Source organism: Phodopus roborovskii, unplaced genomic scaffold (genome assembly GCF_943737965.1).
Source record: "Phodopus roborovskii unplaced genomic scaffold, PHOROB, whole genome shotgun sequence".
NCBI classification, from domain to species: Eukaryota; Metazoa; Chordata; class Mammalia; order Rodentia; family Cricetidae; genus Phodopus; species Phodopus roborovskii.
In genome coordinates, this window is record NW_026125391.1 from 11,729,318 (window position 1) to 11,801,406 (window position 72,089).

The following is a 72,089-nucleotide window of genomic DNA, read 5'->3' on the forward strand; positions in this document are numbered from 1 at the left end:
AACTGAGCTGGGAAGACCAAGTCTACTGCTGGCGACACCATTCTCGGTGGTCTGGTCATGGTCTGTATGAGAGTAGAGAAAGGAAGCTGAGGACTAACATGTGTGCATTTATTTGTCTCTGCTCTTGACTGTGGATGTGACATGACAGTTGCTTCAAGTTCCTGCAATTTTGGTTTCCCTGTAATATGGACTGTAAGCTGAAACTGGGAGCTAAAATAAACCATTTGTATTTAAGTTGTTTTTTTTTTTTTTTTTTTTTTTTTTTTTTGTTTGGGGGTGTTTCATCACAGTGGAAATGAACATAGCTCAGGATAATGGCATATTCTCTTGGAAAATCACCATAGTATATTTTTGAAAGTAGTATTAACCAGTATTCTTTGTGAATCCAGTTGTATTCCAGCAGATCTATTGTAGATAAGGTGTGTGCAGTAGTCCTAAACCAAACCTGGGCCCAGTGTTCAGTGGCCCCTCTGTGCAAATGCAGTGTTTAGTGGCCCCTCTCTGCAAGTGGGCTCTACAGCCCTGTTGCCCTCCTAACACCCAAATGATCCTGTGACATTATGTATCTGTGTAGATGTGTAAGAGAGCCAGGGGAGTCTCAGGGACTTTGTTTCCAGGGGCTTTCTACTTAATGAAGAACACATGAGCAAGAGGCAATAAAGTCTCATTTTCCTTTACTCAGTAAGACTGGTCCTGAATATATGGATTGTATATTATTATATTTTAAGAGGTATCACTGTAAAGCCCTTAGCAAATCTAATATATATGTGCATATTGTGCTAGAAGGGTAAGTTTTCCTGAAGCACATTCTTAATTATAAAATCCTGAAACACAAAACAAGACAAATCTGTATATACTTTTGTGTTTTAGGGGTAAATCAATGAATCTTTAGCCCTCTGGTCTACTTTCTGTTTTATCAAATTGACAGTGAGGGTACACATTCTCATTCCATTTGAGATTCATGGGCACTACAGCTTGTGTGGAACTTGACAGCATGGTGACAAAGCTGTGCCTCCCCCTACTGGTCCCACACAATCCATGACACTGTTTCCTACTGGTGATAGTGTGCACATCTTTTTTTTTTTTTTTTTTTTTTTCTTATTTTACATATCCATCCCAGTTCCCTCTCCGTCCCTCCCTCACTCCCTCCCTCCCATGCAACCCCCCACTCCTTCCCTCCCATTCCCCCCTCACTCCACATGTAGGGTGATGCCTTCCAGGAGGGGTCATCTAAATCTGTCAAGTCATTTGGAGTAGGGACTAGGCCCTCCCTCCTGCCTCTAGGTTACCACTAAACTGAATTCCACAGAGGTTGGTTTTAATTTTTCCAGTCTGTCTTACATATACAGTAACAAATGCCATATCTAGCACAAAATAGAAAATAGATGTTGGATAATAAGGAAAGATTAATTATTTTAAAAATATGGTCTCTCTCTCTCTCTCTCTCTCTCTCTCTCTCTCTCTCTGTGTGTGTGTGTGTGTGTGTGCTTGTGCATGAGAATGTTTACTTTTGCTTGTTTTGTTTTGTTTCTTTGCTTGTTTTGAGACAGAGTCTCTTATCAGCCTGGGGCTGGAGTTTGCAGAGCTGGAGGTAGACGACTGGCTGACCAGTGAGAACCAAAGATCCATGTGTCTCCACCCAGCACTGCAATTACAAGTGGGTATCACATTGTCTGGCTTTATTTACGTGAGTTCTGGGGTTTGAACTCAGGTCTTCATGCTTGCATGGCCAACACTTTACAAACTGAGCCCTCTCTTCAGTCCCTAATGGACTAATTCCGACTTAGAAAATGGGAGATTGAGTTCAATATAAAATAATAATATAAAACATATATTTATAAAAGAATATAAAATGTTCCTGTTTGAAGTTTAAAAATGGAAAGGGGAAGACAAAGAAGGGAAGGGTTGAGTGTAATCAATCTACTAAGTGCCCATGTCAGTAGTTGAAGACATGCCCTCCAGTTACATCTGATGTCCAGATTAAAAGCAAATATACATATTAGGATCATGTCCTAAAGATTACACAGGAAAAACTTTAATTTTTTATTACTTTAAAAGTTATTTATTACACTTTGACATCTTTAGTCATCGGGCAAATGCAAATCAAAACCACTTTCAAATTTCATTTTACAACAATCAGAATGACCAAGATCAATAAATTAAATGACAGTTTATGTTGGAAAGGAGGTAGAGTAAAGGGAACAGTCATCTATTGCTGGTGGGAGTACAAACTTGTTCAACCACTATGAAAATCAATGTGGCAGTTCCTCAGGAAGACAGGAATTGGTCTACCTAAATATCCAGATATAACCTTCTTGAGCATACACCCAAAGAACACTTCATCATACCACAGAAATACTTACTCAAGCACGTTCATTGATGCACTATTTATAATAGCCAGAAACTGGAAACAACCTAGATGTTCATCAATTGATGAATGGTTAAAGAGAACGAGACACATTTATGCAATGAAACATTACTCAGTCTTAAAAAAAATGAAATCATGAAGTCATTAAAAAAATCATCTTAAGTGAGTTAACTCAGACCCAGAAGGACAAATATAGTTTTCATTCACTTACATGTGTATGTTAGCTACTAAGTCACTGATAAGCAATAAACATAACAGTCCACATGATCACAGAGGTCAGGTAGGGAGGAAGAGACTGGGTGTGGTGGTGGGGAGGCAGATCTTCCTAGGAAAGGGAAATAGAGTAGATGATTCAGGATGGACATGGGAGCACTAGAATTGGAGGATCAAACAGGAACGGGGAAGGGAGACGGGATGAGGGAGGGAATAGAAGGAGAGACAGCTAAAACTAAGGGTCATGTGAGGGGTCATATGGAAGCCTAATACAGTAGAACCTTCCTAATACATACATACATAAATGAAGATGACCTAAATGAAATTGTCTAATAACAAGAGAGACAGAGCCTTAAGTGAACATCTCTTATCACCAAATAAAGCTTCCAGTACCAGGAATGGGTTACATCTGATTGAGTTCTTTGTTGACAGAAGTTTCTGTCCTGCCTGGTCCCACAGCCTTTTAGTCCCAAATAAACAACAGAGGCTTATATTAATTATAAACCATTTGGCCTATGGCTCAGGCTTCTTATTAACTAGCTCTCTCTTAATTATTAACTCATTTTTATGTATCTCTACATGGTCTTGGCTTACAAGTGATGCCCAAGACTCTTGCTTTCTCATCAGCTACATGACATCTCATTCTAGACTCACTCACTGCATTCCTCATCCCAGAATTCTCCTAGTCTGGTAGCCCTACCTATACTTCTTTTCTGGATATATCTTGTTTGTTCATTGTCTAAAACACCTCTTTTCATCAACCAGTAAGAGAAACATATATTCACAGCATACAGAAGGACATCTTCCATCAGTTCTTGGCCAAAACGTCCCATAGGAGCCCCCCAAACAACCCAGGATATTGCCAAGGCTATCAGTGGCTTCACATAAAATGATGGTAAAGCCACATTGCTGAAGAGAACATGTATACAACACATTGAACATGGAGAAGTTGAGCTGATGTCTACATTGAGCCTTTGTCCCTATGTATTTATGGTATTGAAAGGTATTCTTCATGTTTCAAAGGAGAAATTGACCTACAATAGTGTCCTGCCTGCATAATATACTGGCACAGTAGTGGCACAACCAATTATGGACAACCAATATTTGATTTGAGTTAAGACCCACTCCATGAGATAGAACACATAATCAATGTTTCTTGGGTGTTCAAGAACCCGAGACTAGATAGACTAGGTACCTAGGAGAAAACAAAATATTATTGTTCTGCTAAAAGAACATAGCAATAAAATGATTCTTTTGTAACATTCTACTATACTCATAGATTGGTGTCTTGCCTATTGGAGCAGATGAAAACTAATACAGAGACCCACAGCCAGACATTATGCAGAGTGAGAGATCTTAGAACATTTATCCCCAAAAGGGTTGACTCTTATCAAATCCCTTTCCTTGAGGCTCAGGGAACCCTGAAGAAGGGGAGACAGAAAGATATAAGAGCCAGAGTGGATGAAGGACTCCATAGAATCAAGGACTTCTAGACACAGGCAGGGCTGGTGGACATATGAACTTACATACAAAAGTATTATGCACAGGCCTTCATGGGATCAAATGGGATCCTAGAGCTGAAAGGAGAAATGGGAAAAAACCCTCATCCTTGACATAGAAGCTTCTCAAATTGATAAATACTTGTAAATAAACATCTAGGATTCTGCAGTGGAGTTTCACTGGGAAAACAAACCACTCTTAAGGGTAGGCCCAATTCTCATTAGAAGATGGCCAACAGAAAATGAACTCAATGGCATCTTGGCAGGTTCTTTGTCACATAATTTTGTTAGGGGATGTTTTTGGGTTTCTATTGCTGTGAAGAGACACCATGACCACTACAACTCTTATAAGCTAAAACATTTAATTATAGTGACTCAGAGTTTCAGAAGTTCTGTCCGTCATCATCATGGTGGGGAACATAGTGAGTGGCAGGCAGGCAGATATGGTAATGAAAAAGTAGATGAAAGTCTTACATTTTGCGAGCAGCAGGAAGTTGACTGAGACACTGAGTGGTATCTTGAGCATAGGAAACCTCAAAGCCTGACATCACAGTGACATACTTCCTCTGATAAAGCCACATCTTCTAATAGTGCCACTCCTTATGAGACTATGTGGGCCAATTACATTCAAACTACCATGGGGAATTTGTTGTTAGCTTCTTTTTTCAAGTTATAGTTGCTGTTTGTGTACATATCATGGCTTCCAGTTTTGTGTTTTTTTTATGGGTATCCTGTGTGTGGGAAAGTGTGTGTCTCTAAATCTATATATGTTCCTTGTGCTTTTTCATTGGCTCTTTTTCTTGCTTGGTTGTCTTATTCTATTCTGATTTGTTAGTTTTTGCTTTATTTTATTATTTCTTAGATGTTTGTTTGTTTTCTAAGGAAAGACAGAAAGGAAGAAGGTCCAGATGGGAGGATGGGTGGGGAGGAACTGTGAGGTGTAGGGGGAAAGAAAAAAAAAACTATAATTAGAATATATTATCTGAAAAATATTTTTAATAAGAGAGAAAAGTTATATCCTATTTTTTGAAATCTGCATATAAGCACACCATTGTTTTTCTTTTTTTCCCCTCTAAATCCTTTTATGTATTCTTCCTTGCTCGCTTTAAAATTGATGGCCTTGACAGCTCAGGAGCCTACATGCAACTGAACTAGGCCCTCTGCATGTGGGTGACAGTTGGGTGGCTTGGTCTGTTTTTGGGGCTCCTGGCAGTGGGTCCAGGACTTATCTCTAGTGCATGAGCTGGCTTTTTGAAGCCCATTTCCTCTGGTGGGATGCCTTGATGTGGGAGAGGGGTTGGGCTATGTCCTGCCTCACCTTGATGTACCAGGTTTTTTGACTCCCTATGGGAGGCGTGCCCTTTTTGAGGAGTGGGTGAAAGTATGGGGAGGGGGATGTGGGAGTGAGTGGAAGGAGGGGAGGGAGGGGGAACTTTGGTTGGTATGTAAAAATTAATAGAAAATTTAAAAGATAAAAATGAAAAAATTCATGGTCTCTATTTTTCATTAATGGTTATCACATACATGTATGTATATATATTACTAAATACTTAAGTACAACCTGCTTAGTGTGTACAATGTGTTTCTATTTATGTGTTCAGGGCTGACTAGTTGGTATTGCCTAACCGACTAATGCTCTCTTGCCTGAGGAAGTCTATTTCTCCTGTTCTCAGTTTTCCTTAGATGTCTGTAGTTCTTTGTGTAGGATGGAGTACTCTATACAAATTCCTTTCACAAAGAATTGTATATACAGTCTCAGAGAGTTGGCTAATAATGTTTTCTTAATATTGACTATGTCAGGGAAAAATAATTTTTGGAAGTTATAAACATCATAATTGGAAAGAGGTTATGCATGTACCTTCCTCCAGTGCCCTAGCCCCAGATGCCAATGTGTAATTCTAAATAAGAAATGTAGGAGCAAATCTAGTATTTGGATCCAAGGAATATATTTTGTGAAGTGATGATGTTAAGTAGAAACATCAACCAGACTACAGAGTTTAAACATTAAATGAGTGTGAGTTGAGAGGAAATAAAAGATTCCAAAACTCTATTTACTAATATAATTATTGTTGGGAATCTCCAGCTTGGGTCCCATCCCAAATCCTGCCCAAAGCTTTAGCTGGGAACTTCACTTTGGATGCTCACCTCTCTCCAGACCCTGTCCACATAAAACCTGCCAAGTAGTGGCTCCTCCTCCAGAGCTATTCAAGACCTTGTATGCAGGGTATTTAAGATTCAGCCCCTGGACCTGCCGCATGATTTCTCTCCTGCTTTCTTCCTCCAAGAATCACTGGGTGTTGCTTTGCTCAGATTAAACCTGGTCTTATTAATTTGGCCTGATATGACTTATTGCATAAGTGAAGAAACGCACTACTAGGGATTTCAAAATAATTTAAAATTATTAGAAAATAACTATTAAAGTAAATTATGTTAAATGTAGTCATAATAGAATTAATACATAATAGAATTTATACATTGGTATAAAGAAATATATATTTCATTATGGAGAAAAGTCAATTTATTATTCAGTGACAATTCCCTCTAAATAAAAACAAGTGAAAAAAATATATATTGGAGCTAAGGTGTCAATGAATCTCTTCTGTAGATCACAGCAAATGACTACTGACATTTCCCCCCTCTTTCCTATGTATTCATCAGGGAAATCAATGGTATTACTTTAATCCCATTGAAAGAATATTAAGTATCTCAACTTTATTTTACATCTTATTTTTAATTTTAGATCAAATTCAAGTTAGTGTTTAAATAAATGCTAATATTAAAATGCAACAGTCTTTTCTCTGATTTGGGGGGAGTGTGTTGTATGTTCATGTCTTTTGCACATAAATTATATGGATGCATAGTGCCAAAAGTCGTGAAACCTATTTATATTCAAGTATATCTGTTTACTACAGGTGTTTAAAACCAATAGGATGGTGACCAAATGACACCTGGAGCAATCTTTCTGTGACTCATCAAATCTTGAGGTCAATTAGGCACGTGCATCAGATAGTGTGTATCAAGCCCATGTACACTTTTTTTCTCTCAAGACACCTATAAAATGCAATCAGAGTCTATGGATTAGGAAAGCTAACTATCTAGAGATCTCCTGCCTCCTTATACTTGCTCCTTTCAGACCATGGAACGGAGTTCCTTTTGGCAGAAGTTTTTTTTTGTTATTTAAAAGAACATGCAGCATTGTATTCACTTTCTGTCATTGTCTGTGAAGAACTAGATTAAAAATTGGTCATCTGACAATTTCAGGAGGGAATATCACCCTTCCCTGGTAATTATGTGTAGAAATTCTTTAATATTACTGAGACAATTTCACTTTCTTTAAAACATTAAAAATTTAAAGTATCTCCCCAACAATTAAGGAGAACATGTAGTTGAATTTTAAAATACATTCCAAGATTATTTGAATTACTTTTCAGATGCCTATCTTAATTTAAAGTGAAAAATAAATAAGTTTGAAATATTCTGCTCAATGTTCATATATGTAACAAGGAAATCATTTATCATCTACAGCAGTAGACTTGATATACTGTTGAGGATAGATATGAAATCAGATTAGTGAACAAAGAGAAGAAGGGCCGAGGAAGTAGAAGTGATAGGAACTTCTCATACGGGCCCCTCTTCCTACATTAGAGCTGTATTAGTTACTTTTTGCAGTGATGAAAGTGTTAGACATCAACAACATAAGGGAGGAAGATTCTTATTTGTCTCAGGGGATCAGAGGGTCTGGTCCATGGCCAGTTGGGTCCATGTTAGGTAGAACAGTTGTAGTGGGGAGTGTAGTGGGGACCAAGAGGCGCCTCCTCTTGGTCAATAGGGACTAAATAGGGAGCAAGATAAGAAGGCTTCAGGGAGGAGATATTCTCAATGAGCCACCTCTAGATGGATCCCACCTTCTAAAGTTTCCAGAGCTTCTTTACTGTTTGAGTAGCAAGTCTTCAAAACATGAGGCAGTGGGGACATTTCATAGACAGAGCTTAGCAACTCTTAGTTCACAGCAAACTTCTAGTGATATAGGTAAACATCAAACTACACATCATCAGACATTTCAGTGTTTATTAAGATACAATTTTACCTTCATGAACTATCACAGACATGTTAATAAATCTAAATAGTAGTGTTATAAAGTCCATGTACTTATACATGTTTTGTTTGCTAGTGACCCAGAACTTTCTGTCACCTGTTTGACTTCTTAGAGTTGAAGCATCTTTCATCATTCCTTACAACTCTGACTGGATAAGTCTTAGGGCTTTCTTCATGTTGTCTACCACTGAAATAGGAAACACATGTTGTACTCTTAGTAAATGAAAGTAGTGAATGTTATAATCTAAATGGTAATACAAAACATTGGATTGTTTAATTTTTATATTAGTTGACTCATTAGCATACTATATTATATGAGACTGTTAGTAAAAATGTTTAAAGTCCTAAGTACATTTGTACCTCATTATTTATAGGCATTTAAAACAGGAAAATTGGTCATTACTGTCATCTGAGAAAAGCACATGGGGTCTTTGACACCAGGAGATGGAGTTATCTCTATTAATGTTTGTGTCATTGTAATGTGCGCTAAGTTCTTATTGATTTTATAATTCAGTGCTGAAGCAGAGAATCTGAGAAGGCTTTCTTTTGTGTGTATGTGTGTGGGGGAGAGGGGGTTATGAGTCTGTATTGTAAGCACCATGCCCAGCACCAGAGATTGTACTTGTGGACAGCATTGATATAAGCCCTCATTGACCCTTTTGTAGTCAAGTCAACTGTCATCACTGCCTGGTGTGATTTATAAATACTTACACAAGGGTAAGTCCTGGGGTTCGTATGTGTACAGTCTGTTAGAGTATCTTCCAGTTATATCAGCCCTGACAGTCAAAGAAGGGTCTGTTAAGAAACAACCCAAGACAAAGTCACTCCAACCCCACTTAACATGCTCTTAACATTGTTCATTCTCCCACTCCAAAACTAAGGTCAGGCAAGTTTACAAGCAAAATTAGTTCACATCATGTGAGACCGTGAGGGATTAGTTCACAATTCTTTTCGGGGCCACGGCTCTCTTTTACTCTACTTTGGGGTGTTGTTCTGAAAGTTCATAGGTAACTTGATTTAACAGCATAGATTGCTTTTTAATGCTAAAATCTGTAGGTAATATTGTGGATTTTGGCTATAGATCTAAGAATACAATATTATTGGTTAGGTGAGAAATGACCCCCCCTTAGAAAGAATATTGCTTAAGTTAGAACCTCAAAGTAAATCAAATGAAAGCAAGAATATTGAGATTCCTGCTCGTTTTGCAAATGAAGTTGCACACATACCAACAAACATAATCCTTGGCACATACTGCCCATCAGGTGACAAGTTCTTGTCTGTGGTCTCATGCTAGAAGAAGATGAAATAAATGAACAACATTGGACTGTGTAACATTCTTTATGGAAACTAAATTTTCAAGAAATTGTAGATTAGAGCCTTTTAAAACTCTGTAGTAACTAATACTTGACCCTGTATGTTTTTGAAAAAAAAAAAGAGTTAAAAATTTCCATAAAGTTACAACATTAAGAAAACACTGTTGATTTCAGGTACCATGAGATTCAGCATGATAAATCCATTCTGAGCCATTTCTTGAATTTCTTCGTTTTTGGAAAATTCCTGTTTTAGTGCTGTGAGAGAGAAAAATGTCAGTTAGCTTAAAGGGTCAAAACGTTGTCAATATAGTATCAAAGCCAGTGTGTTCTCTATCATATCCATCAGTGACATGGGTGCAAATGGTTTGTTGTCCCTTACCATTTAGCCCTCACTGGGAATCTATGAGCTGGAGTATGTCTATGGAGATGTCAAGGGACAATTGTAGTAATGAAGACACTAGTTTTATAATGTACATTGCTCAGTAACTCGTTGGTTAGAAAATTTTTGTCAGCAAGTTTTCCTAATCACTTTGAGTCTTTTAAAAAGTATTACATGCCCAAGATCACATTATAATTTCACATTCAGCAAATATGAACAATGATTGTAATTTTTTTTAAATTTTTTCAAGACAGGGTTTCTCTGTATATTTGCAGCCTGTCCTGGAGCTCACTCTGGCCTTGACCTCACAGAGGTCAGTAGACCAGTCTGGCCTTGAACTCACAGAGATCCATCTGTCTCTGCCTCCCGAGTGCTGGTATTAAAGACATGTGCCACTACCACCTGGCAATCAGGGTAATCTGTTGTCTTCACTGTGTTTCACCACCTAGCCCAGGTTTACCTCTGACTCACAATCCTCCTGCTGCAGTTACCAGAGGGCACCCCTAGATGGCTCTCATTTGGTCTTTAAGAATCTTGGTTGAATGGTAGTAGTCTGGGAATTACATTTTTAAAATGGGATTTGCCTTCGTGCCTTCTGAACAATTCTCACAAGCTTACTTCTACATCATGTTGGATATAGAGTAAGACCCCATAGACAAAAATTACCTTGACAGTATTGACAGTTTTCCAGGTGGTGAATAACCATCAATGGCTTGTTACTAGACAAGAAAGCATGGAGTGAAGAGAGAAATGTTGAATAAAATTAGAATTAGATTTAAATTGTTGGTACTATTGACAATACTTAAATAAAAGTCTCAGACTTGTACTTCATGGCAATGAACCTTGTATTAGGTAGTGTCACCCAGTATGTGGCCCCAGAACTCACCAAGTACAGCATTATAAACATCAACTCCCATAACATGCTGAGTCAGAATTTGTGTGTGGTACATGAACCATAGCTTAGAGTAGTAGGTGACTCTTAGGTCCACTGTAGCATGTGTAGATAAATTAGAGAAAAATGCTATCTCCAGGCTCAAGGGATGCTAGAAACAAAATTATGTCTAATGAAAGCATGATATGTGATTTCAGAAGAGCCAACTTAAAATGTTCTTGGATTATCTTTTAAAGTTTTTACAAAGTAGTCCAATTTGACCAGTTTCATGTCCTTCCATTCCTGTGCTGACCTAAATTTACAATAACTCAACTGAGAGTCCTCTAGTAATACCTTTTGATTTTGACTCTGCATTATTTGGTTATACTAATTTATTCCCTAACTCTAGTCAAAGAGAAAAATGAGAGCAGTGATTACAGAAGGAGTGAAATGAGTATGTTGTAGACAAATCCATGGTCTAGGTTTCATCTTTTCCCCAAAGGTTCTTGTGGTAGAAGCAGGGCCCTAGTGGGATGATGAAGCAGTGGAAAATTTAAGGGTAGGAAGGTGGCTAATGGCTCTGTAGATAATAATAAGGGTAAATAATGGCTCTGTTCTCCTGGGGGGATCTGGTCTCCTGGGATTGGACTAGTTCCTTCAAGATTGCATTGCTGTGAGGCTGGAATCTTTTAATACTCTTTGAATACAGTCATATCCTGTGATGCCATCTGCCATGAGGCCTCTTCAGGCAGATGCTGATGTCCATTCTCCTGAGTTTCCAGAGCTAAGTGAAACCTCTTTGCTTTACAAATTACCTAGCCTAATATATTTGATTATAGCAATACAAAATTGACTAAGGCAGATTAAAGGGTGATTTTATTTTCAAATATGGCTTTAATAATAAGATAATCATGGACATCAAAAGAAAGTGATTTTAGAACATATTTATTCAACAAAAATTTTATGTCTTCATTGATTAATTAATGTGGTGATGCTGATGATCAATCTTCATGCTAGGCAAACACTCTACTAGTTGGCTACATCCCCAGGCCAGCATAAATCTTTTCAAAACCAATTACAAAATGTAATTATATAAATAATCTATGCTGTATCCAACAATTATTTATTCTAACTAAATGCTAAACACAAACTTTGAATGATTAATTTTATTTACTTCTCAAACCTGGATTAGAAGTACTTTTTGGATAAGATCCTCTCAACTTACCCTTAGGATTTATGGGCTAATTAGAAAGCTGCCATCCACCAGTATCAGACATTGCTATTGAGCTATTGCAAATTGAGCTCTGATGAATGAAATGTCATACCCACTTCTTACAAGCAGTGAGCTAAGCCTAAGGTATTCAATGAGGCTTATGCAGGCAGGAAGCTAGAGTCAGACCTCCTGAGCAGATGTTTAATGATGCAGTAGCAGGCAGGTCTCTATTCAGCCTTGTATGCATCAACTGAATAAGTTTTCGATTAGACAGCTCTTCTGACCTGCATTAGTTTGGGTAGGTATCATGAGGCAGAGCAGGCAGGGGCATAGGGGCATGGGCAACTCTGCTTTCCTGACCGGCTGCTACTTCTTCCCAGCTTTTACAAGACGTGCTTGAAGGTGATTGAGAGAAGTCTGGAGAAATCACCTCTAGCATCAGAAGAATCACTCTTAACAGTTCACAAATGAGCTGTTATTCCAGAGAGAGAGAGGAGAGAGAGAGAGAGAGAGAGAGAGAGAGGGAGGGAGGAAGGGAGGAAGGGAGGGAGAGAGAGAGAGAGAGAGAGAGAGAGAAGAAGAAAAGAAAAAAGAAAGCAGAGAGACTCTGGCAGAAGCTGAAGTAGCTACAGTCTAAAACAAGGCTTCAAGTTTTTGTTTTGTTGTGTTTCTTCAGTAGAAGAGAGTAAATATCTGAGGGCTTGTGGCCACATTTTCATTCCCAGTATTTAACTCCACCATTATCATGTAGAAGTAATTAAAAGCAGTATTTGTGTTTCAACAGAATTTTATTTGTGAACACTAAAATGTGGGATTAGTGTCATTTTCACATTACAAAACACTATCATTATTTTCCCCAAATTTTAAAGTAAACATAATTTCTTAGTTAGTATACTGTATATGAATCTGTGATCCTTGAGCTAAAACCTTGTGAAATGCCACGTTCAACTGTGAGAGGCATGAAGGAGCGGGGAGAGGAAGAGGGAGAGGGAGAGGGAGAGGGAGAGGGAGAGGGAGAGGGAAGTTCTTAAATGGCTGAATGTTTGAGACTCTGAAATCAGAGGCTGCCTCAGGCCTCACTGCTTATCATCACTGGGTAGATTTCCTTTTCAATTTGTGCATTCTTTCCTTTTAAAATCAATTTTAAATTCCCTTGACTTAAAACTTGAAAAGGTAGAAGTTCTTCCTCCCAGATCTACCTTCCACAGGTGAGTAGTGGTATCATTCCATCTTCCAGAGATTTGGGGGCCAGTTTCCCAAATGTGGATGTGTCTTGTTTACAACCCTGTGTGCTTATGCATGGGTGTGTCCCTAAAAGCACAAGACGGGTACAGCCAATGCAATTTAGAGAGACCTCTCTAAAGTTAAAAAATGAAAATAAGACTGCAAACATGTACCTGTGTATTTTCAATATAACTTAGTCTTAGATGTTATTCTGTAGTTTTAAAAAAATATAGTATTCCACTAAATATACTTGGACTTCTATAACTAATTCCCTTAAAATGGATATTTAAATCATTTCCAACCTCCTACTTACATTTGAATAAGCACTTATTTGATGAACAAGCAGCTGCTTTTTGTGTATGATTTTGTATTTGTGTGTGCAAGTTTGTGAATAAATTTCCAGAAGCAGATTCTTGTGTACCAAAGAGTATGTGCATTCATATTGTTGGTTTATTCTCCATTGAAGATGTACCAGTTCATGTTCTCTTTGGCAGAAGACTCCTTATACCTCTATTAAAACTGGTCAGAAGTTTTAAATTATTTTACCCAATGTGCAAAAAAGAAAAGAGATTACTGCCATTTTACCTTCATACAAATTAGTTCTCATATTTTCCAGTGGTGTATTGTTTGTTCTGAACTATTGTATCCTTCACTCATTTGTTTGAGATTTCTTTTTTCATTTTAAAGAACACTTCACGTTAGAGACATTCACTCTCGTGATGTGATATGTATATAATGATCCCTCCCTTCTCTTCCCCCTATTTGGTACTTGTCTTTAACCATTGCATATATGGCTTTGGCTATGCAGGAAAGCCATATAATCAGAAATATCGGTTTCTTGTGTTTACTTACCTGAAATCTTTTATGAGCTCTAATAGCCCTTGGGGTTTTCTATGTACACAATCATTTCCTGTGCATATGGGAATGACTTAATTTATACCTTTCCCATTTGATGCCTTTTACATTTTTATCTTGCTTAGTTAGGTTGCTCAGGACATCCAGACATACCGTGTGGAAAAGAAATGCTGAGGGTGGGCCCTCCTGTCCTGTGTTTTTAGAGGAAATCTTTCCACTCTTCTCCACTGGGCTTGTGACCTAAGGACATATGGTTCTTGTGCTGAGAAATGGCCCTGCTAGGGCTAGTTTGCTGTGAGTGGATGTTACATTCTGTCAGATGCTCAATATCTTTTGAGAGATCCATGTGATTCTTCACTGTGCTGATATGGGGCAACATGCTTATTAACATATATTAACTGATCCTACATTCTAGAGTTAAAACCTGTTCAACCATAGCCACCGAAGTTTTTAATATGCTGTTGAATTCTGTTTGCTAGACTGTTGTAAAGAATTTTTCCATTTGTTTTCATCAAGGGTGTCTTAGTCGTTGTTGCTGTTGCCGTGAAGAGACACCATAACCATGGCTTAAAATAAAGCATTTAAGTGGTACTGGCTTACAGATTCGTCGGCTTATTTAGTCCATCATCATCATGGTAGGAAGCACGGTGACATGCGGGCAGACATGGTGCTGGAGAGGTAGCTGATAGTTCTACATTTGAATCCATAGTTAGGAGAAAGAGAGACACTGGGCCTGTCTTAAGCATTTAAAACCTCAAAGCCCACTGTCCATAATAAACTTCCTTCAACAAGGTCATATTTCTTAATCCTTTCAAATAGTGCTACACCATAAGAGTCTATGTGGGCATTTTAATTCAGATCACCAAAAGGATATGACCTATGGTTTCCTTTCTTTTCTTTTTCCTTTTCTTGGAGTATCTGCAAGTCTTTGTTATTAGGGTATTTAAAGCCTTATTAACAAAATTTAACTAAATTATTTTCTTTCCACTTTTTAGATGAATTTGAGGAGGATTAGTGTTAATTCTTCAGTAGTTTATTAGGCAGCAGGGAGTATTAGCATAGAGCTGTAAAACCAGCATATGGGGAGCTTAGGGGGAGCACAGTTTGAGGCCAACTGGGATACATAAGAAGCTATTATGTATATTAAATTTATTAACTTAGTTGTTCAAAATAGTCTCTGATGACCATTTTCTGTGATACCATTTTATTTGGTTGGCTGTTTTTTCTTCACTTATTTTTACTTTTATTTATGTGTGTATTTGTGTGTGAGGGAGGCCATAAGAGGCTGCTGAATCCCTTAGAGCTGGAGTTATAGGAACATGGGTACTAGAAATTGATCTCTGCTCTTCTGCAGGAGCAGTAGTCGTCTTACCTACTGAGTCACTTCTCCATCCCCTGTGATACCATTTGTCATTTCTCGCTTTCATTCTGATTGTATTGCAACCCTTCCTTTTTCTTTGCTTGTATATTTGCTGCTACATTGGTTTTAAGTCTTCTAAGTAATAAAAGTACAGGTTTTCATGGTATGGTCCCGTCCTTTGTTTTCTTGATGACTTTTTTGCTTAAGTTTGCTTTGGTTTTTATTTTCTCCTTCCTAATACTAATTTTGACCTTAGTTTCTTTCTTTGGGAGGGGAAATGAAGGGTGTCTTTAAGGTACAATATTAGATTATTTGGAACTTTCTTTTTCAAATAAAAAAGATAAAGCTGTTTATTTAGAAATGTCCCTCTTTAAATTGTTTATAGTATATTGCCTAAAGTTTTAGTATATTGACTTTTCTTGTTGGTTTACCTCAAAATATTAAAAAACTTCCCTCTTAATATCCTCTTTGACCCATTTGATGCACAAATCTCTGTGTGTGTGGTATATGTACACATACCACATACATGCACATGAGTATTGTGTGTGTTGTGTGTGGTGAGTGTATGTGGCACATGTACCTGAGTGTGTGTTTGCAAACACTCATGCAGTGCATGAAGAGGCCAGAGCAGAATGTCACTATCATTCTCCATTAACGCCTGTCCTCATAATCTTGAGGCAGGGTCTCTCCCTGAGCTGGAAGTGTACCATTACATCTAGGCTGTCTGTCCAGTGTGCTCCTAGAATCCACCTGCCTCCACAAAATCTAATGGGTTTCAGACTAGCTTTGAACTTGCTACATAGCTGGGGATGACCTTGAACTTCTGATCCTCTTGCTTCTAGCTTCAGAGTCCTGGCATTATAGGTGTGCACTGTCACACTCATTTTGTGTGACTTGGGGCTTTTGCGTGGTCTGTTAGAACTCTACCAGTTGGGCTACATCACCAGCCCTAAATATTGACTTCCATAACAGATGAATTCTTAGTTGCTAGTCTTCCTAGAATTTCTAGATAGACTCTTACCCTCTCTGGGCAGATTCTTTATGTGTTCTGAGGCTATAATTTGTTCACACACTTATAAATGTTAATAAGCATATAATATAGTAAACAAATACACTCGTATTTGGAAATGAGAGTTTTCTCTGATAATTTATTCAGTTTTGAGAGCATTTAACTCATTTTTAATTTAATTTCCTATATTTTTAATTTAATGGAAAAATGACTGTTTACCAGATATTTGATAAATTCTCCAGGAGATTTAGTAGATCTTTAAGGATCAGAATGATGTAACATTTGGTCATTGAGCCTGGGCCAGTGCCTGACACATAGCAGATCATGTTCAACTAGCATTGGGCTGATTAACTATAAATATGAGTGTGAAATAAAGCTCCCCAAGGTGTGTCTGGCTGACCAGACTGGCTGGAGGACTGTGCCTGGGAATGGCTTTCCTAGTAAGCTTGCATAGTGAACAGTGAGTAGCACCATCTTATTCATACAGCTTACATTTAAAAGTTTGCCTGTGTAATAAAGAAATTCATATGGAGGTATTTAGAGCTTTTACAACTAAAAAATACCAATTATGGTTTGCATGTGAAATGTTCCCTCCCTGTAGGCTTGTTTGTTTGAACAATTGCTCTCCAGCTGCTGCTGTGGTTTTGTGAAGTTGTGGAACCTCTGGAAGGTGGAGACAATGGGGACTGGTGGACAGTCCTCATAGGTTATATGCATGGCCTTCATCTGGTCCCACTCTTGTTTCTGACTGACAGTGGGATGCAACCTGCTGCCTCTGCTGCCATGCCTTCCTCATGATGATGAATTCTGTCCCTAAATCCTGGTCCAGGATAAATCCTTTTCCTTGAAATTGTTTCTGGTGAGGGGTCTGGTTACAGCAGTGAGAAGAGTAGCTAAAATACTACTGTAATAGCCACTGTGACGTCATACAGCATACAACAACAAAGAACTGTTGTGTTCTTTCAGAAGCTAACACAACTATTTGTGGTTCTTCCATGAGGCATAAGAAATGGCCAGTGAACAGCAACTGAGAGGGATTTTACCTTTTGTGAGCCTTAAAGAGACCTTCTTCATAAGTTTGTACCCAAGTGATGTCGTCTCCCCATCCTGAAGAAGAGAGAAATCAATGCATTATTCCAGGGCTACAGGTTTCTGTCTGATGAGCAGATGTCAATCTACAGACATATGACAGCTCCAAAGCTGCTGCCTGACATACAGTGTAAAAGATAGTACATTGTATCTGGATATAGAGAGGTGGTGCCCTATCAGACTGTACTCCAGGGAATTTGGGAGTGTGCATCGAAACTTGACCCATTGATCAGTGCTGGATGATGGACAACGGTGAATGAGAAGACATCTCTGGTCATGCACCTTTTGTAATATATGAGAAATAACAGTTATCAGCATACTTCTAAAAAATTGCCAAGAGTCCCTCTGACTATACTACAAAGTGCCTTTTGTATTTTGAATACCAAAGAATGCTGACTGCTTCTAAGACAGTACACACTGAGAAAAAGGAGTTCCAAATTCTACTTTGACTTTTTACTTGAAAAACATACAAGGATGAGAATTTCATGCTTGAACACACACACGCACACGTGCGCACACACACACACACACACTCTAGAAACATGTATGAAGTGGAAGGGAGGGAAAGAAAAACCTGTGACTACAGAGAGACTCCATTTGTCTTAAAAAGGAGACAGAAGCAGTCTTGAATTTGGGCTAGAGATCAAAGAATAAAGCCCTCAAGAAATAGAAGGTACAGAGCATCCAGGAATATTTCAGAGTGTTTAGGACTTGCTCCAGGGATGGATGAAAAAGACTGAATTTTCATGAAAGAAATATTTGGGGGCTAGTTAGGTTCAAGTTTTCCTGTGTTCAAATGTTAGCCTGCAGTGTCTACATTTGATACCACAGGTATGTAACAGTAGCAATCAAAGGCAGAATCATGAAGTAAGATAAACATGATTCTTCTTGTTTTCTTTATTTGTTCTTTGATAATAAAGTTATTGAGATGTTATTCATAAGTAGTTCAACTCACTCATAGAAAGTATACATTTTTTTTTGTAGTATATTTCCAGAGTTGCAAGGTCAACACTACAATCAATTTTAGAACAATCTCACCACTTCTAACAGTTATTTTTAAAAAATAATTCCATGTATTTATCCATTTATTTGTGTGTGTGTTGGGGGGATAATGTGCCTTGACCCAAATATGGAGCTCAGAGAACAACTCGAGGGTGTGGACTCTTTCCTTTCAGTATGAGGATTCTGGAGATTGAGGTCAGGTCACCAGGCTGTCAGCAAGCACTTGTACCCATTGAGCCACTCTGCCAGCACTAAATGCCATTTTTTTTCTCTGTCTTCCACCCTTTGTTCTCTAGATCTTCCTGAGCTCTAAGAAACCCCTGACCTAGCTTCTACCCCCATAGTTTTCCTATTCTGGACATTTCATGTAAGTGGAAATATATAGTATGTGGTCATAGTGGCTGAGTTTTTCTCTTAGCATGTTTTCAAACTTCATCCATGTTCTGTCATGTATTAGTATTTAATGTCCTTTCTATGGCTTAATATTATCCCATCATATAGAGCCAAGCTTAGGCAGTGAAGAAAGTTAGTAGAAGGAGTGGGATAAAGCTGTGACAGACCTGACCATGTTGTTTGGGGGACGGTTTTGGAAGGACTTTGGGACTCTGGGCCAGAAAGATCACTGAGTGTTGGGAGCTCAGCAAGCTGTTCTGTAGGAACTTGGGAGATAAGAGTGTTGAGATCAGTGCAGACAATGGAGGCCAGGCTTATGAAGGGAAGCAAAGACTCCACTGTGCTTTTTGTGTGAAGAATCCATGGTTTTGGTTAACTGGGTCTGAATATGCTGTTAATAACTAGATACCAGAACTACTAAAAAGGAACCTTTGCTTTGCTGGAATACTTGGTGATGGTCAGCTGGAGCTGAGAAATTAGCAGTGATTAAGAAGAGACCAGCATCACTGAGGTGAAATCTTCTGGGAAGTGTTTCCTGAGAGTTAGTACACTGAAGCTGTGTTCCTGAGCCATCCAAAGTTGTACCCCAGGCTGGCAGCTGGACTTGGTACTGTGTAAGAGTCACTCGGGTGATACTGCTTTTGAAGGCACGAGGGGTCATGTTGACAGTGGAGGCTTGGCACTGGTGAGTATCCAGGAGAGGCCACTAGGAAAGGTGCAGCCTCAGTGGCAGTTGAAGGCCCAAGACTGAAAAGTTGAAAAGGGCTAGGTAGAAAATTTGAGGCACAGTACAACGAAGAAGGCCTATGAGCGGCTGCTGACGAAAGTGCAGCCCAGCTGCAGCAAAAGACTCCAGCACTTTGGAGATGTCAGCACCACGGTATGATAACCCAAAGCAATGGCAATAGTGGAGTGGAGCCAGCTGGAGCCCAGAAGACAAGCTGTGTGTGCTATAGAGGGCAGAGCTGGAGGAGTGACCCTTGGAGGAGCCCGGAAGATCATGTAAGTGAATCCCAGATATTGGCCATTGTGTTATGTATACAGTTGGAATTTGCTTTTGCCTTGTTCTACTTGTGAATGTGTCCTGGTTCTTCCCTCTTGAAGTAAAAAAGCATTTACTTATTTATTTATTTATTTTTACAGAAGGCCACAAATGAGAGACTGTTTAAAAGAGATTTTTACATTTTAAAAGAGACACCAATGACAACTTATGCTGGAGAGGATGTGGAGAAAGGGGAACACTCCTCCACTGCTGGTGGGAGTGCAAACTTGTAGTTATTTTGGGGGCCAGTATGGCGGTTCCTCAGGAAAATGGGAATTAGTTTACCACAGGACCCGGCAATCCCCCTCTTAGGCATATACCCAAATGATCCACATCCATGCAACAAAGACATCTGTTCAACTATGTTCATAGCAGCACTATTTGTAGTAGCAAGAACCTGGAAGCAACCTAGATGACCCTCAACTGAAGGATGGATAAAGAAGATGCGGCACATCAACACAATGGAATACTACTCTGAGGGAAAAAAAAAAAATGGAATCTTGAAATTCTCAGGCAAGTGGATGGCACTTGAAGATACCATCCTGAATGAGGTAACCCAGTCACAAAAACAGGAACATGGTATGTACTTGCTCATATATGGATTTTAGACCTAGATCAGCAGCCTATAATTTGCACCACCAGAGGAACTAGGATACAAGGTATATTCTAAGAGATTCATATAAAGTCCCTCACAGAAGGGGGAAGGGATAAGTTCTCCAGAGCACATGGGGAGTGGTGGGGCAGTGAGTGGAGAGGGAACTAGGAGAAAGAGAAGGGGAGGAGAGGAAAGCATGTAGGACTAGGAAGATTCAGTCAGGGAAGGAATAGAAGACAGGAGAGAGAGAGAGAGAGAGAGAAAGAACATAAAAGAGGGAGCCATTATAGGTTTGAAGAAAAAACTGAACCTAAAGAAATGTCCAGAGACCTACGAGACTGACTCCAACTAACAATGTGAGCAACAGTAGAAATGTTGTTCTTTTGCTGCAGCTAATGCCTATAAAACACAAACACGAGACTCAGCGCCCACGTGGAGTTTATTGAGAGAAGGGAAAGAGGGGGTAGCTGGTGGCCAACCGAAAGCAGGAGAGAGAGAGAGAGCAGAGAGAGGAAACAGAGAGGGACCAGAGAGAGAAACCAGAGAGAGACCAGAGAGAGGGGTGTGGGGCACTTGCTTTAAAAGAGGCTTGTGCATGCATGCATAACTGAGTCCTCTGGCCCCCAGGTAAAGTCAGGTAAAGCTGACGTAGGGATGACATGGCCATGAGCCCATCATCGGGGCAGGGGTCAGCTGGCTGCTAGTTCCTAACAAGAAAGGCTACCATAAATGCCCTTCACTGACAATGAGATCAACAACTAACTTATCCACCATCATGGATCATGGAGCCCTCATCTAGTACCTGTTGGAAACAGAAGGAAACACCCACAACTAAACACTGAGTTGAACTAGAATCCAGATGCAGAGAGGGAGGACAAGACCAGGCTGCAGAAACACATAGAGACAGTTGACTTGAACAATGAGGACCTAATGGGCCCCAGACTGATAGCTGGGAATCCAGCATGGGACTGACTCAGACCCTCTGAACATGGGTCTCACCTAGAAGGACTGAGCAGTCTAAGGGACCTCAGATAGTGGAACCAGGATGTATTCCTGGTGCTCAAAAGGACCTTGAGGACACATCCCCCATGGAGGGATACTCCCTTAACCTAGAGACAAGAGAGAAGTCCTAGTCCCTACTTCAAATGACTTGACAGATTTAGATGCCCCCTCCTGGATGGCATCACCCTACATGTGGAGTGGGAGGGGTATGGGAAGGGAGGGTGGTCAGGGTGCATGTGAGGGGGGGAGAGAGGGAAAGAGGGAGGGAGAGGGAACTGGGATCGATATGTAAAATAAAAATAAAAATTAAAAATAAATAAAGCATTATTATTATTATTATTTTACAGAAGGCCACAATTGAGAGACTGTTTAAAAGAGATTTTTAGGTTTTAAAAGAGACAAGGAATTTTTATTTATTTGTTTGGTTTTTTGAGACAGGATTTTTCTGTGGTTTTGGAAGCTTAGACCAGGCTGGTCTCGAACTCACAGGCATCTGCCTGCCTCTGCCCCCTGAGTGCTGGGATTAAAGGTGTATGCCACCACTGCCTGGCTGGGAAATTTTTTTAAGAGACTTAGTTTTAAAGTGTTTGAATTTGTAAAGACTGGAACTTTTAAGGTTAGTAACATTTTTATATTGTGATATTGATGATAATGTGTAATCTTGGGGATGAACAAGAAAGGAATGGTTATGACTTAACAGTGATATATGTTTGAGTGTTAAGTTGACAAGGGGTCAATTATTTTGGCTGTTTTTTTCTGTCAACTTGATACAAGCTAGAATGATCTGAAAGGGGAGAAACTCAATTGAGAAAATGCTTCTGTGAGGTCCAGCTGTAAAGCATTTTCTCAACTAGTGAGTGATGGGGGAGGGTCCAGACCATTGTGGGTTGGGTCACTCTGGGCTTGTGGTTCTGAGTTCTGTGAGAAAGCAGGCTGAGCAAGCCATGGGAAGGAAGCCAGTAAGCAGCTCCCCTTCATGGTCTCTGCATCAGCTCCTCCCTCCAGGTTCCTGCTGTTTGAGTTTCTGTCCTGATTTCCTTCAATGATGAGCAGCGATGTGGAAGTGTAAGCCAAACAAACCCTTTCTTTACAAGTTTCTTTCTTTGGTCATGGTGTTTCATCACAGTAACCCTAACTAGGAAGCCACTTTTTATATAATCATCAGTGGATGGAAATGTGAGTTCTTTGCTATGGCAAACATATAATGATGTGGTGAACATTTAAGAACAAGTTTGTGAATGGGTTTGTATTTCATTTGGATGGGGAGTACAGGGAGAAGTAGAATTAGGAATTTTTGAGTGAAATGGTAACTGTATTTTAACTTTTTTTTTCTTGTTTGAGACAGTTTCTCTATATATAGTATTGGCTGTCCTGGAATCAGGGTGTCCTCGAACTCACAGTGCTAAGTTAAAGGTGAGTGCTAGCACATCCAGCACGTATTTTAACTTTCTGAGGAGTTGCTAGTTTGTTCTGCAAAGCCACTGTGCCATTTTACAATAATGAGAGGAAAATAGGTTACTTTATGCTAGATCTGATATCTTAACATTGGAAGACATATTGGTTGTTTTGGTACCTCACACTACCTGGAGTCTTCTCTGTAATGATCCTGGAAGATGGTCTGATGTTGCTTTAGCACACTTCACATTAGCTTACTCTAGAAAGATGAGAGCAGTCCTTGATTACTTTTCTTTATTGTTTGCATTTGCTTTTTAGGTTTATTTTTGTTTAATTTTTTTGTGTGTGTATGGGTGTTTTGCTTGCATGTATGTATATATACAACATTTGTGCCTGGTGATCACTGAGGTCAGAATTAGATTCCAAGGAACTAGAGTTACAGAGGCTATGTACTGCCCTGTGGGTGCTGAGATTTGAACCCAGGTCCTCTGGGAGAGCAGCCAGTGCTCTTAAGTGTTGAGCCATCTCTCTAGCTCCTCTTATCTGTTGTAAATGTCACGCAAATACTAAAGCTTTAGCAATGGAAACATTGCAGTTCTCATGTTCTGTTCAATTTAGTTCCATAGACATTAATACATCATCTGTTCTGTTTTAATCCACTAATCCCTGGGAATACAATGAAAAAACTCATACAACTTCCCAAATATCCATAGTTCTGCAGGGGAGCACATTGAATCATAACTGTTTCTATACAATCTAGGTTATAATCACAATGGACCAAATATGACAGAATTTAAATTTTTTTCCAGGTCTGGATTCATGGCTACACTTTTGTTTCTAGTTTTGGCTATGCTTTTTGGTCTTCTGTGATTTTATTCATTTACTAGCTATGCATTTATTGAATATCTGCTGTATGCTTAGTAATTGGACAAGGTTCTTTTTTAAAAGTAAGTTAGAAAATGTTGGTTTCCGTGTGTGTGTGTGTGTGTGTGTGTGTGTGTGTGTGTGTGTGTGTTAATCCTATTCCTTTTTCTCACTATCTTCTGTTTTCTCCCCCACTCATCTCTGCCATGAACTGTTTGGATATGTCTCTGCTGCTCTCTGCACAGGGCACACACTGACTGGCAACATTAGTACTCATTTTCCCTATTAAAACAGTGTCACAATAATGGAGCAGTAGATCAAGCTATTCAAATAAGCCATATGTACTCCAATTTGTTTTTATAAAATTTGCCAAAAAGGAGGCCAGCAAGATGGCATGGCAGGTATAGGCTGTAAGCTTTATGACAGATTGGATGGACAGGAGCTCAGGCACTCAGGAGCCACAGAATACTACACATTGCAGCTCAGATGGGAAAGTATTCTGGCAATCGGGAGCCAAGGAATATCACAGGTCATAGTAAACAGCAATTTACAGCCCTACAAGGGGTAAGGCTTCCCCAGTGGATCAGCTCTGCCCTGGCAGGGGAGGGCTTCCCAGTGAAGTTGCTACAAGTTAACGTTCAGCTTGCTCTGCTCTGGATCCCTGGGAAAAGTTGTTACTTCTCTCTTGTGAAGTCTCACCCAAACCTCATTCAAGAGATGTATTACGAAGAAAGTAGCCAGGGTGGCAAAGGACAGGCAGGCAGCCCAACAGTCACAAACTGAACAGGCACAGGGTTTATATAGGGCGTTTTACGGATGGAATTTTTCTAGGAAGATTTCCAGGATGGGGATTGGTCAGATTTTAATCCCTGACCTCAGATTGGCTAGATCTCCTGCTCAGGGATTGGTTGGTTTTCTGCACAGGGTCAGGGTCAGATTTGGCTCTGGTTTCAGGGCCAAAGTGTGTTTCTTTTCACTGGTCCTTTTTAGCATTTTAGGGCTCTGATTCCAGGGACAAAGTGTTTGTTTGGCTCTGCTCAGGGCATGTTTCTTTGTTTGGTCCTTTTTCCCTACATAGGTTAATGCCACAACCGGTGGCTGGAGTTTGGTCCCTGGAACTCAGATGGTGGAAGGAGAGAATATTTAGCAAGTTAGCTATTTGCCTTCTGATCTCGACACACACATAAATAAATGTAATAAACCTTTGCTGCAGATTTTTCTAAATGGGCTCCAAGGACACCAATGTCTTCTACCACAGTCACAGCAATGTCACTGAGCTCACCGTGGAAGGGCTTGAAGGGCAATGAGTAATTTAGCTTTGGGTTGTTTAAGGTCACTAACCTACTTATTTTATAACTGTTTGTGTGGAGAGCTGTGTGATAAATTGCATCCAGGGAAATGCTTTTGCCCTTTATTTATTTGCAGTATATATGGTCTTTCTAGACGTATAGATTGTGACTGCTAGGCTAAAGCCGAATTAACTCACTTAGGTAAACAATATGGGCACACAGCTGGCACTCTATCTGAAGAAACAAACAGCCTGAAGCCATCTGCAGGGGATTGTCACTGTACACTCTGCTCAGAGCATCAGTCCAAAGAGCAACCAAGCACTGCATGGCCATCCCAATTGTTTGAATCAATTGTGTGTGGGGCAAATAATTCTCAACATTTTTCTGCCTGGAAATAAAAAACTAATTTTGAGTACTGTTTCTTTATTATTCTTTTGAATATGATGGTTTATTTGTTTCTTAGACCAAAGTAAAACTGTAAGTATAAGAAAAAAGGTTTTCTGAAGCTGAAGTGAAAGGTAAAGTCTAAAGTCAATCAAAGCTATAGACATCAAGCCAGTTCTCTATAATGTCTACAAAAGGTGCATCAAAATGCTGCTATTGAGTCAGGCACAGTGGTGCACACCTGTAATCCCAATGCTTGGGAGATAGAGGCAGGCAGTTCTCTATGAGTTTTAGGCCAGCCTGGTCTACATAACAGGTTCCAAGCCAGCCAACTCTACATGGTGAGGCCCTGTTTTGAAAAAAGAAAAGAAAAATAACCCAAAAACCAAAGATTGTTATTTATTTGAAATTTGGTTATTTGCTGTCTAGAATAGATCATCCCCATTTATAAACATCTGTTATAAAGTCACACATAACAAATATTTAGTTTTTTTGCTCATAAACAAACTATAGATGAACATACTAGGTATTTTGAGGACAGCTGAAATGACTGAATTTAGAAACTCCAGTAAGATTACCGTACCTCTTGAGAGTGTCTGGGGAGGTCTCTTTTCTTTTTTGATAGCAATGGCAAGGTTGGAAGAAACTGTGATCAGCAAGAGGCAGAGGGCCAAAGTGGAATGTAGCATCATGTCTTCTAGAAAGCAACTCAGAAGCAGCTAGATGGCAGAAGATAATTTTCAGAATTTGGTCATTTTTCAAACAGACTGCTATTAAAAGATGTTTGAACACACCCTATGCCAACAGGTTCTTCTTTTGATTTCACATTATAAAAGCTGATGGGATCTTTTCCCTTTTTTATTTAAATTAGAATCAAGCTTGTTTTACATGCCAATCCCAGTTCCTCTCCCTTCCCTCCTCCCCCGCCCTGCACCAACCGCCATCCCATCCCCTTTCTGCTCCCCAGGGAGAGAGAGGCCTTCTCTAGGAGGATCTTCAAAGTCTATTATATCATTTGGAGCAGGGCCCAGGCCTTCCCCCATGTGTCTAGGCTGAGGGAGTATCCCTCCCTCCTAATGTCTATTCATACACTAGAGATAAATACTGTTCTGTGATTTTTCTTTTTAACATTTAAAAACATTGAACTGTTTTAGTAGTTATTAAGTTTGTGACGTTCTGGATGTCCTGGCACAGAACAACATCTGAGAGCATGTTGAGGGCACCCAGCTGCCCCTGAGGTCACTGTGGTGTGCATAGCTTCACAGTGAAACTCAAACACGATCCTGTTCATTAATCACCTTCAAACCACAGCAGACAAGGCAAAGTTGACTCTTGGCATGCACAAGGGCTCTTTGTCTTTTCATCTTTCTGGGCTGAATAACTGAGAACATCAATGTAACTCCACAGCAAAGTGAGCTCAGCTATGGACAACACTGTGGCAGTTACAGATAAGAAGCAAAGCAGAACATGGACAGACTTCCCCATGCTTTCCAACAGTCTGCCTTTCCCGTCAGTTTACAACTCTCATTAAAACTGCTTCCTGCAGTCACATTGCTAAAAGTAAACATTTGAAGAACAGAGTGGAGGGAAATGTACACATTTCCTTCATGTTTGACTAAAATTTCCTAAAACATTTCTGCTGCCGACATAGGTTATTTCGCGGTGAATTCCACCATAATAATGAAACGTCCTAGCCTAAATTTAATAAATGCGTATTTACTGGTTCTGCTTGAGTTGACTATATTTAGCTCTACTAAGAATTTTGGGAAATGGGAAGATTAGTAAGACACAATAATTCAGTCCTGGCAAAACACCTGGTGACTGTAACAGTATAAAATGGCATTTGAGATCTAGGACGTAGAGCAGTGGAAGCTTATAGATCCCAGTTTCTCTAGATGCATTCGTATCCCTCTCTTTGTAGAATGATTTCATTCTCAGAGGTATCTCTTTTGTCCTATCTCTGAACTGATGAAGTTTGCCACCAGGTTAGTCTTATTGAAATTACTTCCATCCACAATAGCCAGCACAACCATTTATTATCATCTTTGTGGTCAGGTTCTAAAGATCCTGTTAAACGGTGACCATGTCAGATAACACTATACATTTTGGTTTTTAAGTTTACCAAGCCATGAAATGTTTTAGAATGTCATCTTGTTCCCTTACCGTCTGGCCATCTTGTGCCTGGAAGGTGGAATGAAAGCTATGGTAGGTTTCAGCAGGGAACATGGAAAGCTTAGGAAAGAAAGCCCACCTTGTGGAGGTCAGCTTCAGTCAGGCTTCTAGAAGGTCTACAGATGTGCTACAGGTAGCAATTAATAATAAAAAAAATTAAAAAACCCCTGAGATTGGCTGTAAGGCTTCATCTTCCTTGAGGAAAGTTCAAAACTGCTTCAGAATCTTTTGGGATTTTAGAGGAATAGCTAAGAAAAGTTAAGCTGGAGAGTATTGGGAAAGTCCTTGGTGTTAGGAACAGTTGAATATGTGAAATCTATATCAAGATTTGCAACTTCCACATCTCTGGATTTTCAGGCCAATTCAGAATCGAGGAGGAACCCACTAATTCTTAATTTCAAGTACTTATGCACTTATTACATATTTATGTACTATTGTCAAGCACCTATTTATGTTCAAAAGTAAAAACCTTCATTAGATGTTGCAAAAAAGATACTGGTTGTATTCAAAGCAGTATAGCTTCTATATTGTTTGGGATTGAGTGGGGCTTTCTGTGGTCAGCATGTGACTTGCTGAGTCCTTAAGTTCTAGCTAGAAGGGATAGGCCTCTGGGGAGAATTCAGACCATTACTACATTACAGTAGCATCTGATGCCCTTGGGAAACACCAACCCCCGTGTCTACCAGCAGGCTTTAGCAACATTGGCAGGTTAGCATTTCCTGACACCAGGCTTGTACTTTTGAAAAGAAATTTAGCGTAAGCCATTTACTTCGATATTGAAAATTTCTGTATTTTAAAATGAAACTTTAGGGGACTGCAGAGATTGCTCAGTGGTTAAGAGCACTGGCTGCTGCTTCCAGAGGACCAGAATTCAATTCCCAGCATCCACACGGCAGTTCACAACTGTCTGTAATGCCAGTTCCAGGGCATCCACACCCTCACCCAGATATACATACAGGCAAAATACCAAATGCACATAAAATGAAAGTAAATTAAACAAAAACAAGTACTTTAAAAAAAAAACACAAACTAAAACTAACAAGAAAAATGAGGTAGCATGATTGCTAGCACCCAGATATTTTTTACGAAGTCATTTTAGCTTAATTCTAGCTTATTCTATTTTTAATATGAATTAAAAGTAAAACTATGAAGCCAGCACAGGAAACAAAGTCAGCAGGAGCAGCAAAATACAGTTTCATTTCATGCTTCCCACTTTTAACCAAGAGCCTCACGTTTAAGTAGCAAACAATTAATTGATCATTTAAATGTAGCAGAGATTGAAAGATTGAACACTGGGTAGCCTGGAAGTTTTGCTTGCTTACCCGAGCTGCTCACCGATCTTGTTAGAAATATATTCTGGATGTTTCCTGCTGCAAAGGGGTGTGGATTTATAGACACACACACACACACCCCTGACCTGCAGCTCTAGCTGCACAGCAACAAGAGTGCTGTCACCCGTGCATTCACAAACACAGGCTTATCCAAAGAACTTGGCTTTCTCCCAGTTCTCATGCTCTACAGTGAGAAAGCTCTCCTCGTTCTAAAGTGAGATCGCATGTCTTCACAAAATGACACCAAAGACTTTGTGCTTCTCTTTCCTCTACCACTTACTTTCCAAGGTAATTGGATGTTTGGCTAGATTTCAACACTGTAAGAAAAAAGGAAAGGAAAAAGAGGAAAAGCCAGCAGGGCTGGGGGACAAATGTAGAAACTGTGTGTACACCATTGTTCCCAGTGGGAGAGTTCTCGAGCTTTGAGGATTAGATACAAAGCATGTAGAAATTCTTCTAGGCGACTTGGATTACAAGAACATAATAAAAAGCTAAAGGGAACAGGCTTTCTTTCTTTTTTTCTTTAAAGGGAGAGAAAGAGTGTGTGTGTGTGTGTTTTAAATATTTTAATGTCATGATTGGTTATTCTTTGTAATTTTTTTTTCATTTGTCTTGGGTATTGTTACATACTGTTTTTGTGCCTAATTTCTGAATTCATTTTATTTAGTTTTAGGGAATGGCTATGTTTCACTGACTTGCAGTGATGTTCCTGCGAGCTGGATAATGGGATCTCCTGTTCATTTGTGGGCAAGTCAGCTCCCCAGTTCCCTCCCCGCCTCCTGCCTCTAGTAGGCTGACATTCTAACATTGGCAATTCTTAGTTTACCACTTGCCGATGAACTTTCTTCTGGTTACCATTTACTTAATCACTAATATCCACCTATAAGTGAATACACACCATGTTTAAGGGTTAACCTCACTCAGGATGACTTTTTCTGGTTCCACACATTTGCCTGATGATTTCACTATGTCACCTTTTTAAAAACAGTTGACTAATTCTTCATTGCTTAAATGTGCCACATTTTCTTTATCCATTCTTCAGCTAAGGGACCTCTAGGTTCTTTCCAGTATCTGGCTATTATGAAAAAAAGCTGCTGTGAACAGAGTTAAACAAGTGTCTTTGTGGTAGGATGAAGTGATCGGTGGGTATATGTCTGAGAGTGCTATAGCTGGATATTGAGATAGATCGGTTCCACATTTTCTGAGGAACAGCCATATTAATTTCTATGGTGGCCACACAAATTTGCATTCCCACCAGAAATGCCGAAGTGTTCTCCTTGCTCTACATACTCATCAGAATGAGATGTTATATGTGTTTTTTGATTTTAGATATTCTGACTGGTATAAGATGGAATCACCAAGTAGTTTTGATTTGCATTTCCCTGATGGCTAAGGATGTTGAACATTTCTTAGTGTTTCTCAGCCACTTGTGATTTCTCTATTGAGAACTCTCTATTTAGATCTGTATTCCATTTTTTTAAAATTGGATTATTGGTTGGATCATTTGATTTTTTTCTTTTTTGATATTTAGTTTCTTGAGTTCTTTATTTATTTTGGATATTAGTCCTCCACCAGATGTGGAGTTGGTGGAAATCTTTTCCCATTCTGAGGCTACTGTTCTGTCCTATTGACAGTGTCCCTTCCTTTACAGAAGCTTTGTAGTTTCGTGAGGTCCCATTTATTAATTGTTGATCTTAGTGACTATGCTATTGGTGTTCTGTTCAGGAAGTTGTCTCCTGTGCCAATGTGTTCAAGGCTGTTATCCATTTTCTTGTCTATCAAGTTCATTGTTCCTGGTTTTATGTTGAGGTCTTTGATCCATAAGGATTTGAGTTTTGTGCAGGGTGATAGCTTTCGATCTATTTGCATTATTCTACATGGAGACATCTCATTAGACCAACACCATTTGTTGAAGATGCTTTTTTTGTCCAAGTATGTATTTTTGGCTTCTTTATAAAAATTCAGTTCCACAGGTTTGTAGATTTAAGTCTGCATCTATAATTGAAGTCAATTGATCTGTCTGTCTGTTTTTATGCCAATAACATGATTTTTTTGGTTGTTTGCTTTTATTACTGTAGTTCTGTAGTACAGCTTGAAATCAGGGATGGTGAAACCTCCAGAAGTTCTTTTATTGTACAGGATTGTTTGTTTTAGCTATCTTGGGTTTTTGCTGTTGTTTTGTTTTTCCATATGAAGCTGAATAATTTTTTCCCAAGGTCCATAAAGAACTGTGTTGGAATTTTGATGGGAAATTATTGAATTTGTAGATTGCTTTTGATAGAATAGCTATGAATATGTGTTAGCAGTAAGGTTTTTCCTGCCAGCCGGTCTGGTCCCACCACCATGCCAACCCCAAATAACATACAGAGACTCTGTATTTGATATAATGCTATTGGTCAGTTACTAGTTTCTTATTGGCTAGCTCTATCTTAATTATTAACCCATTTCTATTAATCTCTTATCTTACTGCAAAGAGGGGCTGGCATAATTCTCTCCATCCTCCCTACTACTTCCTTTTTCCTCCTAGTCCCACCTATCTTGTTTTCCTATTGGCGAACAGTACTTTAGTCATTAACCAATACGAGAAACATATTTACAGAATGACATCTCCCATCAAACATGGGAGATTTTTCCATCTTTGGATATCTTCTTCAATTTCTTTGTTCAAAGACTTCACATTTTTATCATACAAGTCTTTCTTGCTTTGTTAGAGTTACCTCAAGATATTTTATATTATTTAAGGTGTTGCTCTACTGATTCTTTTCTTAGCCATTTGTCATTTGTATATAGGACAGCTACTGGCTACTGATTTTGTTTGTTTGTTTTTTTGTTTTTGTTTTTAGTTAATCTTGTATTCAACAACTTAACAAAGTGTTTATCAGCTATGGGATAAAAACATATCTGTGGTCTGGTGGAATTTTTTGGGTCACTTAATGTATACTATCTTATCACATTCAAATAATGATACTTTGTCTTCTTCCTATACAATTTGTATCCCCCTGATCTCCTTAAGTTGCTTTAGCTAAAAGTTCAAGTTCTATATTGAATAGATATGGTGAGAGTAGACAGCCTTGTCTTATTCCTGATTTTAGTGGAATTGCATTGAGTTTTTCTCCATTTAATTTGATGTTGACTACAGGCTTACTGTATATTATGTCTATTATGTTTAGGTACGTGCCTAGTATTCCTGTTCTCTCCAGAACCTTTATCGCGAAGGGGTGTTAGATTTTGTCAAAGGCCTTTCATGAATTTGCTGAGATGATCATGTGATTTTTTTCTTTTAGTTTGTTTATATGGTGTATAGCATTGACAGATTTTCATATGTTTGACCCTCCCTGAATCTCTGAAATGAATCCTACTTGATCATGGTGGATTACAATTTTTGTGTTCTTGAATTCTGTTTGAAAGGGAAATTGGTCAGTAATTCTTTCTTTGTTGAGTCTTTATATGGTTTAGGTATCAGGGTAACTATAGCCAGATAAAATGAATTAGGCAATATTCCTTCAGTTTCTATTTTGTGGAATAACTTGAGGAGTATTGTCATTTACTTTTCTTTGACAGTCTGGTAGAATTCTGTGCTAAAACTGTGTGGCCCTGGGCTTGTTTTCATTGGAGCATTTTAAATAACTGCTTCTCTTTCATGGGGGGGGGTTATAGAACTATAGATCTATTTAAACTGTTCATCCTCTTGATTTAACCTTGGTATGTGGTATCTGTCTAGAAAATTAACCATTACTTTTAGACTTTCCAATTTGGTAGACTACAGGTTTTTAAAGAATGTCCTTAAGCTTCTCTAGATTACCAAGAATCTATTGTCATGTCCCCCTTTTAGTTTCTGAGTTTGTTAATTTGAATATTTTTCCATCTGCCTTTTAGTTTGATAGGGGGTTGTCTTTTCTTGTTAATTTCTCAAAGAAACAACTTTTTATTTTTCTTTGATTCTTTGTATTGTTCTCTTTGTTTCTATTTTATTTACTTCAGTCCCCAGTTTAATTATTTCCTGCCATCTAGTCCTCTTGTGTGTGATTACTCCTTTTTGTTCTAGAATTTTCAGGTTTTCTATTAAGTTGACAATGTGAGATCTTTCCATTTTTTTTAATGTAAGCATTTATTGCTATCAACTCTCCTCATAGCATCTCTTTCATTATGTCCCATAAGTTTGGGTATGTTATATATTAATTTTCATTGAATTCTATAAAGTCTTTCATTTCTTTCATATTTGTGTCTTGACCCATTTTTCATGCTGTAGAGAGTTGTTCATTTACATGAGTTTGTAGACTTACTGTTGTTGTTGATATCCAGCTTTTAAATTCATCCTGGTCAGATAAATGAGGGAACTATTTCAATTTTCTTGTATCTAATGAGACTTGCTTTGTGTCTGAGTTTGTGGTCAATTTTTTGAGAAAGTTCCATGAGGTGCTGAGTAGAAGGTGTATTCTTTTGTGTTAAACTCATTTGGTTTATAATGTCTGCTAAATCCAGAACTAAATAAATTTCCTTATTAATTTTTTTGTCTGGATGACTTGCCTATTGGCAATAATGGGGTATTGAAATCTCCTACTATCAATGAGGATTGATTAGTGATTTAAGCTGTAGAAGTGTTTATTTTATAAACTTGGATGCCCTTGTATTTGGGTATAAATATTAAGAATTGCGATGTTGCACTGGCTTTTTGGAGCTCATTCCTGATGGTGGGATACCTTGCTCAGCCTTACAACAGTGGGGAGAGGTTTGGTCCTGCCTCAACTTGGTATGCCAGACTTTGTTGACTCTCCAAGAAAGGCCTTATCCCCTCTGATGAGTGGACATGGTAGGGGTAAGAAAGAAGAGGGAACTGGGGTTAGTATGTAAAATTAAAAATATTTAAATAAAAAAATAAGATTTGCAATGTCCTCTTGCTAGGTTTGCCTTTGATAAATATGTAGTATAATTTCCCATTTCTTTTGGTTAGTTTTGGTTTGAAGAATGTTTTGTTAGATATTCAAATGGATGCAGCAGCTTGCTTATTAGGTTCATTTGCTTGGAATATCTTTTACCAACCTTTTACTCTAAGGTAATATCTATCCTTGACCCTACGGTATGTTTTTTTGGATACAGAAGAAGAACAGATCCTATTTTTACATCCATTCTGTTAGTCTGTGGTCTTTTTTACTGGGGAATTGATATGAGAATTACACTTAAGAGACATTAATGACCAATGATTATTGATTCCTGTTATTTTTGATACTGTTGTTGTTGTATGTACTTTCCTTCTTTGGGTTTTGCTGATGTGAGATTATTTCCTTTGTGTTTCATGGGTGTAGTTAACCTCTTATAGGGCTGAATTTGTTGATAGACATTGTTTAAATTTGACTTTATCATGGGATATCTAATTTTCTCCATCTATGGTGTATAGGTGGATTTTCCTTTCCCACCTGCCAGCTTTCAAGTAACCAACATAGATACTTAATATTAATTATAAATGCTTGGCCAGTACCTCAGGCCTGTTAATATCTAACTCTTACATTTAAATTAACCCATATTTCTTATTTATGCTGTGCTACATGGCTTTGTACATTTCCTCAGTATGGCATGCCCATCTTGCTTCTCTGTGCATCTTCTGGCGACTCTAGACTCTCCCATCTTCCTCTCAGCATTGCCAGTTTGGCTCTTCCACCTAACATTTTCCCATACAGCTACTGGCTAGTCACCTTCTTTATCAAACCAGTCACAGTGACATATAGTCACACCATGTAAAGGAATATTCCACACTTCCCCTCTTTTGTCTAGTTAAAAATGAACGTTTTTAACTTCACCATAGTAACATTATATACAACAAAAACCATTGTTAAGTAAGAATTACAGTTACAATATCTAGTCCATTTGTACTTGGCAAATTTAGAGAAAATACTCTATTATTTATTTTATCTTAATGACTCTAAAGTTTATCATTGTTGGATGGGTGTTTTGTTCCTTGGTTTCTGTTTCCTCTCTGCATTTTTCAGAGAGTGTGATGGCTGTGTGTTGACTGTTTTTCTGGCCCATTCATCTGGTTGCTTCACAGGGAATGCCTGCTAGTATTGGAAGCTGGGATGCAGGGATAAGTGTGTGTGTGTGTAGGTCAGGAGGGGATGGTCTATGGGATCCACAGGAGATGTGGGTAGTGGGGAAAGAAGGCTGAAGCTGGTGTTTTGTTGCAGTACTGGAGACAGGCCTGAGGGATTGGATCTGGGGGAACAGACCCAACAGAGACAGGGGAAAGTATTTTTCATTGTTCATTCAGCTGAGTGAGGTCTTTCTGTTGTTTTTTTGACAACAGCATCCAAAGTGATAAAATGCTGTACTTGCTTGTTTCAACCACATATGTATTAACTTTAGTTAGTTTTCTTATCTGCATGCACTCACAATGTAGCTAAAACTGATCAGGCGATGTTAAGGAGGCAAGTGCACTTATGATTTTCATTCCTCTGTAACTCTATGTCTAACTCCTGTCTCAGGGAGGGGCACTTGCTTTGATGTTGAATGGGTTGTGGTCCAGAGCATCCCACTCTACTTGGCTGATGTCTCTCTTGTTTGGTGTGGAAGAGGGCATGGAACAATTTTGGTGTTCTTTACGACTTTTCTTTCCCCAATGCTTGTAGGATTCTTGCCTCACCTTTGAGTTAAAGCTTCATGCAGCCACTGAAAGTGTATTAGTACTCCTTGCTTTCCCTTGAATTTGTGAACTTGTTGTTTTTGGTTCCCTGTGTACCTGGTTACTGGTTTTCATTGCTCAGCTTTGTCTTTCTGGAGAACTCATTGGATGTCTGTGTGATTGATTACCTATGAATTTGTGGTAGTTTTCAGTTTTTGGCATCTTTTTCAGAATCCTTCATTTCTCAAGCTGCTTTTTAATTAACTGATTTGATTCTAGATCTTCACATGGATATTTGATATTGAATCCAGGTCCTAGTGATCACAAAGCAAGTGCCTTGGTGATGGAGTTATCCAATAACCTCTATGGCCAATGACAATTCTAAGATGCTGCTGTAAAAGATGTAGCCAGCATTAAACCTTGAAAGTGAGCTAGAATCTTTGCTGGATTTGTAGTATGGATGGCTTTGGGCTTCATTACTGCATACACACAGGTGTAATTTTGTCTTCATGAGATCCAAAGAGGGTTAGTTTTCTCTCACAGATCATTCTATGAATCATGGTCCCTTCCTCTATGTCCCCTGTCTGTCCTGTATTATGGACCTCTCTAACCCTGATGGAGCCTCTATTGTCATACAGAATTCTCACTTGGCTATATATACTCTTCCCTCTTTCTAAGAGACCGGGTAGTCAGAGTTACTGTTGATTTGATGAAACACCATGACCAAAGGCAAACTGGGGAGGAGAGGTTTATTTCACTCACACTTCCATAGAGCATCTTGTCATTGAAAACAGTGATGGAAGGAACCTGGAGGCAAGAACTGATGCGGAGACCATGGAGAGAAGCTGCTTACTGGCAAACTCCTCATGGCTTGCTTAGCCTGTTTCTTATAGAATCCAGGACCATCATCCCAGGAGTGACACCATAATGGGATGGGCCTTCCAACATCAATCACTAAGAAATTGCCCTACAGAATTGACTACAGCCATTTTATGCAGGCATTTTCTCAGTTGAAGTTCTTTCCTCTCAGATGACTCTAGTTTGCATGAAGTTCACACAGAACTAGCCAGCATAGAAGGTATGATTTTCCCCTAATATATATGCAGGACTTGAGAAGAATGTGAGTCAACTGCTATTTCTCAGTGAAAGCTAGAATCTACCTAATTTCTGTGAGCCTAGCATCAGGGTTGGGTGATGTGCTCAAGCTCACAGTAAGTAGGAGAGGTTGGTTTATAAATCTATATACTTCAAACTTCCACTATGGAAGGTGATATACACACATAGATAACTTAGCAGAGTCCTGAAAGGCTGGTCTTGGCATGTATAGTATCCTTGGTCTCCTCTGGCAGGCAGGCTGCTTATCTGTGACTCAGTGTGCCTCTGTCAAGCTATTTGGAGAGTTTTGTCAGAAGTTCATGGAATATGAAGAACCAATGATTGTCACCACCACTAAGTACCTTGTCCCACTAGTGTCAGGCATTGTCTTGAAAATGACTACCTTCTAATTCTTAAAAAAGATTTATTTATTTATTTATTTAATGGATATGAGTGCTCTGTTGACTTTGTGCCTGAAGAGGGCACTAGATCTCATTGTAGAATTGAACTCAGGACTTCTGGAAGAGCAGCCAATGATCTGAGCTGCTAATCCATCTCTCCAGCCCCAACTACCTTCTATTCTTACAAGTTCTCGTTGTACATCTGCTTCTGTTTCTATCTGGCCTTTCGCCTTCCGTATTTTATAAGAAGATGTACAGTTTTTGCTTTAGTATTGATAATCTGACTGTGTGTGTGTGTGTGTGTGTGTGTGTGTTTGTGTGTGTTTGCTTGAGACAGGATTCCTCAATATAGACCTTCCAGTCCTAGAGACACTTTGTGGATCAGGCTTTCCTTAAACACACAGATATCCTCTTACCTCTGCCTCCTGAATTCTAGGATTAAAGGTTTGTACCACCATGACCAGTTGATAATCTGACAGTGTAGCTAGACTGTATTGCCATGATGAGAAGTTATATTGATGCTACGGTGGCTTGTGAGTATGTTATCAATAAACTATTTCTGAGGTCATAGCTTGACAGCCTAAATTAGTCACATCATATAGTTTATTGAATTCAAATGCAGCAAGAAGCAAGGAGAGAAAGGGGGAAGGCAGGCATAACTTGGAAAAAGGCTTGTGATTAGAGACACAGAATTGTAAATGCTGTTGTATGATGGCTGCATGGCATGCCTCTTTCTACTTTTTTTTTCCTGCTGATGGTGGGCCTATATTGACTGAAGCTGGAAGGGGGCAGTGAGGCTCAGCCAAAGGAAGAGGCCCAAAGCCAATCAGCTGCATGTGACAAATGCAGGGCAAAGTGTCTGACTAATGGCTGTTCTTCAACAGCAATGCCTGCCATCTCGATACATTAGAAAATATGGGAAGACAGAGTGCGCATCACCCATGGGTGACAGACTTGAGGATGACATTATTGGAGCTGCCAGGATTTGAATATAGGAAAATGGTATTCTTTTTTTTCTTTTTCTTTTTATTTAATTTTATATAACAAAGTCCAATTAAATGAAAACAAACATTTATACACAATATTTGGGAATTTGGGCGTCGTTCTTTCCAAACTACTTCCTGCTGGTAAGGGGCGCTCTCTTGGGGGATTTGAAGAAGATTCAGATATCCTGGCTGTAGTCTGTAGGGCTGTTTTGTCCAGCTGTTTTGAATGTAGGATCAGCTTATACTCTGTTTCAGGTGGTCTGGCGTGATCAAACCACATTAGTCTGGAAGGAATCCACATCTTTTCATTTTCTGTGGAAACAAAAATAGAAATCCTTTTCCCCAGTAACTTGTCCTTCAACTTAAATTTTGGAGTCAAAGCATTTTTTTAATTTAATTTATTATTTTACATGTCGATATCCCAGTTCCCTGTTCCTCCCTCCCTCCCTCCCCCCAGCCCTTCCTTCCGAGTCAGTCCCATGCTGGCTTCCCCGCTATCAGTCTAGTGGCCCTTAGCTCCTCCTTGTTCAGGTAAGCTGTCTCTATGTGCTTCTGCTGCATGGTCTTGTCCTCTTCATCTGCTTCTGGGTTCTAGTTTGGCTCAGTGTTTATGTATGGGTGTTTGCTCCTATTTTCAACAGGCATTAGTTGAGGGCTCCATGGATAAGTTAGTTGTTGATCTCACTCTCCGGGAAGGGCATTTATGATAGCCTTTCCACGGAAGCTGAGATTGTTAGTTGAGAGCAGTCTTGTAGTTCTCTTGACCTTTCTTTGTGTTCAATTTTATCTTCAAACCAATATTGGCTCCCTCTTTTATGTTCTCTCTCTCTGTCTCTGACTCTCTCTCTCTCTCTTTCCTATCTTCCATTCCTAACCAGGCTCAATCCTCCTGGTCGCACATGCCTTCCTCTCCTTCCCCTCATTTTCTCCTACTTTTCTCTCCATTCGCTGTCCTCCCCCACTTCACCTGAGCTCTGGGGGACTTGTCCCTTCCCAGTTCTGTGAGGGACTTTATATGAAATCTCTTAGAATACACCTTGTATCCTAGTTCGTCTGGTGATGTGAATTATAGGCTGGTGATCATTTGATCTAGGTCTAAAATCCATATATGAGTGAGTACATACTGTGTTCCTATTTTTTGTGACTGGGTTACCTCATTCAGGATGGTTTCTTCAAGTGCCATCCACTTGCCTGAGAATTTCAAGATACCATTATTTTTTTTCTGCAGAGTAGTATTCCATTGTGTTGATGTGCCACATCGTCTTTATCCATCCTTCAGTTGAGGGTCATCTAGGTTGCTTCCAGGTTCTTGCTATTACAAATAGTGCTGCTATGAACATAGTTGAACAGATGTCTTTGTTGCATGGATGTGAATCCTTTGGGTATATGCCTAAGAGGGGGATTGCCGGGTCCTGTGGTAAACTAATTCCCATTTTCCTGAGGAACCGCCATACTGATCTCCAAAATGGCTGTATGAGTTTGCACTCCCACCAGCAGTGGAGGAGTGTTCCCCTTTCTCCACATCCTCTCCAACATAAGTCAATCACTGGTGTTTCTAATTTTAGCCATTCTGGCAGGGGTAAGTTGTTTTGATTTGCATTTCCCTGATAGCTAAGGATGTGGAGCATTTTCTTAAGTGTCTTTTAGCCTTTTTGATTTACTCTATTGAGAATTCTTTCTTCAGTTCTGTACCCCATTTTTTAATAGGTTTATATTGCAGTAAATAAGGGTCAGGATAAACAAATAGTGTTTTGTTGACTACTTTCCCGAGTTCTTTGTGTATTTTGGAGATCAGCCCTTTTTCGGATATAGGATTGGTGAAAATCTTTTCCCAGTCTGTGGGCTGCCATTTGGTCTTGTCAACTGTGTCGGAAAATGGTACTCTTAATACTTTTTAAGCATTTGATTTTAGTACAGTGAAGTGCATTTTATTTAACACTTAAAATTGGACCCAATGACCTTTAAGAAGGTATGTATCCATGTGACTGATAACATAGTTATGGGAGAAAACACACATCAGCTCTCAAGACTCCCCTGTACCAGCCAGTTCCCACCCTTTCTTTGTTTATAAATTAGGCTTATCTCTAAATAAAATCATGTATGACACATTTTTTGAAAATTTAGTTGCTTTTGCTATGTTTTTTTTTCCTTTGCCATGCATCCTACATTCCTCACTCCTCATCATTGCAGATTACTGGTTTATTGTAAAGATAACAATTTGGGTATATACCCACCTGTCAAACATTTCTGTTGTTATTGGCTTTAGGCTATAATGAATAGAGTTGGAAATAGCAATATTTTGTATGCATATGTGTTTATTTCCCATCAGTAAATGCTGTTAAATGGAATGGCAAAGCCCTGTGGTTGCTGTGTATCAATAAAATCTACTCATCTTCTTCTGAGATGTTTGCACCAATTTCCACCGCTGTTGGTTGTTCTGTGTACTGGATGGCACTGACAGCCATCTTAACTTTAGACATTCCATGGGTAGACCCATGCTGTTTCTCTGGAGTTTCCATTCTCTATTGACTATAATGCTGGTCAGTACACAGCTATGGGCCAAATGCCGGCTATGCTGGCCTCGCCGTGAACACATGAAGTGAAGAAGAGGGTGTGGGGGGGGGAAGAGCCAGGCAAGAGGAAGATTTTCAGAGTACCGGGAACAAGAAAACAGTTCTAAAAGTGGTGCAGCCTATTGGATACAGAGAAACACCAGTGGACCCTCAGCCTGACACTGCAGCAAAGTGAGGTCCATTCTGATGACACTTTGAAATCTTCAACAAAGTGACAAGGATTCGAGGCAGAGCTGGGATAGTCTTTGAAGAGGAACATAGTACATAGGTCAGTGTAGTTTCCATGGTTCATAACAAAAGAAAGCTTTTGATGAGAGGTCAGTCCACAGGCCAATGAGTCCATTTTAGGACATTGCAGACAGGGGCAATGTCCTTGCAGCAGACTGATGCTGGGTTCCTTGGAAGGCTCCCATGGCAACTGAAAATCAACCTGGTTTAAATGTAGGAACCCATGTGATACTAGAAGGAAAGGAGAAGCATTATCTATATGTAGTCCTTGTTAAACACAGAAATTACAATGTGAGATAAACAGGGCTGAGGCTTGCATGGCACTACTGGAAGGTCTGACTTTAAAAGAAAGCAAACATTTAGGGTACAAGTATCTGAAGAAGCTTAGCAATGAGTTGTTCTCTTAGTAATATGAAAATGAAGTTAGAGCAGTGTGTTTCTGTGTATACATGCATGCGTGCATGTGTGTGTGTGTGCGCACGTGCACGCATTCATACATATAGACACATGTGGAGGTCAGATCTTGACATTAGGATGCTTCCTCTGTTGCTGCTCACTCTATTCTTTGAGGCAGGGTCTCTCACACTTAACTTGAAGTTTGCTGGTTTGGCTAGACTGGGTGGCAAGTGAATACTCAGGACCCACCTGACAAGTGTCTCTCCTTCCTGACTGCTAGCTAGGGTTATAGGTGCATACTACCATGCCCAGTGGTGTGTGTGTGTGTGTGTGTGTGTGTGTGTGTGTGTGTGTGTGTGTGTGGGCACTGGGGATTCAAATTCAGGTCCTCATGCTTGCATTGCAGGCATTTCACCCACAGAGCCATTTTTCCGGCCTGTCACATACTTCCTCATAGGAGAATTCCCCAAATTCAGCTTAATATTCTTTACAAGCAGCAGACTGTTTGCAAAAATTGTAAAACAAAACAGAACAAGAAACAGCCTCCCCTACTCATAAAGTCTTGTATTTTCTCAGATAACAGAGAAAGCTCTGGCATTCTGGACAGCTGGCTCTGTCCTCTGTAACAAGATAACAATAGCAAACCCATGGCATGGGAGCCTCCACTCTGCATCCCACACTGGTACAGACATGGCTTCTTAATGAGGACCTCTACTGATACTGCCGGGCGAGCTCCAGGCCTCTGAGAAGATCATCCTGGCGTCCACATTGGCACCTTTCAAGTCCTCCTTGCCTTTAACGGTTTTTCTCTAGTCCCTTCATCATCCCATAACCACTTGTGGATACTCCTGACTATATTAGTTTTTGAAGGCCCTGCTTTAAGATTCTGATTAGGGACTGAATATGGGAGGGGGAAGAGATTTATGAAAACAACTAAACAGCAGAGCTGTATGAACAGGTGGGTACCACCAGCTGAAGAGAAATAAGATGTTGGTATGGATCACATGGGGAATAAATCACAGAAATCTGTAAACTACAGAGGGTGCAGGGTTTACACTACCAACCCAGGATTTCTAGGAAACTAATGTCTACTTACTAGATGGAACCACAGACAGATGAAAGCTTTTTATCAGAAAGTGATAAAATGTGTGATATACCATGTATTGTAGGCAGAGCATGCTAGAACACATATTGCACATAGAGAAGGCATACAATCTACTTGGTCTGTGCTCATGAGCACCAGTGTCTTTACCCTCAGCTGCTCACGGCTCGTCTGCACCTCCAATGAGGGCAGGAAGGTTGCTGAGCCTGGGTTTGTTGGGAGTTGTTGCCTGTGGTGTAGATGTGGGCTGTAAAGGCAGGGACGGAGTCCAGTGAGGCAGTCCTTGATGGGATTCTGGGATAGCTGGTCCCCCAAGGCTAGGGGAGCTTCCCTAGAGAGACAGCATCTTGTGTGTGCATGTCTCACCATGGACTGCAGCCCAGGGACCCAGCAAGCATCTTATTCTTGCCTCTTTACTTTGGTGACACTCAAATGTTAAATACCACCCCACCACCCTGTTCTGGGAGAAATAAGAATATAGTTGAGGTTGCTCTGGCCAGCTCTTCCTTTTCTACTATACCAAACCGGCAGTACATTCTATAGTTATTTGAAAACTAATAATGAGACAGATGAGATGTGGGTCCCCAAGGCTACCTTATGAACCTGTCCTGCTAGGGACATTTTTTTTTATTTCTGCTGAGAATCACCAGAAAGAACAGGCCTAATTCTTAGTGGTCAAGGGAGGGTGGCAGTGGCTGGCATGTAGTCCCGTGGTGGAGTATGAAATACCTGCCCAGTCAAGGGAGCTTCAGGAGAGACTCCTACGGCGTGGCTCTCCCTGAGGAAGCTGTGCATATGTCTGAAAAAATGCTCAGCCTTATCTTCTGCCAGGACCCAGGGTGCTGGGATCTGACTGGAAATGTAGCTCTTCAGCAAGGCATTTCTCACTCAGCTTCCATGTATCACTTTTTCTCTTCCTTCCCCAACCCATGCTGCCTTTGGAGAGAGTAACTGACTATGAAGTAGGAGATAGGAGGAAGAAAGTTCCAGATAAACTTATGTCTCATGACAACACGAGCCAGCTGATAGGGTAAGGTTTTCATGTTTACCTAAAGCAAGAGTTTGATTTGTATTTTGGGCTAAATGTGTTAACATTTGCAATGAGGGTGTGCGTTCACCTCTAACATTCACAGAAGTGTGTACTATCTATACAGAAATCCCAGAGGCTGCTGGCCAGGGCAAGTGGAGGATGAGGCCTGGAGACTCCATTTGTTAGCAGAATTTCCAGGAAGCCAGTGTCTATTTAGTTAGGAAGGAAAGGTACTGTTTTGAATGTGAGTTCTACTTGGTTGCCACACTGGAAAGGGTTTTAGCGGGAAGAGAAATGATGGGCTACGGTGGAAGGGCAGTGTGGATGGAGGGCATGAGAAGCTCTGCTCCTGTCCTAGGGCCTCTTGGGGTAGCCTTGGCCTTGTGCTCACTCTAAAGCACGTAGGAAACTGCCATCCTCATCCCAGGACAGCCTGAGGTGTTTTTTCTCTTCTGGATCTGTCCTGTTTTCCCACAGATGTAAAATGTTCTAGTTTTATTTCTGTTGCTATGACAACAACCAGAAAGCTCAGGGGGATTGGGCTTATTTCAGTTTCTGGAATACCGTCCATGTTGAGGAGGAAGTAAAGTCATCTGGTCATATCATACCCACAGCCAAGAGTAGAGAGAACAGATTCATGCTTGTTTGCTCTCTCTTAGCTAGTGTTAGGAGCCTGCATAGGGAATGGTGCCACCTGAAGCTGGCTCAGTGAATTAACAGCTCTCCTGATACCACATGACCTGGCAAGCCAACCTGATCTAGACAGTGCTTGTAAAGAACCTCTTCCCAGGTGAATCCAGATTGTCACGGGAACAGGTGAACAGTTTAGCTAGCACAGGTGTCAGAGACTGATGAGCAGGTGTGGCTGTGGAAAGCTTTTGCCACAGGGACAATATGAAACTGTTCAGCTCACTACTGTCCATCCTAAGTGCCTGGGGTAAAAACTGTTCAACTGACTGAAATGCTATCCATATGCTCAATGTCCCTTCTCTTGGGACAAGTGGTTGCTTGGCTCATGGCAGGATACCAAAGTACCAGTTAGCCTTCAGACACAGGTAACAATTGCTCTTAGGAAGAAAGGGGAAATGTCTCATAACCCATTGAAAAACAAACACTAGATAACCTTTTTAATTCACTGTACTGGATCAGATTTAAAATACTTGGTTGCTCTCTACCTCACAGGCATCTTTCAAATATTCATTCTGTATTTGTTTGTTATAGTACAAAATAGGATCACAATTGGCAAAGTACTGACTTTTCTATTTCACAGTGCAGAAAATTATATGATGACAAAAGGCTAAATTCTAGATATGTAAATGACACCCCTTTTCTCCTTCCACTGCTGGGCAGCCTAGCTCATTGCTTGAGATTCCCCTTCACACAGCCACCATCCTCTGACCTTCCTGTATCGTGCTGGAGTGTGGCTCCGGGTCCCCGTGCAACAGGCTTGGCCCAGGATATCACTTTCCATCCGAAACTTTCCCCAGAGAGGAAAAAGGTCAGGCTTGTGTGAGTTTTAAACGATTTCTGGCATTTGAATACAAATGACATTCAAAGAGGATGAAATGAGCATTTTAGATGCCTGCTTGTTCAGTGCTTAGGACAGTCTATCTAGACGTTCTTCTAGGAGTCCCACTTTTGAAATGCCCCGTCACTGTGTCATTGCCACGGGCAATGACAGGAGCCAGACAGGATTTTGAACCTTGATTCCTTTTCCTCATTGGGGTGTGTGTAAAGAATATGACCCGTGTGAGACCCAGTTTTCTGTTTGAGAAGTGGGATAATCTCTGAGTTTGACAGGATTAAGTAGGTACCTGTGTATGTAAAATGTAATCAAGAGGGAATCTACAAGAAAGTAAACCAAGCCTTGTTCGTTAAGTTTACAGATACTATTTTAAAAGCGGTTTCTATGAAGTAACTGAGTTAACATTTGGGTGGCAATAAAAATGACATCTATTCCAATGAAAACAGATCATTTCAAATGACCTACATCAAACCTTTGTACTTTTGATTTCAACGCTATGTTCACACCGCCACCTGCTGGTCAAGAGGAAGAACCACTTCTGGACTGTTCAATAAACAAAAGTAAACAAATAAAATGCACAGATTGTTTCCTTTGATATCTTTTTTCAGTATAGATGGCCACTCTGTCATTTGCTTTAGAATTTGCATTATTTTTAAATGGTCTGTGATGCTCTTTTGAAGTATCAAATATCAGAATATTGATCTCTTTACTGACTGTCCACAGTCAGTTTAAATGCCACATTAAGCTAGTGGCATGAAAGGCCAGGTGATCCTCACTGAGCATCACCTTTCAGTCAGAGGCTAGGACAGATGGACACATGCCAATCATTGGCTTGTCCACAACATAGAAAATATACTCCAAGCTCCAGGCTGACCACAGAGCTCGTGTGAAGTTGGAGATCTGTCTCTGAGAGACCACACAGAGAATCAGGCTACTGTTCAACCCAGACTGGACCTTGTGGGACAAGAACAGCTCAGGTCCCAAATACACCAAGAGGACAGCAGGATGTGAGGTGTTCAGTGTGTCTGTGGCAAAACTGTAAGTTGAAATGATTATTGTAACCAAGGCTACATGTCTTCTAAATTTAGGTAATTATAAAATATATTATAACTTATGGACATGGTTATTACATGTGCATCTATACAGAAGCCATTTAAATATGTATTATATTAATGTGCCTTTGGAATGCATGTTTGTGTGTAACTGTATATGCTTTATATATCATTGCAACTTATGTTTATGTTATTACATAGGCATGCTTGGGTGCATTTTTGTCAATATGTAAACAAATAAATGAACAAGTCCCATAAAGGACATTTCCCACACACGTATACATTATTATAAAATTTATGTAACAAAATGCATCATCCTAAGCACTTGAAGAGTGCAGTTGTGCATTTAGAGTATACATAAGAGGATTGTGTACCTGTAGCCATGTGCAGTGTGTATTTAGGATGTAAGAGTATCTGTGTGCAGTTGTATCTGTGTGCAGTCATGCCTTTAGGACTTGAGAGTATTGTACAGCTGTATCTGCGTGCAGTCTTGCATTTAGTTGTTAAGGATATTGTGCAGCTGTGTCTATGCACAGTTGTGCATTTAGTTGTTTAGAGTATTATGCAGCTGTATCTATGCACAGTTGTGCATTTAGGACTTAAGAGTATTATGCAGCTGTCACATTAAGTATGTTTACAAGGTCAAACAAATACTTTGGAAAGACAGGTCATGTTCAAACACTTCAGAGATCTACAAAATATGGCATTTAACAGGTTTTTAATAACATAGGTTCTTTTTTATGACCATGAGACATGTCTTCTCCTGGCAGCACCAATCTATGTTGGAGAAGATGATGGGCATAGGAGAAGCTCTGCATGGAGTTCTTCCTTTGTGGCAAAGGTAAGCCACTGGGCAAGAAAGTGCCCTTGCCTCAACTGCTGACAGTATTCTGTCCAAATTGGACAAACAGGACACCAAAAAGAGTGACTGCAAACCTCGCTAATACAAGGCAATCCAGTCCTTCAGAATATCCTGCTTCACAGAAATGTCTGTCAGATATGCTAGGCCTATTGGCCAAAGATGGATGTCCCACCATTGCAGAGGAACCTTGAGTGACTGTCTAGGCAGCCAACAGTTTCTGTCACTTCTCACATTTTTTGTAAGTCTCTTGCTCATACTTCCTGTTTACTCAGTTGCTATTTCCTTCTCAAGTCTCTGAGGGAGTTTCTCTGAGGTAAAGACTAGATAGTATTGTTATAGTTTTCTTGGTTTGCTAGACTCAATAGAAAAACTCACTAAATATGTGTTAAGTGTAATAGGCTTAAAAGACATTAAAAGATAATTAGATAATGCAAATTAGAATAGGAAGTAAATTAGGTACAAGGCATTGGACTCATCAAGAAAGAAGAGATAATGGAACATTTATCTAAATTTGTCATACAATAATGGGCATTGTTGATGTACTTATTGCCTAAATATATTGTATATAGTTATATTTATTATATATAGTCTTTCTTATATTAGTTATAACCTTTTTTAAAAATTTTAGACAAAAAGGGGGATATGTGGTGATATTTTGATTGTATAAATAAAGACTGTCTGAAGGTCAGAGAGTGGAGCTTACCACTAGCTAACCATCGAGGTCTGTACAGACAGGCAGGAAGCTGGGCAGAAACAGGATATACGCAGGGAGAAACAGGAGCTTGCTCTCTTGTCTGCTGAGATGCAAAGGAGGTAAGGTGTGGTGGTGTGGTGGTGGCTTGATCCTTCTTCTCTCTGATCTCTCAGCATTTTCCTCTATATTTGACTTCAGGTTTTTATTATCTAGACCAGTTAAGAACCCCATTGATAGCTGTATCTATGTACAGTCGTGCCTTTATGTAACTGTATCTATGGCTGATTTCTAGAATGTTTTACCACCACAAAAGTAAACCACACACCCATGAACAGTTGCTGCCCATTTCCCTCCTTTCCCTTGGCAAATGCTGGTCTTCAGCTCTGTGTCTCCATGAACGTGCCCATCACTGTGTGGAAGTGAATTACACACAGTGTGGCCTTCTGTGGCTACTTTCTTTCCTATAGCAGTGTTAAGGTTTATTCCTTTGGCAGTGTACCAGTTTTCATTTTTTCACAGTTAAGCCACATTCCATTGCATGAATATGCCAAAGCTTGTCTGGGCACACTTGAATGTTTTTCTGTGAGTGCTATGCAGGTTGCATTTGAACCTCTTCTGTAACCCTTTGGGTGTATACATGGGAGTAGACTTTGTGGCTAAATGCTGCTCTAGTTTAACTATGCTATTCTGTCAAAGTCTAAATGCTGTGAAAATTGCCAAACTCTTCTCATCGTTGATGAAACCATTTTGCAACCAGATTGTATGCATATCCAATATCTGTAATTCTGATGTCTTTCGAGTATAGCCCTCCTGGGGGTGTGAGGGAGGTCTCTCACTGTACTTACAGTTTTTATTGCCTTAATATCTAATGACACTGAACACTTTCCTGAGCTCGTTAGCCATTTTGATATTCCTTTGTTGGTGTTTCTAGTTCAGGCCTTTGCCACTAATGTTTTCTAAAAGGATAAAAAGGATGAAACTAGAGCTACAACCCTAAGGCCATCAAGAACAGAATCGACCCAGTAAATAAGGTGGGGGAAGGGTCAAACTCAGCAGCTGCTCCGAGTCTTGGGAAGAGCTGCAATGCCGTTTACTATTGTTCATCCATTCAGGGGTCATTTGAGGCCTGTGTAGGTCACAGTTGCTATGGGAACCCCAGGGCAATGTGGGGTCATGGTCTCAGGAAGATGCTGCTCACTGCTCCTTTTTGTCCTGTCTCACTTGTCTCTGTGCTCTATATTCCTGCCCTTCCTGTTCTGTCTGTTTCCACCCTGAGCTCTGTTCCCTGCAGCTCTGCAGCCATCCCGGTGTCACACACTCTTCGCGAGGGGATGTTCTCTTTGATTGGTCCATAGCTGGTATTTTCCAGGGCTGGCCTTTTGCACTATATATTCCCATGGCCTCTGTGTGGCCCCAGGTGCTCCTAACAGAGGTTTCCAGGCCAATCCCCAGCCTGACTGTGAGAAGCTCACAGAGCTCTGAGTTGAAGGAGCTGCCAAGGGTGAGACATGCAAGGCCTTTTATGGGCTATTTACTGCAACGTTCCAAAGGTTCATAATTTACACGTGTCTCTTCGGATATCTTGAGAAGTCGTCTTGTATTCACTGGTTAAAACCAGCATACTTATCGTACAATTTTGAAGGTTGCAGTCTTTTTGACAAAATTAATGAAATAGATTTCTCACAGGAACCAAACCAAAGTTCTAAAGGTAATTAGGCCACTGCAGGGTCCTCTATAGCTGCTGCATTCATTACTGTTTAAGTGATTGCAGTGGAGGGTGTGCTGTGTTTCTCTAGGTAAAGGATGAGTGGACAGCCCCCCTCTCCTTCCTAAGGAGCTGCAGGGTCCTGGTTCTTACAGTCTCCTTTATTCTGGACTCTTTGTTTCTCAATCAAATCACTTCCCATGGGATTTGCCTCCCCATCCCCCATGGGCCCTGTCCCCAAGTCACTGAAGACAGGGTCAACCGGACACCTGTCCAGAGGGGCTAGACTGGCTAGGCTCCTGCTAAAGCCAACCCATGTTGAAAAACATGGGGTGGGGTGTTACCAATACAGAGAGATTAAAACACCTTGAGTTTTCTGTTTGTTGTAAATATTTGTCCAGGGAGTAGAGAGGAAGTGAGGCTTATTTAAAATGTCTTATAAGTTCAAAGTATTTCTGTGTTGAAAAATCCAATTTTTATTTCTGCACAAATGTAGCTCTACCTCTACTCCGGGGACCTACGAGAATCAGGCTCAGTGTAAAAGCTTATGTGTGTGTACACTCACACACTCACCCCACCCCACCCCAAACTCTTCTACTCTCCTTCCTGGTCTTGTTTATCCCTGTTGTGTCTCTAGGCACCTAACCCAAAACTTGAGCACATGAAAGTTGCCTTCTACCTGTTTTAACTGGAGAAATGGCTGGGGTGGTGTTTTGCTCCCTGATGCTAATCTATGAGACAAAATATAGCCAGTTTGCCCAGTTCTGCCCACAGCCTGTCCCTTTGCTGTAAAGTCACCATTTCCCTCTCTTCCTCAGCTGTGACTCCTTTCTCCAAGCAGCACACCTCTCTTGGGCACATTCTCAACTCATCCCTCATCTCACCCAAGGCTGTCATAGCTGATTTTCAGCGAATACAGAATCAAGTAGATCTCTGTCCCAAAGAAAAATTCAAATTCCATTTCCTGTGAGGAAGCCTTTCTTTTTCTAGCTTTCTGTGTTTTTGAGCTCTTGGTGTGCAGTTGGAGGCCAAGTTCATAGGCTGACTTCTTCCAGGGGCTGAGTGATGGCTTTCTGCTCCACCTGCTTCTCTCCATCTCTGTCATCTGGGAGATGTGGTGGCAGCGTGGTGATCACCAATGAATGTCTGCTGGAGCATGGCCTACAGAGCCCACCCCTACCTACTCACTGTGCTTTAGCTCTGACACATCTGAACTTTGGTCTCTGACTAAACCCCATAGCGCAAGTCCCACACTCAGACCTGGCTGTTGACCATTCTGAAACAGTTAGGGATTACCATCTAAATACCTTTGCTACTAAATAGAAACTCTGTAGACAACTTACCTTTATGGTCATAGAATGTTTTTTTCTTAGTTCATAATTTTGAAGAAGGAGAAGGAGGAGAAGGAGGAGGAGGAGAAGAAGAAGAAGAGAAGGAAAGAAAGAAAGTGAAGTGCAAAGCCTGATTCTGACTGATTTGATTGTTGACTGTTAGCTTCAGAAACCCTCACTCCTCACTTCATCGCCTTCCAACTCCTGAGTCCCTACAGCTGTTCTATTCTTTAGAGTCTGACTTTAAAGCATGGCTTGTGTGGTATGTTATGCCTTTTTTGTGTTTCCTCCCCTGATGATTATATGCAAGCAAAGACTAAATGTAGACTGTCTTTCCTGAGCCCATTTTGTCTTTGAAAATGTATCTTTCTGTGTCTTCTGTTTCAGATCCCTGAACAACTTTGGCCTTGAAATTTTATAGTATGTGACTTGGAGGATGCAGAAGGTGGCAGCAGATCACAGCAGGAGGGTGTCTTGGTTGGAGCTCACGAGATATAACCACACATGCCCCGGCCCTGTTGAATTCAGTCAGACCATGCATGCTTGCCTTTGTGGCTGTGCCTGTCACTTAGGAAGGATGGTGTTATTGTTCATTTTGTGGATATTTGGGAAACAGTGAAGCTTCTGTTGGTTTGTGGACAAGCTGGAAGGGTTTTGTCAGGAGAGAGAGCCTAGCAACTGTGTGGCCATGATCAGGCCTTGAGGTAAGAGGGCATTTAGTAGGCTACACCATCTTGTCAGAGAAAGCATGGTGGGGCCTTCATGGGAAACAGAGGCTTCCCTTTAAAACCTGGAGAGGAGCTTTGTGGAGAGAGGTAGCTTAAAGTAAAGGAGTAAGAGAGATAGAGAGCTGTCATGGATGAAGTGAATGGCAGTGGTGGGGTTGAGGAAGGGAAAGGCAGAGAGCAGGAGGGGAAGGTGAGGAGGGAGAATGTGAGAGGGAGAAAAAGGAAGAGGGAGAGAGAGGGGGAAGAATGTTTCAGAGAAATCCCCCACTTTTATGACTTTTTCTAGGATGTGGAAGTCTGCGCTTATCTCAAAGGCATCAGAGTCATTTGCTTGGAGGGACATAGATGATAAAGAACATTGGTTTATAAGTTCCTGCTCCATCTTGTGGGAGGTGGAGACCATAGGTACAGGGTGGGCAAGACCCAATTTCTGAGAGAGACAGAGAGAGATAGAAAGACAGAGACAGACAAAGAGATGGGGAGGGAGACAGAGACAGACAGACAGGTAGACAGACAGGTATTTGTGTGTGAGAATGAACCTGTATATGTGTGCTAAGTGGTCTGTGATATCTCAGTAGCATCCTTTGGAGAAATAATGTAGCACTATAGTGTTGTAAATTCTTGTGGATCTAAGAGCTTTCTGCCTGTGTCTGGGACATAAATTTGAGAGCTCTGATTCCTGGCACTGTGGGCAGGCAAATCCAGCACCTATCAGGCCTCTGTCCAGTTTCTTTCCTGGAATCTTATGGAATTTTCAATGCCATTTAAAAATCTGTTCATGCTGACACAGGCATGTATGTCTTTTTATGTGAGTATGATGCAATCACATTATGTTGTTACCAATTGTTGCATGAAGTCTGCATCCCTTGCTATGACTCACAGAGACCATTCTCAGACAGCACTTTACCTTAAGATACATTCAAACTCCTAAGATATAGAACCAATCCTGGTTAATTACCATTTTTTTAAACTTCTGCTTGTTTATAACTTTGGGGATATAACTAGGGGGCCTTTTGTGAAGAGCTGCTTTGACTCAATTCCAAGGCTGCTCAACAGTCCTCTCTCCCCACAGTGTGCACTCTGCATTTGTAGCCAGAGAATGGGAGGATGACTGTGCTGCCTCCTTTCTTATTCTTTCCAGGCAAATTCCACATTTCGGTGCCCTGATGAGCCTAGCTTTTGGATTGGTAAAACACAAGAAAACCAAGTAGGTCGTTGGTGTGAAAACTCATTAAACGTTGTATGAATCCATAAGTAGATTGAGATGTGTCCTGTGTGAAACCAAAAGCAGTAGCAGTCCATCTTCTTGATGTCAGAGTCAAGTTGTTCAGTACAGTCCCACCCTGGCACAGACTGACACGGATTCATCTCCACAGCGGTGGCCCAGCCTGCATTGTGAAGTCGTGGTCCAGCTTTAGTTCTCTGTAGTTTAGTTCTCTGCACCCGCCTGTGCTGTAGATGAGTGCACCAGCTCTTTCTCAGCACCACACATGGCTCTGTACGCTATGGCGGTGCACTTTAGTTTCAGGCTAAATTTTTAGGAAGTCTAATCCAGGGGTTCTGTGAGCCACCTACTTCTTCTCCAGTGTCCTGCTTTGCAATCCTACCTCTCCAAAACACAAGTTTTGATACTGGAGCCTGCCAACCCGTGACTTCCTGGGCACTTAACTTGTCTCATTTGCACAGGCCACTTAGTAGAACATTCAGTTCTGCTCTACTCAGCACGAAGTTTTCAGCCCCAGATTTGATCCTGACCAAAAACTATGGTGTATTCTAAAAGATGGAGGATAGAGAGCAGAATGGCAGCCCCTCTCTCCAGTAAGATAAGGCCATGTGGAAGGACTTAGATTAATAGAAATGGGTTAATATTTAAGACAGAGCTAGCTGATAAGAAATGTTAGTAACTGGTAACAGCTTTATATGAAATGCAGCTCTCTGTGTATTATTCAGGGCTGGCGCAGCTGTGGGTCCAGACTGGCAGGGAAAAACATACTCTAACATAATGGCATCCAACGCGGACCGAAGAACTTCCACTTAAAACTTAACAAAAGCTTAAAAAATGGTTTTTAGAAACATTTCTTTTAACAGTGACTGATAACTGCCAATACAGGTGGACAGTTTAAAGTTTCCTGCTTTGCTCAGGAGTCTGCCAGACACACTATGGCCTATGGGCTGAAGATGGAAGATTACAGAAGATTTGGGTGACTGACCAGGTAGTAAGGTGTCTCTGTCATTTCTAGAGTTTATATATTATCTTCTGTGGTCTTTGATGGAGTTGAAGACAGATAGTTATGGTTATAGTTTTCTTTAGGATTAAAGATAAGTTTTAGACTCACAAAGATAGGATAGATGGTAGAATATTTTCCTCAAATCTTACTAAATGTTAATGGACTAAATATTGTTAACTGTTATTCTTATTTGATAACTGTTGTGTGATATATTTTGCTATGTTGAGGTTAAAACCCTTTTCATTTAGACAGAAAAGAGGAGAAGATGGGAGATGTCATTCTGTAAATATGTTTCTCTTATTGGTTAATGAATAAAGCATTGTTGGCCAATAGGAAAGGACAATAGGGGGGACTAGGAGACTAGGAGGAGAGAGTAGGTAGTAGGGAGGAGTTCCAAGATGGAGGACAGAGAGTTGAATACCAGCCCCTCTCTCTGGTAAGATAAGACCACGTGGAAATACTTAGATTAATAGAAATGGATTAATATTTAAGACAGATCTAGCTGATAAGGAACTAGTAACTGGCCAACAGCTTTATATCAAATACAGTGTCTCTATATGTTATTTGGGGCTGGTGCAGCGGTGGCTCCAGGCTGCTAGGAAAACCTACTCATAACAAGCCTGCACACAGCTTTCTTAACATAGTGAGAACAACACTGGAAGGAAAGTTGTTTTAAATGTCTTGGCTGTATTTGTAAATGGATATTGGTTTTCAGAATATATGTTATGCAGGCATTTCTCATGCCCCGATGTAATCCACTGTCCCTTACCTGTCATTTGTTCAAAACATGAGACATGAGAATCCCTCACAACACATTTTGTGTATTGTCCATGAAGAATCTAATTCTTTCAAAACATAGAAGGAAATTGGTATTTCTAAAAAAGGAAAATCAGATATAATCCATTGAATAAGTTCTTTCCTAATGGCTTACAATACTGTCTGGATTCCATACAGCTAACAGGAGCCCTCTTCTATCCTTCCTTGATTCAACTTGCCCATACTGCTCGCCACTGTGGGCTTCAGGATCACTACTTTTCTCCCACACTCCTGCAGTCTGCCCTGTCTTTCTGGCCACAGGACATAGACACCAGTTCCCTGTCTTCTGGAATGTTCTACCCCAAGTTGTTTCATTTGCTCACCTTCAGCTGTACTAAGGCCTTCCCAGAGCCAACCCTCAGCTCCTTTCTCTATTTTCAGGCCTTTGTTTTACTCACAGCATTGGTCTTCTTTTTACAAAAGTCTATCATGGTTTGCATGTCTTAGAAGGAATTTTATCTTAGTTTACATGTATTTACATCACGGCTTTGCATATTGTGGACTGGGGATGTTGAACAATAACAAAGCTCCTACATTGTGATGGTTAATTTTGATTGTCAGCTGGGTTGGATTAAGAAATCCTAGTGATGGTGCAGTAGGGAGAGGCGGGGCTTTAGGAATTACGAACACTTACTGCTCTTACAAAGAACTAGGGTCCATTTCTTAGCAAATCGTCTGTAACTCCAATTGCAGGGAATCTGACACTGTCTCCTCACCTCTGCAGACACCAGGCACACCTGGGATGCACATAGATACATGGAGGCAAGGCACTCAAACACACTGAAAGGAGAAAGAAAGGCAGGCAGGCCATCCTGGGTTGGGCATTAGAGGGTGCTGTTAGGTGAAGGTGTTTCCAGGAAAAGGATTGCCTGAGGAAGCAAGACCTCCCTGCTCGGAACATGGCTGGTACCTCCATGGGGTGGACTCCAGAAGTGAAAGGAAAAAAACAGGAAAGCCAGATCAACACTGCAGTTCCCCTTCATCTGCCTCCTGGCCCACTGAGCTGTGATCAGGTGACATTGCCAGGAGCTATGCCTTCTCAGTCCGCCATGGCTGGGGAAGCCTCTACCTCCAGAAACAGTGTTGATGGGAGATGTCATTCTGTAAACATGTTTCTTTTGATGGTTAATGGATAAAGCACTGTTGGTCAATGGGGAAGCAAGATAGGTGGGACTACGAGAGGTGGAGGATTCTGGGAAATGTAGGATGGAGTTTCGAGATGTGATCTCAGGAGGAGAGGATGTGTGAGTGTGGTGTTCTTGGTAAGAGAAGACCATGTAGAAATACATATATTAGTAGTAATGAGTTAATATTTAAGACAGAGCTGAGCTAGCCAAAGAAAAGCTCTAGACATTGGCCAACAGCTTTATAACTAATAGAGTCTCTGTGTTATTTTGGGACTGAATGGGCTATGGAACCAGGCTGGAGAGAAAGTGCTCATAACACTGTTGTACCTTCAAATTGTAAGATAAAATGCACTTCCCTTCAGTTTTCCCTCCTCCTCCTTCTTTCTTCCCCCTCTTTCTCATTTTTCCCTTTGTATTCTGACCTTGACATCTGTTTTCAGAACCTTTAAGTCTGGCATGCACAGGATGTAGATCATCATTATCATCTCTCTAGCTACCTATTTAGATTTTTGACTTCGGACTAAAATAAAGTGTAAAAAACATTCACCGACAAGAGGAAAACAAAAATTTCTTACATAAATGAAAATGTTTTGAAATATTTACTAAAATTAATATGAGTAGTTAAAGTTTGTACAATAGTAGTAACTGTAAGGATTCAGGCATTATGCTGGCTTGCTCCTGTCACCTGGCAGAATGCACTCAGGCAGTACCCTGGTCAGCCCAGGGTTCCATGATTGTGTAGTCTGCACACAGGTACAAAGAACCCCTTTGAAGACAGACCCAGCCCACTTATGCTCTCCTTTTCAGCTCTCTTTCTTTTCCTTCTTCCCCTCCTTCCCCTCAGTTCCCCTGGGGCAGACAGAACTTTCCTGCCTCTTCTCTTCTGTCCTCTATCTGTCCTCTCTGTATCTCTGTGTCTCTTTACCTCTTTTCTCTTTCCTTCCCCCTCCCTCCCTTTCTAATAAAACTTCTCAATCAAGCTCTGTTTGCCTGGCATGTTCATCCACCACCTCAGATTTCCCTCATGGTCCCCATGCATGCTCTCCTCAAATTTTATCATAACAGTGACATCTTTAGGTGTAAACTGAGAAGATTAGTGGGTTATTTTTGGCTGAGTTGACCTTGTTTGGAGACACGTTCTTATCACATCATTTCAGGCTGACCTCAGCTGTTTGGTGATCTTTCTGTGTTTTTCTCCCCAATGCAGAGATTACAGCACAGATTGCCGACTTTTCTTACAACATCGTCTTTTGTTATTATTTGCTTTATGTGAGTGGACATTTTACATGTGTGTTTTGTATGTCTGTGCATCACCTACATGCCTGGTGCCTAGGCAGGACAAAAGATAGTGTAGGATCCCCTGGAACTACAATGACAGGCAGTTGTGAGCTGCCACATGGGTGCTGAGAATTGAACCCAGGTTCTCTGGAAGAGTGTAAACAGCGCTCTTAACAGCTGAGCCATCTCTAGCCCTGCCTTTACTTTTTTCTTTTAAACATCAGAAGTCACAGGCTTTCTGGTTTTGTGAGTTGTTTACAATCATAAATGCTTGAGGAAAGATGAGAGGAACAACTCACTTCTAGTAAATCAGTACCACTTTGTGCAGAAGTTTCAAGGGCTTAGGTGTAAGGAGTACGGTTTTTTCCTCCCGCCGCCCGGTCTTGTCCCGCCACCACGCCGCCAGGCCCAAATAATGCACAGAGACTCTGTATTTGATATTATCCTGTTGGCCAGTTACTAGTTTCTTATCGGCTAGCTCTGCCTTAATTATTAACCCATTTCTGCTGATCTATGTATTTCTCTTACCAGGGAGCCGGCGGCATACTGCTTTCTCCATACTCTCCATCTTCACTCCTCCTTCCTACTCCCTATTTCCTCCTTGTCTCCTAGTCCCTCCTATCTTCCTCTCCTATTGGCCAACAGTGCTTTATTATTAACCAGTATGAGAAACATATATACATAATGGCATCTCCCATCACTTAGGTGAAGTTTCAAGGGCTTAGGTGTGCTGACTTCTAAGAGAACTTCTCACTCTCCTGGATGCTTGCAATCACTTCACTTTTATTAGTGTGTGCAGGACACTTTCCCCCTTATTACTTGGAGGCAAGAGCTCTGCCGCTGTTTGCTTTTTGCAGACTATCTAGTGGAACAAAAGTCTAGACCAACAGAAAAGGATGCAACTCAAGATCTTCCAGGGGTTACGTTTCAGAAGAGATTAATTTTCATTTAAGGGTATGTGTTTGTTGTCTCAGTGCATGTGTGGCATGTGTATGCAAGTACCTGCAGTGTCTGATCCCCTGGAGCTGGGGTTCATGCAGTTGTGAGCCCTATGGCTTGGGTGCTGGGAGCTGAACTCAGGTCCTCAGAAAGAGCAAACAAGTGTTCTTAGCAGTTGAGTCATCTCCCAGCCCATACATTTTGCGGTTTCTACCAGTAAGTCCTGTATTATCTTAGACATAGAAACTAAAAGCAATTTAATTCTCTACTGGAATAAATGGGATAACTACTTAAATAACTAATTAATAACAAAAATAATGGTCGTTAATTACTTGACTTGTCTAGGAGTCCATGAATGTTATGTGTTCTCAAAGAACACAGGAACGTTTCACATCTCTGTAAGCACAGAGGAAAAAGAGCAGAGATGGTTTCTGCCTTAGAATAAGAAGCTATTGTAGATACAATCCCCAGTATTAGATGATCACAGAGCAATAATAAGTTTTTAAATTAAAGTTAAAATGAGGAGAAAAGTGAGGGTAATGGCTGCTGTATCCTGGAGCCCCCTGGCCTGCTGTGGTGACCCCTCACCCTGTGCTGGTCTCTACTGCCATCATATGAGACCAGACAAACAGGCCTAAGCACACCTCACACACAGAATGCAAGTGTTTTCGGTTTGATCCTGACAAGAACAAAGCGAACAACAAACAATGCCTAGCTTGTTTTCATGAGGGCTCTTCTAGGTGTTCATCAGAGGCCACAGACATCGTTTTTCTCAAGTGCACAGCTGGGCAGGGAAACTGGGCCTTTCACAGGCTGGGTGAGAACTTGGGAATGACTGCCTCCCTTAAACGCCCACAGGGAGGGTGTGGGTTGTATGGGAGTCTTAGTTGTTGCGGGTTTGGGGGTGCGCAGGCTTACTTCCTCTGCGCCATTCCCTCTTCCCACAGCCTTTGTGTTCTTTTCAAGCTGCTTCCCTTTTCAAGACCCTGCTTCCTCTTTCTTCTGGTTTCTTCCCAGGTTGCTCCTCCCTTCCCCCTTCCTTTTGCTACTATTCCCTGAGAAGAGGCTCACCCGTGCTGATCCTGGAAACCGTTCTTTTTGTTTTTCTGTGGGGTCCCACTGCTTTGAAAAGAACACAAAAGTTGTTTATATGGTTGTGTCTGGAAACTAAAGAGCCTGCTGGCTTGCATTAGTTCCCGCTGAGAGACAGCCTTCACGTTTGCTGCTCATACTTTTGCTGCACAGGAGGGGATACTTGCAGGGCAAACTGTCTGCACAAGGTGGCGCTGTGTGCTTACTGACCATGCATTCTAAAAGTAGCATGGTCTTTACCAAAAGCTCTTTGTTCTTTAAGGGAGGGAATCAATGTCCCACATAGATACAAGATGCTGATGCTTATTGTTCTATGAAATTTCCAGCTTGTGTGTAGCTAGCGATGGCTCCTTGAATGAGGGATAGCCGTCCTGAACCTCCTGTGCCTGTTCTGGAAATGTTTGTAAGATCTAAGGAGGATTCTTTTTGCTGGGTATGGTTGTACCTTTAATCTCCATATTTGGCAGGCAGAGGCAGGCAGAACTCCATGTGTTCGAAGACAACCTGGTCTCTATAAGAAGCTCCAGGCCAGCAAGGCTACATAGTGAGACCCTGTCTCAAGGAAAGAAAAAGTAGAGGTGATTACCCTCTTCTCATTTTTGTTTATATTAAGGTCAAACTATAAAGAAACTACCAAGACTGCTGCTGGTTGACTTGTTTTCTCATTCCTCATCTCCTATCAGATTCCTCACCCTTAGACTCCCACAGTGACAGCTAGCCCCTCAAGGGGGCTGTTGAACCCTGTTGAACCACAAGGACCCTGTTGAACCACTATAGTATTGTAGGCTCCTCCTTCCACAGCACATATATGACTCGGGTCTTTTTGTTGTTGTAGCATCTCCCACAGTACTTAATTATACACAAAGACTGAAGGACTGGCATGCCACATGAAGATCATGGGAGTATAGATGCCCAGGAGGATTTGAAAAGCGGCCCAGAAGATGATTACCGTGTGCCCCTGGTTGTATGGCTCATAGATTATATCTTGTGAAACATTGACTTGGTAACAAAAATTAAAAAAATAAAAGCCATCAGGTTTCCCAGGGATCCAAGAGTAAACAAAGTAATAAAAATATACATTTGTAATAACAGTATATCACAGACATAAAAATGCATGTGTAGAGTTTATATACGTCAAATGATAAATTTATATGCAAGTCACAACAGTGCCAAACAAGATCATGCAAACATTTCACATGATGAAAACCAGGAGCAGTCCCCAGGGGTCACTGATTTGTGGAACTTCCTCAAGGAGTTCAGCTGATACGAATACCACCTGTGCTGACGCCTGTCCATGCCATGCAGTTTCCAGAGTCATGCCCACAGGTACCTATGTGTTCACACCATGCTCTACTGTGCTATAGTTTTCTGAGGGGCAGAAGCAGGGAGAAAAGGCTTTAGACTGATAAGAGAGTACATAGAATTGCTTACTTGAGATGAGACAATTGAATTAAACAGTAGACAACAGTTGGACATGGCTTAACAGAGAGAGGTAACCAATATAATCTATGGGTTTTTTTTTTTTTTAAAACAAGCATTCTTGTGTTCCATGTGTTCCTTCCTCTGTGCTGCCTTCTGTTTCCCTTCATATTTACCAAGGACACCCCTCACCCTCAGGTTCACCTGCAGTGGCTTCTCTTTCTTGTAACTCCTTGAGAGCTGTTTGTGGATAGACTTCCATGCGTCCCACGACAGTGTGCTTCTCACTTTGTTTCTTTCTCGTTCCCGTTGTGGTGTTCAGAGAATAGCCCCTCCACCTCAAGAAAGAAAGAAAGAAAGAAAGGTTATTTTTAAGTTCACTAAGTCCCAAAACAAACAAAACAAAACAGAAATTTAAAACAAAGATATGGAAATGGAAGGAACTAGTAGGGAATAGCAAAAGCATCAGTGAGAGAGTTGGGGACAAAAAAGTACGATGAGGGATGAATATGGTCAGAGTACCTTATAGAAATGCATGAAAAGATCACAGTGAAGCCAGTTATTATATATAATATATGTGTTATATTATATATAATAATATAAATATAAATAAAAATAATAAAAACGTTTTTAAAGTTAAGATTCCCAGGGTGAGTCTCCTTGCAGGCCACCCTATCCCCATTCTGCTATTCAGAGGCCTTTCTCACCTAGAGAATATTTTGCTGCTAATGACACAAAGCCAGTCATGCATACATTCCATTCATGAACACAGGGTTCTTTCCCCAGCTCATAACTGAACATTGGGAAAATATGCACGTGCTTGTATGTTTAAGTGAAAGGAGTCAACCTGAAAGGCAGAGGCAACTTTAGCTATTTGGAGAATACAGTCTAGATCCTCATTCACAAAGCTGGAAGTCGTCTGAGAGGAATGGAGAAAACCAACAGCATGAAAGAAGACACACTGGGGTGGATCATACTAGAGGAGATGATTTGTAAGCAGAGAGTAATATAACAATAGCAAGAGCAGTAACACACAGGCACCAGGGATGGAAAAGAGTCAGAACAAACCTTAAACTTTAAATGCACCTTTACTGAAGTGCTGTCTCCCGGGAGAGCCTGAAGGCTAGCTGAGAAAACTGCCTAGCAATTACAGCAATGACAAAAATGACAAAAACTTGAAACTCAAGTTTCCCTTATTTTCCTAGCTGGAGAGAGAAAAACAAAACACCCCGAGAGTTACAACACAGGAGGTTCAGAAATGGGGAACAAAAAAACGTGTGGGTGGACATTTTAAAAATCTAAAAGCACTGTTTCTCATAGCTAAGCAAGACCTGAGATGCTGGAGTGAGGAGTGACTGACAGGGCAGGCTGAAGAGAAATCACGGTGCCGTATGGGGGGGGGGGACAAAGGTATCTCATGCTGCCTGAGAGCCAGGAAGATGCCCCCACCAGTGTTATGGTGAATTGGAATAGTGTAGAAGACATTCTGGAGATTAGGAAGCAACCGAACAATGCAATACAAGATCTGAAAAATATACCTAGAGCTTTAAATTCTTCTAAATTGTTAATCAAGTGGCAAAGTAAATGAAAATGTGTTCAGAGTAAGAATATTGTCCTCACACACCTTAATTCAGGATGGTAAAATAAGAAAACACTTCTGAGGTTTTTAAACTGTTTTGCTAATATTCTCTCCCTCTCCTTTCTGTCTCTGTATCTCTCTCTCTCTGTGGTGTGCACACTTCTCTCTCTCTCTCTCTCTCTCTCTCTCTCTCTCTCTCTCTCTCTCTCTCTCTCTCTCTCTCTCTCTCTCTCTCTTCTCTCCCCCTCTGTGGTGTGCACATGTGTTGCTGGGTGCCTGGATACACCCATGCAAGCCAGAGGAGCTCTTTTGGCAACTTCTCCTATTATTTGCAGTCTTACTCTTTGGAGGCAGGGTCTCCATGTGAAACTAGAATCATGTTTTCCAGCCACACTGGCAGCCAGGAAAGCCTTACTGACTCCTTTTGTCCCTGTCCCCCATAGCCCTGGGGTTGCACACGAATGCACATGAGACCACATCTAGCTTGTTGCATGGGTGGTGGGATTTGAGTTCAGCTTCTCATGGTTATCCTGCAAGCACCTTTAACGACTGGCTCACTACTCTTCAGCACCCAAGAGAAACATTCTTGTCAAGAAGTTCACATGCTTTAAAAAAAAAAAAAAAAAAAAAAAAAAAAAAAAAAAAAAAAGGAAGGAAAAAAAGTTCCAGATGACTTCAAAGGACACAGTCAACAGTGACACTGGTCCAGGAGGGGTATGGTTAGCCACAGGGTAGTGGTTATGTGAACAGACCTGGACAACTAACTCTCAAAGAGTTGGTAGTGTTGCCTTAATACTTATTAATTTATTTATATAAATACAAATTACTCATATGCTTGTGTGTATGGGATATGCACACTTGTGCAAATGCCCATGTTGATCAGAAGAGGCCATCAGCTTCTTTGGAGCTGGAGTGACAGGTGGTTATGGGCTGCTTGTGAGGGTATTGGGAACTAACTATACTCTAACCCTCTATAGGAGCAGCAAGCCCCATTAACTGCTAATCCTGCCCATCCCCAAGCCTGCAGTAGGATGGTTTCAAACAATAGGGAAATGGTTAGAGTTATGATGCTGGAAGATATGTAGGTCAGGAACAAAGCATAGGTCAGCTTCCTCAACAACAAAGCAGAAAGCTGAGCTGCACTGAAAAAGATTCATGCCTCAAATATGCTGCCGCCATGACACAAATGATGTTTTCTTTCTTTCATGTAGCATAGAGGAGATGTTGTTGACCTTATTGGGAACAACTGCATTCCTGGCACATTACTCAGCCTATCTGTGAATGGAGTGGTTATATACATGTACCAGGCAGGTTTCACTGTGGAAAAGGCACTACAAAAACACTTTTAAGAGAATGGGCTCCTAGGAAGGGGTGAGGTGCCTTTTCAAACATGAAAATGACTGGAGGCTGAACGCCAAGTTACTGAGACTAAGGTCTTTGTTCTCAGCTTGTGAGTTGGACCTGGAGTGGGGAAATCCCTTGGTTAGGGAGAGGATGGTGTGAAGGTGTATGAAATCATCACAGAAGCCATGGGCACCTGTTGTGCCCAGGGCTGGGGCTCGTGTGTGTGTGTGTGTGTGTGTGTGTGTGTGTGTGTGTGTGTGTGTGTGTGAGTGATGGCATTCAGCTGGCTATTGCAAAATTTCAAGATGTGGGCCCAGTGTGCCAGATGCTGCCTCTGGCAGAAAAACCAAGCTCCTCCCACTTTCTAGCATTTCTCCAAGAGCATCTCATTGGATGGCCACTGAACTGATTCTAGAGCTTTTCCCCTACACTATTTTAATCAATGCTTAGAGGGGCTAGAATGCTTTATGAGAAAATTATGCTCAGCTATTGAGTCTGGAAATGTGGTTTGAGGTATCCTTCTTGGCAGTGTCAGGCAGAGCTTAGAACTGGCTGAATAATTTATATAACCAATTAGATTTTTTTCCCAAAAGGTAGAATATGGGAGATTAAAAAATATAGCAGGGTTGGATATCTTATAGATTTTTAAAATTAATTGAGTGACAAGAGATTAAAGACTATTGGCAGATGAAAATATAACTAATGAACTAAGATAAAATCAAACCTTTATTTCTCCAAACAAGAACAAATATTTAAGTACTCTATCAAGAGTGTGTTATACACCAGGAAAAATAATAACAGACATACTAACATGGAAGGGGAATGTCATGGGGACACAGGTAATTAAGAATGCTGAGAGCAGAAGAGTTTTCCCCAGAGAAGAGCCCCCTGACTGGTTATCCAACAGCAAGTGGTCAGCCCTGAAAACATAACACAAGCAACCTAGATGGACTGAGCAGGCTGTGCTTATATATTTAGCAATAACAAAAAAGAGGCTGTGAATTTGAGAGGGAAGATGGAACGGTGAGGTTGGAGGGAAGAAAAGGAAGAGGTCAAATAATATAATTTTAGTTTCAAAAAAGAAAAAATATAAGATGTGCTATATGCATATTATTTTGAGGGGGAGAGGGAACCACTACATGAAATAAAAAGAGAAACAAAAGTAGGAAGAGGAAGATGGGGAGAAGGAATGGGAGGGGTTGAGATCAAGATTATTGTGTTTTATTTTAAGATCCTTTCAAGAGTGTTTTTTTTAAAGTAATATACACATTTTATCTTAAAAGTTGTTAAAGAAGGCTATTCTTTTACTATGGTCTTTAACATTATTACTCAAAGTATTTTAAAGAATGTAGTCATAAAAATGTATGCCTTTAATGAAAACTCCTACTTGGGTTATTAAAGTTGTTTGGCTCCATTTTGGATAAAAGATCCCAAGGTTTGGTTTCTTAGTGGTATTGAAAATGGTCTCTCTTCCATTTGTATCACTGTCTCTAGCTATTAAGCTGCTACCCATGTATCCCCAGATGATGGTAAGATATATAATTGTTCAGCAATAGTCCTCACAGACTTTGTCAGGAAGAAGGGCTGGGACCAAGACCCAGACGTAACCAGTTAGATCAGATGTCACCTGTAGGTCCGGCAGTGTGAGAGGAAAGGTATTTGTGAGGGGGGTTAGTAGGAACATATGTGCCTGAATTGTTTCGTAAGGAAGGTGTATCTATGAATTAGAAAGAGTCATCTTTCTCAAAGTCTAAGGGAGAGGACCAAGGTCAAACAAGATTAGAAAAGCCTTCTATTTAAACACACTGAAACTGGTCCTGTTTGTAAAACAGCATGCCTTCTCAGTTAATGTGAACAATGAGAATATAAAAAACAAAATGTGGCATCCTTATTTCTGTAGGTATTTTATAGGACTAAAATTCTGTGAAATATGTTTTAGAAGTTGGGGAGCTTAAATTGGCAGTTATGAGAAAGAAAAAAAAAACAGGTAAGGGAGGGTCTTAGGTAGAAGAGTCAATATTTGGGTAAAACATATTAAAAGAAAAATAACTTGTTTTAGTTAATGTCAACTATGTCACATAGTACAAGAAGAAATCCTGATTCCTGGAGGGAGAGACAGACCCAGTGACTTCTGTGGAGGGGTAAGTGCTTGTGAAATCCCAAACAACCCTTAGCAACCATGTCGCAGAGAAAATGTAATAGGTTGCAGAGAACATATGAATGGAGGTCCTCACAGAACTGAGCATGGTGTTCTAGCCCCACAGGTGCAGGAGAGTGGAGCAAGTTGTCACACAGCACCTGTTCACAGACCAGTTCCTCCTCCTCAGAGCAGAAACAAGCACAGGGCTACTTCTTGGGATCTGTTCTGTAGCCCCGAGTAGATCCTTGCAGCTTCAGATGATCTTAGAACTGAGGGAAATAGTGCTGTGACTGTAACTTTTGCAGTTTGTGATGCTATTATAGAACAATTTATTTCTTCTTTTACATTTTATGATACAAAGTGTATGCTTAGCACAGACCTTAGAAATGTGAGCATTGTATACCTTTTAGCTTATTGAGTTCAGCATTTCCAACATTTTACATACAAGAAGTACTTGAGTATACTTAATTGCCAAAGGCAGTACTCTTTATCTTTGGAGCCACTGTTAAGAAAACTGTGAGCTACTTGAACTTTTAAGCCTTGAACTCTGGTGACAGCCTGTGTGAAACACAACTGTTCAGGGACTAATGGATGGATGGAGTATACAGTGTAGACACTGCACGAAGGGATGAGTTTCATTTGTCATGGAACAGAATGGTGTGATTTGAGCTTTTACTACCACTTTGAGTGTGTACACAGCTTAAAATACATTGTTTTGTTCTGTGGTGTGGTGTTTTCCCCCCTAATTGTTTTTATTTATTTATTTTTTTTTTAGATAGAGTGTTTCCCTGCATTCCAGGCTGGCCAGGAACTCTCCAGTATCTTGTGTTGGCCCTTGGCTTCCTGAGTGCTGGAATTGAAGACATGTGCTACCACACACAGCTTTTGAATTTATAAATTGCTTATTCCTATAATTTCCCATTGAATATTCTTGAACCTTGGTTATGCATGGACAATTGAAACTTTAGAAAGCTGAACAGGACATAAAGAGATCTATTGTAACCTGATCTGCAGGCACATAGTTTTAAGCTATATACAATGAAAAGATTTCCTTTGTGTAAGAGGCCACCCACTATATTGTGTTGAAATTTTATTTATGTTTCACAATGCAAAACAAGCTTCATAAGGAGCTGAAATGAAAATATTGACATCAAATATTCATGTGTCACTTATTCTTTTTCCTTTTTTCTTTTGAGATAGGGTTTCTCTGTATTTCTTTGGAGCCTTTGGAACCTGTCCTGGAACTAGCTCTGTAGACCAGACTGGACTGGAACTCGCAGAGATCCACCTTCCTCTGCCTCCCAAGTGCTGGGATTAAAGGCATGAGCCACTAACACTCTACAATGTCTCACTTATTCTTACAGCATTTTATTCACTCATTTTGGGAATTTCATATATGAGTACTACACTTATATCATTTACCCACTTATTTTCTTTTTAAAAAATACTTTCTGTGTTTCCCTACTCCTTCACAAGTTCATGTCCTCTTTTTCACTGTAATAAATGAGTAACAGTGACACCAACAAAGATCACAGGGCTGGCTGTATGAGGTTGTAGTTTCAAAAGCTCTTTCCACTTTTTGAGTGAATTTTCTGATAAGTTAAGTTAGTCACCTAAAACAAATAGAGTAGACTGGAGTCTTTGTAGTTTTATCATGATAGAAAATGTCTAGGCTTGTGTTTTTAATGACATGATCTTAGGTTTTATTTTATATTCATCAATGATTATGTGTATAGGTGTTTTGTTTGCATGTATTTCTGTTCACTGTGCAGGCCCAGTGCCTAAGGAGGCTAGAAGAGTGTATGGGATGATTTCAATGGGAATTATAGGCAGTTGTAATTTGTTCAGTGTGGAAGCTGAGAACTGAACTCAGGTCCTCTGGAAGTGACATAAGAGTCATCTCTCAAAGTCATTAGACTTTACTGATGTGTGTTATGATATTCAGGAGAAGTAATTCTACCTCTCCACTTAAACATGATTCAATTTGGGCTTGGGAAATTGCTCTGGGGCTAAGAGCACTGACCACTCTTCCAGAGGACCTGGATTCAAATCCCAGCACCCACATGGCAGCTCACAATTGTCTCTTATTTCAATGCCAGGGGATCTGATGCCCTCTTCCTTAGGCGTGCATAAACAAAGATGCAGGCAAAGCACCCATACACATAAAAAAGGAAATAAAATAAAAAATGAAACAGTTCACTCTGGACAGCACAGATCTTGTAAAAATGAACATGATTCAGTTATATGGATGTGTATTACATTTAAATAGTCTATAAAGATAAAAGATCAAAAGAATATGAATAGTTACTCAAAGGCTGATTATTGCATTTTCTAAATCTAAGCCTTGATTTATTACTATATTTAATCTGGGTCTAGTTAATAAATTAATTTTTTTCAGTCTTCCTGTTTATGTAGCTTTGTTTCCTTGGCTAAGATTAAAGTGAAGTCCTGAGCATTCTAAACATATGAATTTGTTTATAAACAGGAAGATTCAAGCAAGAAGGGCTGAAGCCTGGATCTACTAAGAAATTAGTATCTTAGATAAAAGGGAAAACATCAGCAGCCTTGACTAATTTGCCAGGAAAGTTTCTATGATTTTATTTTTCTCAGTTTTCTCTTGGACAATGAAAGAGGCTAAAATAAGGACAATGTACCCAGTTGGATCACACAATCTTTTTTAAAAATTAATTTTGTTTAAATTAAAGACAATCTTATTTTATATACCAATCCCAATTCTATCTCCCTCCTGTCCTCCCGTTTCCCCCACCAATCCCTTACCCCCATCTACTCCTCAGGGAGGGTGACATCTCCCATGGGGAATCACCAAAGTCTGTCACATCATTTGGGGCAGGACCTAGGCCCTGTCCCGTGTATCTAGGCTGAGAAGGTATCCCTCCATAAGGAATGGACTCCCAAAACCCATTCATGCACTACGGATAAATACTGGTTCCACTGCCAGAGGCCCCATAGACTGCCCAGGGCCCCAAAATGACACATTCAGAGGGCCTGGTTTAGTCTTATGCTGGTTTCCCAGCTGTCAGACTGGGGTCCATGAGCTCCCACTTCCTCAGGTCAGCAGTTTCTGTGGGCTTCCCCAGCATGGTCTTAACCCCTTTGTTCACTATTCCTCCCTCTCTATAACTGGATTCCAGAAGTTCAGCTCAGCGGTTAGCTGTGAATCTCTGCTTTTGCTTTCATCAGTTACTGTATGAAGGTTCTATGATGACATTTAAGGTAGTCATCAATCTCATTATAGGGGAAAGACATTTAAGGTAGCCTCTCCATTATTGCTTAGACTCTTAGTTGGGGTCATCCTTGTGGATCCTTAGAGATTTCCTTAGTGTTAGATTTATCCTTAAGCCCATAATGGCTTCCTCTATTAAGAAATCTCTTTCTTTGCTCTCCTTCTCTGTTCTTCACCCAACCCGACCTTCCTGACCCCTCATGTTCTCCTCCCCCTTCCCTTCTCCCCTCCTCTTTCTTCTATTCCACTTCCCTCTCTCCCTGTGCTCCCAATTTGCTTGGGAGATCTTGTCCCTTCCCCCTTCTCTAGGGAACCATGTATGTCTCCTTTAGGGTCCTCCTTGTTTCTTAGCTTCTCTGGGGTTGTGGATTGTAGGCTGGTGATCCTTTGCTCTGTTTCTAATACCTAATGAGTACATATCATATTTTTCTTTCTGTGTCTGGGTTACCTCACTTAGGATGGTTTCTTCTAGTTCCAGTTCCATCCATTTGCCTGCAAATTACATGATGCCATTGTTTCTCCCCTCTCTGAGTAATACTCCATTGTGCATATGTACCACATTTTCTTTATCTATTCTTCGGTTGAGGGGCATCTATGTTGCTTCCAGGTTATGCCTATTGTAAATAATGCTGCTATGCATGTAGACAAATGTCCTTGTAGTATAAATGTGCATACTTTGGGTATGTGCCTATGAGTAGAAATGCTCAATCTTGAGGTAGACTGATTCCAATTTTCCTGAAAAACTACCATACTAATTTCCAAAGTGGCTGTACAAGTTTGCAGTTCCCCCCAGCAAAGGAGGAGTGTTCTCCTTTCTCCACATCTTCTCCAGCAGAAATGGTACTTGGTGCTTTGATTTAGCCATCCTGTCAGGTGTAAGATGGTATCTCAGAGTTGTTTTGAATTGCATTTCCCTGATGGCTAAGGATGTTGAGCAATTTCTTAAGTGCCTTTGAGATTCCTCTATTGAGATCTGTACCCCATTTTTAAATTGGTGTTTTGGTGACTAGCTTCTTGAGTTCTTTTTATATTGTGGAGATCAGCCCTCTGTTAAATACGAGGTTGGTGAATATCTTTTCCCATTCTGTGGGCTGTCATTTTATCTTGTCCTTTGCCTTATAGAAGCTTCTCAGTTTCAGGAGGTCCCATTTATTAATTGTCAATCTCAGTGTCTGTGCTATTTGTGTTAAGTTCTGGAAGTGATCACCTCTACTAATTCATTCAAGGATACTTCCCATGTTTTTTTCTAAGAGGTTCAGTGTGGTTGAATTTATGTTGAGGCCTTTGATCTATTTGGAGTTAAGTTTTGTGCATGGTGATAGATATGGATGTGTTTGCATTCTTCTACATGTCAAAATCTAACTATATCAGCACCATTTGTTAAATATGCCTTTTCTCCCAATTGTATAATTTTAGCTTCCTTGTCAAAAGTCAGGTATTCACAGATGTGTAGATTAATATCAGGTTCTTCAATTTGATTCCATTGGTCTACCTGTCTGTTTTTGTGCCAATAACAAACTATTCTCATTACTATAGCTCTATAGTAGAGCTTGAAGTTAGAAATGGTGGTGCCTGTGGATATTCCTTTATTGTACAGGGTTGTTTTGGCTATCCTGGGTCTTTTGTTTTTCCACATAAATTTGAGTATTGTTCCTTCATGGTCTGTGAAGAATTGTGCTGGGATTTTGATGGGGATTACATTGAATCTGTAGATTGCTTTGATAAGACTGCCATTTTTACTATGTTGATCCTATCTATCCAAGAGCATGGGAGATCTTTCCATTTTCTGATATCTTTTTCAATTTCTTTCTTCAAAGGCTAAAATTCTTGTCATACAGGTTTTTCACTTGTTGGATTGGAGTTACCCCAAGATATTTCATGTTATTTGTAGCTATTGTGGAGGATGATGTCTTTCTGATTTCTTTTTCAGACCATTTACTGTCTAAATATAGGAGGGTTTCTGATTTTTTTTGAGTTAATCTTGTATCTTGCCACTTTGCTGAAAGTGTTTATCAGCTGTAGGAGTTACCTGGTTGAATTTTTCAGGTCACTTTTGTTAACTGTAAATAGTGCAAGTTTGTCTTCTCCCTTTCCAATTTGTATGCCCTTGATCTCCTTTTGTTATCTTACTGCTCTATCTAGAGCTCAAGCATAATATTGAAGAGCTATGGAGAGAGAGGGCAGCCTTGTCTTGTTCCTGATTTTAGAGGAATCATATTGAGTTTCTCTCCATTTAGTTTGATGTTGACTGTTGACTTGCTGTATATTGCTTTTATTGTGTTTAGGTATGCTCCTGATATCCCTGATCTCTCCAAAACTTCTATCATGAAGGAGTATTGGATTTTGTCAAAAGCTTTTTCAGCATCTAGTGAGGTGATCATGTGGTTTGACTTTTTCAGTTTGTTTATATGGTGGATCACTTTGACAGATTTTAGTATGTTGAACCATCCCTGCATCTGTGGGTAAAACCTACTTGATCATGGTGGATGATTTTTCTGATGTGTTCTTGAATTTGATTTGCCAGTATTTTTTGAGTAGTTTTGCATCAATGTTCATGAGGGAGATTGGTCTATAGTTCTCTTTCTTAGTTTTGTCTTTGTGTGGTTTGGGTACCAAGGTAATTGTATCATCATAAAAAGAGTTTGACAACCACCCCTTTGCTTTTATTATGTGGAATAATTTGAGGAATATTGGTATTAACTCTTTTTTGAATTGTTGGTAGAATTTTGCATTGAAATAATCTGGCTCTGGGCTTTTATCTTCTCTCTCTCTCTCTCTCTCTCTCTCTCTCTCTCTCTTTTGTTTAGGAGACTATTGATGACTGCTTCTAATAAATTGCCTGTCTGTTCTAGATTTAATTTTAGTAAGAGCTACCTATCCAGAAAACTGTCAATTTCCTTTAAATTTTCCAATTTTGTGGAGTATATGTTTTCAAAGTATGACCTGATGATTCTCTGGATTTCCTGTGTCCATTGTTATGACTCCCTTTTCATTTCTGATTTTGTTAATTTGTGTATTCTCTCTGCATTTATGTTAGTTTAGATAACTAACAACAAATTTTGTTGATTTTCGTAGAAGAACAAACTCTTTGTTTCATTGATTCTTTGTAAAGGATTTATTGAATTTAACATTTTCTTTCATATTTTCAACTCTCTTCTATGTCTTGTATTCTGTTGGTTATATAGGTCCTGATCATTTACCCAGATTTTCTATTCCCATTATTCCTTCAGTTTTTGTTTTCTTTATTGCCTCTACTTCAGTTTTCAAGTCTTACACTGTTTGAATTGTTCCCTTCACATGTTTGATTGTTTTTTCCCCCCTTGGATTTCCTTGCTTTCATTAAGAGATTTGTTGATTTCTTGCATTTTTTTTTTTTTTGGTTTGTCTTTTCCTTCATATCTTCCACTTTTTGTTTGTCTTTTCTTCCATCTCTTTAAGAGATTTTCTCATTTTCTCTTTAAGGATCTCTATCATCTACATAATAATTTTTTTAAGGTCATTTTCTTCTGCTTCATCAGCATTGGGCTGTTCCGGTCTCGCTGGTGTAGAACCCTTAAACTCGGGTGGTGTCGTGTTACTCTTTATGTTGTTGAATTTATCCTTAT

At 40.2% G+C, this 72,089-nt stretch overlaps 1 protein-coding gene across 1 annotated transcript; it reads right to left on the bottom strand.

The window, feature by feature from the left end:
• Positions 1–8,128: 8,128 nt before the first annotated feature.
• Positions 8,129–26,162, bottom strand: Agr3 (anterior gradient 3, protein disulphide isomerase family member). Its single transcript, XM_051175093.1, has 7 exons — positions 26,038–26,162; positions 17,443–17,506; positions 10,534–10,586; positions 9,667–9,743; positions 9,402–9,465; positions 8,887–8,970; positions 8,129–8,362 (listed from the first exon to the last, which is right to left on the bottom strand). Exons 1-7 carry the CDS (start codon positions 26,144–26,146, stop codon positions 8,313–8,315), a joined length of 501 nt encoding a protein of 166 aa, XP_051031050.1. The 5' UTR covers positions 26,147–26,162; the 3' UTR covers positions 8,129–8,312.
• Positions 26,163–72,089: the final 45,927 nt, after the last annotated feature.

What these genes read in the sequence shown, in the direction of transcription:
- Agr3 (XM_051175093.1), bottom strand. Translation starts at nt 26,146, where the DNA reads ATGATGCTACATTCCACTTTGGCCCTCTGCCTCTTGCTGATCACAGTT. An exon ending in TCCCCAGACACTCTCAAGAG is followed by an intron (nt 17,507 to 26,037) that starts GTACGGTAATCT and finishes TCTCTTCTTCAG; the next exon opens with GATGGGGAGACGACATCACT. An exon ending in ACCCCAGGACTTACCCTTGT is followed by an intron (nt 8,363 to 8,886) that starts GTAAGTATTTAT and finishes TTCCTATTTCAG; the next exon opens with TGGTAGACAACATGAAGAAA.